Source organism: Oreochromis niloticus, linkage group LG14 (assembly GCF_001858045.2).
Source record: "Oreochromis niloticus isolate F11D_XX linkage group LG14, O_niloticus_UMD_NMBU, whole genome shotgun sequence".
NCBI classification, from domain to species: domain Eukaryota; kingdom Metazoa; phylum Chordata; class Actinopteri; order Cichliformes; family Cichlidae; genus Oreochromis; species Oreochromis niloticus.
The window spans coordinates 13711492-13781488 of record NC_031979.2 but is presented as its reverse complement, the minus strand read 5'-3'; the positions used below and the strand labels follow the sequence as shown (position 1 = coordinate 13781488).

Here is a 69997-nt window from a genome sequence, read left to right as displayed (position 1 = left end):
ATTTTAAACGGGGCCTGTTGCTGAACTAAATTATGGATCGACTGCTTTGCTTTGCTTGCGCTGAAAATCAAGAGGAATTAAACTTCTGAGCAGCTAGTCAAATCATGTTTATTCAGACGCTCTAGCACGGCTGTTGGCCAGTGAAATCCTGTTACGTGAATATTCTTGGAGGAGGGGGATCAAACTCATTTAATGTCATGTGCCACATGCAGCCCCTTTTGATGTTAAACATGCTAGACTAGTGAAACTCCTCTCTCTGTCAATGTAAAGAAGTTTAGTGACATATTTAAAATCCCTGAGATATGCTAGCTTGCATTGTGGTGACTGGTTATTATTGCTATGACAATCGTGCCAGCAAAGATCGTGCCAAAGAAGCAACACGTTCCACCTCAATCCTACCTTACTGAATATAATGTTCTTTTTAAAAAATATCCTTTTAATTTATTAATGTACATGGTATAAGGTAGGCTTACCCTGTGACTGACATGTCGATATTGTATGAGCCTATTGTGTGATGTCCAATCCATTACATCTGATTTCAAAATACCAAGATGGTGACGACCAGATCCACATTGGAAGTCTTCATTGACCTGTGGGGGATGCCATGTTGGCCATGTCCATCTCTGATAAAAATGACAACATTGAGGGTTGTGTAATATAATCAGACCCAATACTGATATGATGGATTCAGCTGTATTTTTTCCATTTTATTGTATTTTCCGATTTTCCAAAAATTAATGTTTGTCAGTTTTCCTGTGGTTCTTCACCCCATTTCACTTGTTTTTTTTTTGTTTTTGTTTTTTTTACCAATTATACCAAAACCATGTATTTTAATCTTCATCATAGCATCTGGTCTTTAGTCCCTCAGATTCTTTCATTTGTGGCCCTTTTAAAATAATGTGTTCTCTTGCATTGCTTCACTGTTATAGTCCAGGTTTGTCTCCGATTGCTCGTTTTGCCTTTCTGACTCTTTCCTAGTCCATACCCATGAACACATACACACATACCTCTAGTCTGCCACTTAGAATTATGTGTGTGTGAGACTGCCAATGAGGTGATTAATGACTTGTTTGTTTGTCGTTTCTTACTATATCCATTCCCTTCATCTTAATTAAAGATATAGCTGCTGATTTGGCAGGACCCACCCGTGTAGTGCTGTTTATACAGCTGATACTTACAATACAGTCTATGCTGTTCACTGTTCAGCTGAAATTCTACAGTAATTTGATGATTTGATGTTTTGCAACTGACTTTTTGATGAAATGATTACTTTTGTGAAGTTCAGACCTTCCCAGAGTTTTAACAAAGCTCCCTGTGAATATACATCTTGTCTCTCTGTGTGCAGACTAGGGTTTGTGATAATTCACGCGAGTATTTGTGTACCTGTATGTGTTTGTTGTCCTTATTATCTTTCCTTGATATTCTTTCAGATGTTTTAGCATAATTTGATCCACCTGGATTTGGCAAACTTTCAGGAAACTTTTGGGAGATTTTGAAGAAGAAGAAACTAAAAATGTCGTTGAAATCTAAACGGTAAAGAAATCTCTGCTGTATCCAAAATATAAAAGTGACACTGAATATTTAAGGCTATTTTGATTTTTGATTTTGATTTTTTCATTTATGATGCTTCTCAGAAAACGTGCATATTATTGTTGGTCAAATTCATTTTAGCATAATTATTACAAAAGCCTTAGAAATGGATCAGTGAGCTGACTGTTGTGTGCATGTTATAATGGTGCTAGTGCATCTAAAAACAAAAAAAAAGAAAAGAAATGTCCTACTTCTGAGAAATATGTATGTTTATTTATAAACCTGATACTTAGTAGGGACTCCTTTACCTCAGCTAACCTGTATCATTGTGGTGTAGCATGGCAGTGATCAAGTGATTAGCTTGTGGCATTGCTGATGTGTTACTGAAGCACAGCTAGCTTTAAGAGCAGCTTACCTCTCGGTAATACCCCATAGATTCTGTTTGAGGTTCAGGTCAGGTGAGTTGGCTGGCCGATCAGTCAGCAAACTGCTTGAATGTAGTTTTGGGACTGTGGGCAGGTCTGAAGTTCCTTCTGGAAAAGGAAACCAGCAACTCCATAAAGCTTGTCAGCAGATAGAAACATGAAGTGCTTTGAAATCTTGTTTGAAGGCTGTGTTGACTCGGACAGTGCACCAACCTTCACCAACACCAGCAAAAAAACTTCATGCTGAATTTCGCTTTGGATTCTCCACAGACCGGACTTTAATTTACAAATAAACTTTGGACCACTTTGGAAACAGTTACTCTTCTCTTTAGCCCAGGTAAGATGCATCTGACAGGTCTGGTTCAAGAGTGCTTTGATATTAGGAATGTATTCCCTTTCCTGAAGACATCTCTGTGTAGTAGCTCTTGATACACTGACACCAGCTTCAGTTCACTCTTTATGAAGTTCTCTCAAGTTCTTCAGTTTACTTTTCTTGATGATCCTCCAAAGGCTGCAGTCATGCCTGTTGCTTCTACATGTTTTTCTACTGAACATCTTCCTTCCAGTCAGCTCTCTAGTAATACACGTAAATACAACATGTCAGCTAACTGCCAACCTTTTCAGTAGAGGTGGGCAAATTAATCTAAATATTCAAACCAACGCTGCTATTGGTATGTGACTTTGTTTTTATCCTCCAAGTTCAGTATGTGGCCCACTGAATTAAGGTTAAATTTGTTTCATTTAGTTTTAGTATACCTCAAACATACACTATGAAAAATGTCCTTATTGGTTTGGTTGTAATTTTTTAACTTTTTTAATAGACGATAACCGTAGCCCTAAACAACACAAGTTGACCCAAAGTGCTTTAAAGACGGGCATATTTACATTCAAGGTCTCCCAAAAATTTTTTGTCTTAACTAACTGTTGTAGAAACACACTAATTTAGAAGTGATTAAAATGTGTTCAGAATTTGGCATTTGTATGAGATTAATCTGGTAAATTATGACACACTGCTCTCCCATGCATATGCTCCCTTCATAAGATATTGGATGCTGGCGCTATATTTACTTGGTATCGAATCTCTATCCAAAATTAGAAGTATTGCACACCACTGCTTTTCACCTTCTACGTTGAAGGCGTCGATTATTGTCATCTGGAAACCTGCCAGATCAACAGTCTTCGCCATGATTTTGGTTGAGTGTGCCAAAGCAGACTAAGAGACACCGTTTGAAGAGAAATTTAGTAATACCTAAAATACTAGATTTCTGATTTTCACAAGCTATAAGCTATAATCAAAACAGTTCAACATCTAAACCTAAACATAGGTTGAAATATTCCACTTTCTGTCCATTTAATACAAAAAATATGAAAGTTAATCTTTTGAAATGAAATTAGGAACAAAGATTTTTTTTAACATTTTTTTTTTTACATGTACCGGTATTTTGGTGAAATCTGGGGCAAAGTTTACAGTCCTGGTATTCATGTGCAGCATTCACCAAAAAGTTCTGAAGGATGCATTTTGTATTTACCGCTGCTGAAGAGAAACTTTGAGACGGGCTTTTATTTGAGAACGACCTTTTTTTTCCATCATGTTTTAGTACAAGTCTCAGCTGTTTTGAAATACTCCTGTTTGCTTTGTACATTTGCACGCGCCGCTTCCTTTTAATGTAATTTCAACTTTCCCTTCATGCTGTTATGAAAAATTCAACTCCATTCAGTGGGTGTGATAGTTCAGAGAGAATACAGGAAGTAGTGTGCCCTTAATGTAGCAAGGCAGACAGAGAGAGGTGGATGGAGGCAGTGAATGGGTATGCAGTGTATCTGATGTTCTCGCTGAAGTTTTGTTTGCTGGATTCCCAGATATTGGAGAGGGTGAGAATTTGAAATCCTGCCACTGAATTGCTTTGTTTGGCCCTTTTGGCATGCTAACAGGCACAAAAACATTCACACCTTTGGTTCTTTTACTTAAAATGCATTGTTTGGGCCTTTAGAAACACACAGAGAACATGTAGTCCATGCAGGACAAGCAAGCCCCTCGCTAGCTGATTTTAACTAACCGATGAACCACCATACCCAAAAACTTCAAAACACAGGAGTAAAAATGGACCCCATGGCAGTAATACAACTGTGTTTTAAACAGAACACAGCGTTTCTGTCTCCCTGACTGAACTGTACTTAAACATAAAAAGACTTTTTGTGTTTCTCTACGAGCTTGTATGCAAGCTGCTGGGTCCCCATGTGGGAAGACCATGTGGAATTCAGTGTGTGTGTGTATACAAGCGTGTTTGGTGCAGCGCTGTGTTAAGGCTAAACACACTTAAGGCTAAGCAATCAGTGAGTAAAGTTTCCCCGCCGCTGTCATTAAAGCTCCACATAAAAGCTTAAGCTGCTTTTATCCTTCCAAGGAAGAAAGGGAGAATGTCAGCACATAATTAAATTAGATGAAAGGAGGGGAATTAGAGGCTTCCTCCTCTTTAAACACAAACGACTTAATCAGAACCTTGGCTAAATGAGAGACAGACGGCTACATGATCACGGGGAGGATAAACATCCATCTCCTTGTCTACATCGTTTTTGCTGTTTCACTTTTCTTCCCCCACCCTGTCTTTATTATCTCTCTTACCTGCCGTATATGTAACAGAGGCAAACGTGCAGAACATTTGCCGGTCGACATCTCTGGATTTTGCTTCTTCTCACTACATTCTGTAACAACCGTCCCTGTGTTTGTACAATCGGTTCAGCTGTTTGTTCTAAGGCATGCGTATGGATTCTTTGCATCTTCCATTTTCCCTTTCTCATCCCACAAATTCTGCTCTGCTCCAGTGTTTTCAAATTCATTTTGAAGAAAAAAAAAATTGACCTTGAATTCTCCATCCACAGCATGCAGAATTTCGAGAGTAAGAAGCTGTTGGACCCTGATGTATAAGCCCTTATTGATTTTGGAATATGAATTTCATCATACTAGACATTGATCTGTTTCATGTACCCCCACAGAGAATGGCAGTTTATTTTGTGTGATGCTTATAACCACTGATTGAAGGACAGGATGATGCAATGGAGTGCATCAGAGTTTGAAAAAAAGAAGCTTCTGTGAATTTGTTTGTTAGACTGAGCTCTGCCTTTAATGTCTGGCAAGGCTTCCACTCTGAAATGAGATCCACTGACACTAATTGATGCTAATGAAGTTATCAGGAGGAAAGTCTTATATTTTGCATGGTGGTACCATCTGTAAACTCTCAGTATTTAACAGACAGAGGAATAGCAATGCAAATTAGTATTCGCAGGACTACCAGCTTTTAACATATTGTATTTCAGTTTTTTAGTAACCTACAGTTGTGGTCAGAAGTTTACATCCACTCATCATGGGCATGATCATCACAGTAATGAATGGTTTAATGAGTTCTTTGAACTGTTCTTTTTCCAGGGTGGAATGATTGTACAGCATTCATCTTTAATGAAAAAACAAACAAACATGAATTGGGTGCACAAGTTTGAATTTGTTTTGGTTTTCTTCTAATCCAGTCAGGATTAGAACACCCAATAATATTTGGTTAAATGTTCCTTAGTAGGTTGCACCTTGACCAGGTGCTTTTGGTAGCCATCAAGAAGCTTTTCACAAATACATTCTGGCTGGATATTAGACTGATCCTGTTGGGAGAATTAGCAGAGTTCATTTAAATTAGCTGGTTTCTTGGCATGGATCTGACAGAGTAAAGGTCGGGGCTTTTGGATGGCCACTCCAGAAGCTCAATATTAGCCTGTCCTATCTATTACAAAACCAGTTTTGATATGTTTTTTAAGTCATTGTCCTGCTGGAACAACTGTTCCAAGTATCAACTGCCTAACTTTTTTTTTTTTGGTGAAGTTGAATTAGATAAGATGCCAGAAGATACCAAAGCTTTTTTTTTTTTCCATTAAATCCTTATGCCAGAAAAGTGCAATCAGTACATCATTTTTGGATTCACAAGTTAGGTACATAAATGCTTCGATCTTTAGGCCTTTGGTGGTAAGCTTGCACTCTGCTCCACGGGCACTAAACTAGCTAAGAGAACAGGGAGAATTCCTAATCAGTGGCCCAAATATAATTTATTCATTTATTAACCACATGGTCAAAGGTGCTTTCAGACACAATGCAACAGCAGCACCATGACACCGTAAGCTTATTATAAGTTTGTCGCTGCTTGGCGTGCTTGCACATGCAAAACAGTCAATATTCACATTAACTGAACTTTAACTGCTGCATCCTCTGGCACAAACCCACACGGCCAGCCTATTTTCATTCCCATTATTTTGTCAGATCCGCTAGCGTGCCTTATTTACTCACAAGGTGTCCTTTGTTTTCAGTGCACCCTGACGCTCTGGTTTATAGCTTTCCTTAGATGGGTCTGTCACTCCTGGCTCATGCTTTGTCAACATGCAGGGTTACTGTTGGAAAGGGGTATTTTTCAGTCGACCTAAACCTCACCAGTGAAAGCGAACAAAATATAAAAACAAATCAGCAAGTAAAAAAAAAAAGAAAGTGAAAAGTGCAAACACACAAAGGACTCCCCCAACCTGCTAACACTGATTTTTTTTTAGATCTCTAAAACAGAACCTTTTTTCTCGGCTGTGAGAGTGCATCAAGGGGCAGTGGTAAAGGACGACTTTTGCGTAATGGGGAGATTCAGGTACCATCTAACAAAAATCATAAACAGTACAAAAAAGCTGTCCAGCCAGACAGAGCAGGCAAAATGGAAGGAAAAGCTGATATGGCTCCCATTTAAAGAAAAAAAGGATGTGTAAAGAGTGTTGGGAGAAGGGTTTGAGTTTCCCGTGACTCTTATTTCTCCTTAACTACACACCTGCAAAGTTCCGTGCCTGTCTTTCAGTGGGTGTCCCAAGAAACATTTATTTATTGAGGCAGGCTCACTGGATGAAAACGACAGCCACACTGTAGCAGCTGGTAAACAGAGTCAGCTTTGGTGGGGAGAGTGACTCTTTTATTTTCCAGGATTGTCTTGCTTTGCAGTATTCCTCTTCATTTTGCCTTAATTGGTGATCTGTTATTATTTATTTTATTTTTAAACATGTTTTTTACTATTTCCCTGATTACGTCCCTAAACAGGAGTGAGAACTTATTTGTCTGGGTTTGCCTCGTGTGTGTGTGAGCGTGCATGTATCTGTGTTTCAGGGTAAAGAGCTCTTGTCCCACCAACTTTATTACAGACCTGAGGAAAGCCATGAAAGTGCTAATTAGCAGTACACAGGGAAGTGGTCCCAGCGGCCAATCGAATCTGCTTTTGAAACCGTTTCCCCCTGAGATACCATGGAAACAGGGTGACTCAGTAACTAAGGCGATGAAATATGATATCATCTATAAGGGTTCCACATCAGTGCAATTTCCTTTTATATGTCAAATCAGATGAAAGAAAGGTTTTTTTTTTCAATGTTGTGATGTGAACATATTCTTTCCTGTGCCACTTTTTTTGTGACGATTTTTGGCGGTTCTTGTTTTTTTCATGTGCCCATTAATATTTTCAAAGGGGAGATGTTCAGGAAGGAGTTCATAGATTGAGGCAGGTTCATTCGGAGTGCATGTTGTAAATGAGCTTTTGTTTTCCACAGACACAGATAGCAGCAGACAGTTTCTCACAGTTGTCTGTACACTAACGCTGTCCATACACACGGTACCTTCCTTGCTTGCAGACTTGCTGATACACACAGAGGGGGAAAAAAGAAAAAAAAGAGAGGAGTGTGCTGGTTGGAATTCGTGATACAGATTTACAGGGAGATGAGTTTTGCAACTTATTTGGGCATCGCAGCAGGAAGCCACACTGTGGCGCATCTTCTTCATGGGGGTGATAATACTGTATATACAAAACAAAATCAAAGTAAATGAAATGGCTGATATATGGAGAATGAGTGGACAGGCGAGAAGGACATGCAAAGAAAGCAGGACAACATTTCAATGCATGCATCTCTCTGAAGACGACAGCATCCTCTCTATCTGAACTTTGAATGTGCGTATGTGTGCACCCATTTGTGCATGTGTGTGCCTGTGTGGGTGAGGCTTTGCTGTAACGTTTGTGGAATCAGGGAAGAGAGCATTTCTGAACATAGGTTTGGGAGTACGTCTTCAATTTATCTATTATTCATCTGCTGATCTATCTATCCCCCATCACCATTACAAAGGTCAAGCTGTCCTCACATGTGCTGTGTGCACTCCCCAAACAGAAGCTCATCAATAAGTGTTAAAGGATAGCTCAATATTGTGCTGAAAACATTCTGTTCTACAGGCTGTCGAGCCGCTGACCGAGGTGGCAAGACAAAATTAACTGTTCTTTTAGAAGACAGAAGACAGAACAGGAACTAATATCAGAAGGGTTGTAAAGTAATGACTAATGACAACATTTCACCCTTTTTTCCCAACACTTTTTAATTATCTCAGTGTCCTAGAACAGCTCTGAAGTACCCATTTATAACACAGCCATGAATGTTTAACCACGCAGATACTGACACTTGTAAATGACAGTAAATGACAACCCCTCTTTCTAATTGGACTGGCATTTTGAAGGTCAAAGTTCAGGTATCTGAAGAATGAACCTGGGGTCATTGTTTTTTTACATCTGACAGAGAGTGGATTTATTATTCTCAGAAGATACAAATAAAGATCTCAGCAGATCTATGCAGCGCTCTCCTGTGAGAATTAATAGATCTCAGAGGAACAGACATGCAGGCCTCACAAATCTCAACAAAAACAAAAGAATGGAACTATTTGTTGCTTTGAGGTTGTACTTGATCTCCATTTTAACAGTCCATCTAATGTTTTAGTAAACAACAAAGGATTTGTACACAGTAATATTACAGAGCAAAAATTCAAAACAGACCGGATTGCAACATATATCATGATTTTGTGAAACTGGTCTTTTATTGTTTTATGAATACGGACTGCCTCATCTTGCTGCAGATGCATGAATGCCTGAAAAACTGTAAAATCATATTACTTCTACAGTAATCATCAGAATATTTAAGCATTAGCTGACAATGACAAGTGGTGGAGGAACTTTGCACAACTGTTCCTTTAGTAAAAGTAGTAATACCACAGTAATAAAACACCTCACTACACGTACACTTTTGAAACTTTATTAAGGAGAACGATGTTCCCATCAGTGTTATATGGGTTATTATTGCTGCTGTCTAAGCTTGAGATAATTTTGTGAGTGTGAATGTTTGTCTGTCTCTCTGTGTTAGCCCTGCGATAGACTGACGACCTGTCCAGGTTGCACCCCACCTCTCACCCTATGATAGCTGGGATGTGATCCCGCCCTCTCCCGCAACCCTGAATTAAATAAGCGGAAGAAAATGGATGGATGGATATTCAATTGAATCAGTTACAGTAATACATCATGTTATATAAAATCATGTTTTTGTAATGTGCATGTGCTCAAGGCTGTTCTTGCTAATGTGCTAATGAAGTCTCATCACACAACACTCTAACTCTTCTACGTCAAGTTGGCCAAGGTGGTCAATAAGAAGAAAAAACTTAACTGTTAAGATGATAAATCAGAGGAATCATAACAGTGATAAGTCAAAATTGATGTCAGAGCAGTAAAAATAGAGTCAGGAGCAGCCAATCTCTTGCCAAAGAACACAGGTTTATTCAAAGTGTGCATGTGTAAACAGACAGGAAAAAAAACATGGGGCAGAAGGACCCAAATTCCGCTTGATAGGAAGCCAAATAATCATGTATTAATAGTATGCACGGCAGCATGCCATATGAAACATGCTGTTTAATAGAATACTACTAATAATACTACTAATAATACTACTTCTAGTTTACGCAATCAGTCGTGTACAGAAAGGCCTTTTATTTTCTTCTTTTATCTGATGTGATTGAATAACATAAATCACAGTTGTACGTTTCTGCACACAATCGTTGAAATAATAAAAGTCATGGGTAAACTGAGCGTAAATTTTCCTGCACTAGCTCCTATGGACAGTCTTATTGAGAAGCTCCAGCCTCACAAACACATTATGGGCATGTCAATTTCTCGATAAGACACGCTCAATAGTAAAATTGTTTGAAGAAGGATACAATTAGCAACATAAGAGAAATTGATCAAATGAGGGGGGAAGAAAACAGTGTTATCTGAGAAACTGTCAATAGTAATGCATGCACAAAGGATGTAAGCATGAGGCAAGAGAAATGTGCTTACACTGAGCTGAAAAACAGATGACTGCGGTGAAGAAGTGGAAAAAACTGAGAATTAAGCAAGAACGATACAGCACGGAAACAACATCAACAGATTGATTTTCACTAGCAGAAACTGTGTTGCCTTAACTATTCAGGCGTCCCAAAAGCATCAGAGACTTTGTACATAAATACATTTGGACAAATTTGTTTTTGTTAGAGGTGCACATTGTGGTCCAAGTGTATCAACTCAACAAAATGAGAGCACCCACTGCTAAAACATCAATCTTTTTTGTTTAACCCCATGGTTTATCAGATGGTGATCGTGGCTCAAGAGTTGGGCGTTCGCCTTGTAATCGGAAGGTTGCCGGTTCGAGCCCCGGCTCGGACAGTCTCGGTCGTTGTGTCCTTGGGCAAGACACTTCACCCGTTGCCTACTGGTGGTGGTCAGAGGGCCCGGTGGCGCCAGTGTCCGGCAGCCTCGCCTCTGTCAGTGCGCCCCAGGGTGGCTGTGGCTACAACGTAGCTTGCCATCACCAGTGTGTGAATGTGTGTGTGAATGGGTGGATGACTGGATATGTAAAGCGCTTTGGGGTCCTTAGGGACCAGTAAAGCGCTATATAAATACAGGCCATTTACCATTTATTTTTGTGAAAAAAAATAGAAGTCCAGAACATTTTAACATTTTTAAACAATGTGTTAAAAAGTTAAGAAGTATTTTCAAATATAAAAGTGCTTCCAGCAGTGGAAGAAATGATCAAGAAAAAATTCTTGTGGTTGGCTGCTAGATAATGCTAATGTTACTGCTAATAATTTCTGTTGTTGATTATTAATAAGCCTACAGTAGATCAAATATACTACTATTCCCTGTACTATATATTTGGTTACTACCATCTCAAGGGCTTACGTTTAATGAATGAAATGAATCTTTGACCAGTAGCTTACCGGTCGTGTCCTGTCACTGTATGCATTGAAATTTGCCTCCAGTCTTGATGCCGGCAGCTGGGAACAATAAGACAGTCAGTAGATCATCATGAAGTGGTGGTGACACAACAACAGCCATGAAAGCAGCTGCAAAATAATGTTACGCCTAGCAAAAATGGCAATGAAGCTGAAACAAACCAGTGGATGTAATCTGTTTGTAATTTTAGTCTCACCTCTGTCTTCATCTTCTTAATCTTAATGCTGCAAGCCCAACTCTCAGAGTATATGTACAGGCAGCTGGACAGGTTTTAAATGAGCATATTAGAAACAAAATGGGAATAGCCACAGTTACAGTAGCATATGCTACAAAAATTACTCACACTCATGTCAATATGAACGCTTGTAGCTACAGTCCCCAAGCATATTCAGCCTTGTTCTCCCATAGATTTTGTAATGTGCTTCATACACTCATTATGGCCGAGGAATGACTGTGCAGCATCTATCGTTAATTACTTTAAAAACACAAGAACTGGGTGCAAAAGTTTGTATTTATTTTGGATTTTATGCCCAGTATGAGCCTATGCAAACTTCTGGCCACTACTGTTGCTGTTTGTTTGCGATTAACACCTCAAAAAATTAACGCTATCCCACTGAGTGGCAAAATACGTCTTCGTTATAGTGTGACATTAGACAGAAATGTCAACCTGCTACACTCTGTCTCCCCTTTCAGTATGACATTGCATTCACTGTAAATGTTTTTTTGTTTTCAAGTTTAAGTCAGACATACAAACATACCAATGAAACTTATTTATGCTATTTCCGGAGTTTTAAGAGTGTGAGGGTCTTTCTCTATAAGCTGCATCCTGGTCCTTAATCCGTTCAAGTGAAATCAGCTGTCCGCAACTTGCGTGTACTTTCACCCTAATCTCACCTTCGAGAAACATTTAAACAAGATCACCCAATCAGACTATCATTCATGCTTTCATTTCCTCCTGGTTAGATTATTGCAGTGGTCTTTTAACAGGTATTAATCAGAAAGCATTAAATTGAGTCAGGTGGTGGAAAATGTAGCAACGAGATTTCTTACAAGAACCAAGAAAACTGAACACAGCACACCAGTCTTAATGACTCTGCACTTGCTGCCCATTACTGTTAGTGTTCATTTTAAGATTTTACATGTTACTTTTAAAGCCCTACATGGCCTGGCCCCAGAATATATACTAAAACTGCGGTTTCTGTACCAACCAGGGCGCAGGTAAAAGCCCGTCAACTATTCCCACTTCAAGCTAGACAAAAGGCGATCGACTGTTTGCCGATTAGGTCTCCTCAGTTGTGGAATGACCTGCCTGAGGAAATCTGGCTCGCCTCACCAGTCTCTTCTTTTAAGTCACTGTTATTGAGTCATTTAGATCATAAAGCTGTTTTTTTGTTTAGTTTTTTTTTTTGTGGTTTTTTGTAAAAAGTTAGAATAGATTTCATTATTTTATTCTATTGGAATCACATTGGATCTTGCACTTGAGTCTTGTGTCGCCTTTTATGTAATTGATGATGCTATTTCTAGGAAGCACGTAGTAATGCTGGTTTTGATACATGCTATACAAATTAACATTATTATAATATTATTATTATTTGACTTTCAGTTGCTGAACGAGGGAAGCAGAACTCAAAAGAGCACATTGTGTTCCTAACTTTTACTGAAGAGGCTGTTTCAGGATCTCAGACGACCTCTTTGTCAACCTGGTGGATCGGACAGACAACTATCTGTCTGAATCCATGTTTTCAAGCTGCAGTTCCAAGGCAAAAGTGATTAGCCATGGCTTTGGCAGATACAGTATGATAATATGCTGATATTTCTTCTAGCTTATTAAAAACACCATATGGATGTGCTAGCAAGGTTAAAAACGTGATTTTCCGTAGAGGGCTTTTTAAAAGATCACCTTATTTATGTGGCGGTGAACATGTTTGATGTGTTTACCAAATATTTGCCCACATTCAGCTGACATGCAGCAACATTAGCTTTCATCTCGAGCTGTTTTTTTTTCCTAATTACCAGACAAATCTAATCTAATGTTCACCCTTCATAATAAGCTCTCCACCAACTGCCGAAGTAAATCTCCAGCTCTTAAGCTCCCAAATGCTCCACAATGTGCTCCACTGTGTTTATCAGCCTTGTCTGTGTGCTGCTCAGTGATGGGCAGGTGGTGCACATGGGCTTTTTCCGCTCTGTGCAGTGACTTGAAATGAATCTGAAAAGAACAGCGAGGCTACATCAAAAGATTAAAATTGAGGGCTGTAAATCAAAACAACTATCAAAAGGTGATGAAAAACTGTGCAAAGCTGAGAGGAATTGCAGAGTGGATTTATGATGCTCTGTGACTTTGCCTATATGGGCTACCTACTTCAATTTACATGTAGTCAGTTGGGCAGTTATTCATGAAAAAATACGTTAGTGCAGCTTTACATTTTAAAGTTCTTGAGTTACAAGTGCAAATATGTCTGCAGAAGAGCAACCAGACGGCTTTCTTTCTCAGACAGAGGTTTCAAATGTTAAAAATCTAATGACTGCTGCAGATGCAATTCTGGTTAAATGCCCAGATGAGCGACTTAATCTTTATGCGAGAGATTTTCAGAAGTCTTTCACTGATACTGACTCATGCACCGTCCATGTCTTTGTAGCTTTAATCCTAATTTATCCTGTCTCTTCTCTTTTACTCACATTTTTCCTTGATTATCAGAGTGGATTTAAAGTAAAAGGAAAGAGAGATCCACTTGGATTCACCTGGTCAGTCTGTTTCTAAACTAAGAACTTGTGCTCTTAATAGTTTGCACTGCAAAGTATGAGAGGGTGATCAAACAGCTGGGGTCTTAGCCAAGTTTCAGGATCAGCTGTGAACGAGTGGTTTGTTAAATTGTTGTACGACAAAGTTCTGGTGAGCTGGACAGTAAGAAAAGAGAGCTTGCTTTCATTTTTTCTCTTATTCTTTTTGCATTATAGAGCTGTGCTATGCTTTGTGTGAAGCGATCTTTTGTAGTTTCAAGTTCAAGCTTTTATGTTCAAGGTGTTATTACTTTTTTATAACTTTCAAGGTTTGTTGAGTTTTACTTTATCCCCCAGTGCTTGTGTGTGGGGTAGAGGAGCCATGCATTCATAATGCATTTGTCTGCGTGCGCGTATGCAAACATGTGTGTGACTTCTGTTTGTTTGCAATTCATTATTTGCATGTTTGAGTGGCTGAGCCTCAAACTGCTGTGTTAATTATCCTAAAATTAATTGTGCAATATGTTAAAGACAAGTATGCTTAAGACTTGACTGCATCTGGTTATGTGTTAAAAAGGCTGTAAGATTGTGATTGGGGAAGGACGAAAACAATCGGGAAACGTGTTTGTTTCTCTGTATCTTTAGCTCTGTGGTTGTGCTCAAGGACTCCCAGTCTTTACATGTTTGCAGATATTATAGCTCGATATTAATCTTGCCAACTCTTAGTCAGTTAATTAACGACCGATCACCTACTTTTATAGCAAAAAAGGGCATCTACAGAGCAGTAACTTTCAATCTGACACTGCCTCTCCTCAACTGGTCGCAGCAGATGGCTGCCCCTTCCTAAGCCTGGTTCTGCCGGAGGTTTCTTCCTGTTAACAGGGAGTTTTTCCTTCCCACTGTCGCCAAAGCGCCTCCTCGTATGAGGTTGTCTGATTGTTGGGGTTTCTCTGTATTATTGTAGGGTCTTTACCTTATAATATTTGGCATCTTGAGGCCGCTGTTGTTGTGATTTGGTGCAATATAAATAAAATAAAACTGAATTGAATTAAATTGTCCAGCAACAGTTTCAATGTTAAAATTATATATTAGCATATAAATGATGATGATGAAGAAATTCAGCACGGTGGCACGGTGGTTAGCGCTGCTGCCGCACAGCAAGAAGGTCCTGAGTTCAATTCCACCATCAGGCCAGGGTCTTTCTGTGTGGAGTTTGCATGTTCTCCCCATGTTTGTGTGACCTGACTGGCGACCTGTCTTGTCCAGGGTGTACCCCGCCTCTCGCCCTATGACAGCTGGGATAGGCTCTAGCACCCCCCGCGACCCTGAAAAGGATAAGCGGAAGCGAATGGATGGATGAAATTCAGTTATATTTTGCTACTAATAGTTTTACTTACGTAGGATTTTGTTTGGACATGTTTGCGGATCTCAGTTTTTTACACAATACTGCTATTTTTACCTAGTAAAAATAAAAGCTCAAATTAAAAGTATGTAAAAGATTAAAATATCTCTTCACCCACAATGCAAATGCGTTAAATACAGAAGGATCTTGTGCAACGTCATTTTTCTTGCGTTTTCCCGCTGCTCCCTGGTGCCCCCCTCTGCCATCACATTTGAAAAATCCCCTGCCAGATTATAGTCAGGAGGAATTGTCTGTGCAGTTCCTTTCAATATGACAACAGTACAGAGGTGGCTGCTTAAATGGAATTATTGCTCCTCGAGCCAATACTAATTTAATGCTGGTATTATATTGTCACAAATATCAAATCAGTGAAAGTGCGTTAAGATGAAAGCACATCTTGACTGACTCAGGTAAAGCATAAGCAGGGCACAGGTGTCTGTATAACCGAATTCCCATCACTATACGTATATGCATCTGTCACATGTAATGTAATCAGATTGTCAACCGCATTGCGGCTTCTGGACAGCTCACGCTGTAACATCTGCTACCGTCCTGATTCACTTATCGTTTACCACCCATGATTTGTCTGGCACTGAAAATTGTGTTGTCTTGACTGATCTCAAACTTTAATATCATTACATAGCATGGTTTTGATAGGCTGTACAAGGTGGACCAACAATCATGATGATAATTTTCATGCACCTGTAGTAGTTCATGTTTTTAGCTTTAACACTTTCTCTTTCTCCGGCATACTTTTTGCACAACTTACACCGTTTAAACATGCAGCTTTTTCTCCACATATTTGTACTTCTTCCAAAATGTAAATGCACACAGCCTCCTAAAAAAAAGAACATTAAGTTTATATTGAATAATATGCTCTGGTGTAGTCAGTTACTCTGCATAATGCCGTATAATCTTGTCACATGGGATGAATAGCACAACTAGGAGAGACCTCAGTTCATTAGGACAGCACAACACTGTTGTAGATTGTATGAATTGGTCCTGTAAATGCTAAATTGCCATGCATTTGCATCATACATAAATAAAACTATATTTGCTTACTTCTAAGGCAAATGGAATATTTTGTGCAAATAAAATACTGCCTCTGTGCAACATTAAAAGCATTCGACTGGCCAAACACTGTTTTGAAGCCTCTACAAAATAACAGTAATTTTCTGTTTTTAGTGGGGGATCAAAAAGTAGTCTGATTTCCTTCGAAGCCATGCAATGTTATAAATTGCCAAGTTAGATATGTGTGTAAATGTTTCTTGGGTGTTCATGTGAAATGACATCCATCCATTTTCTTAACCACTTATCATCGGGGATGGGGTGGAGCCCAGACCCAGCTGTCGTGGGGTGAGACGATCTGCCCGGACAGTTTATCAGTCTAACAGAGAGATAGACAACCGCGCGTGCTCACATTCACACTTACAGCCATCTGAGAAATCCAAACGTAAAACTTGAGTCTGTTTATTGTGAAGCAGTGTTTTCAGTGGGAGAAATGGTTCATGACTCCAAGTGACTTCTTTGGGGATGGAATTCTGAAGAACTCACTTGGATGAGAGATGAAAAGACTTAAACTCTGGGGATTTCCTTACCATGTCTGGGTGGATTCTGTCTGGAGACTCTGGCTTCTGCCCACAGTCCACATTTTAATTGTTGATTGTAAATTGGCCGTGAGTGTAAATGTGATTGGTTATCTGCCTCTCTATGTAAGCCTGAACTGTGCAGGGTGTATCCTGCTATTCACCCAGCAGAATAGGTTACAGCCCCTCTGCAACCTTGAATTGGATAAGCAAATGAAAATGGCTTCTGGCAGAGGACCGAAGCTTGAAGGTTAAAAGACTCCCCGGATGGAGAGTGGGAAATTTTTATATATTTGGAAGTCTTTTCTGTGTGGAGTTTGCATACTCTCCCAGTGTTTAGGTGGGCTCTCTCCAGGTACTCTGGCTTCCTCCCACAGTCCAAAGACATGCAGTTACTGCGGTTAGGTTAATTGGTAATTATGGTAAACTGGTCATGTGAGTGCAAATGGCTGTATGTTTCTGTGTTAGCCCTGCAACAGACTGGTGACCTGTCCAGGGTGTATCCTGCCTCTCGCTCCATGGTAGCCCCCCCCCAGCGACCCTAACAAGGAGAAGCGGAAGAGAATGGATGTATGGATATATTTGGAGGGAGTGGGAAACTGACAGACTAGTCCGGTGTTGGCAGCAATGTTCAGCACTGTTGTGATGAAGATAGAGCTAAACGGTTAAAGCAAAGCTGTGGAGTCACTGGTCAATCTACCTTAATACCCTCATCTATGGCCACGAGCTTTGGGTAATGATCCATCAAATGAGATTGTGGATACAAGCAGTGGAAATGAACTTCTTCCACAGCACGTCTGGGCTCTTCCTTACAGATAAGGTGAAGAGATGCAGTAAGTCATTCAGGTGGGGTTACAAGAGTGGGGCTACGAGCAGAGCTGGAACGAAAAGGAACCAGTTGAGGCGGATTAGGCATCTAATTAGCTGCTGGTGCCCCTGTGACCTGGACCAGGATAAGCAGTGTAAGAATCACTCTTTGATATAGAAAATTACTTATCATTACATTTATTTCAGGCTGCTGAACATAATTTCTGTCATTCCTCCTCCTCGTTGTAAAATTTCTAGCCAGTGCATCAGCTTTCTGGCTGAAATAATTTCTGATCCTGTTTGTTGATAACTGGAGCTGATTGTTTCTTGATAACAATCCTTTCTGGAATGTTCTACAATGTTCCACTTGCATTCTTCCATTCCGTTTGTCTGAATCTCCCCCAATCTGTTTTTACTTTCAGCTTCCAGCCATGGTCGTGTACGCTTCACTGAATTTCCAAGTGCCGGGAAATGGCACCCCTCTTGCTAATGAATACGCCTTTTTGGCTACGTGTTGTGCTGGAAACTGACTGAATGGTTAGATGCAAAAGCCTCAGACAACAAACCTCTGATACACACATGCACGCCTTTACACATAAATGTGCACAGTTGGTATCCTTTACGGAGGGAGATCCTAACTAATGAAGGCTCTTTCTTTTAATGGCAAGTCAATGAGGCGTCCGAGTCTCAGTCTGCAAGAGATTCATGAGTGTGAGTTTGTGTGTGTGTGTGTGTGTTCTTTCTGTCAATGGGAGTAACAGATATTTGTAACAGATAGTGCTGAGTTAAAGTGCTATGAATGAATGTTTATGGTGATTATCATAGACCATAGTATCTTATTGTCACAGTCCAGCTGTTGCGCTAACCAAGCATCTCAGGTAATATTAGATGCAAACAATGGCAGTTTATCATAAAGCTATTAACCACTACATTAAAAACACCTGCTTGATACCGTGTTTAGCCTTTCCTGTTACATCCAAATAGTCTGACCAGCAGAGCTTGGAGATGGGACCTTTGGAGGGATTGCTGGCAGTTCATCTTTTTTGGGTCCTGGTGGGCGGGGCCTGCATTTTTAACAAGATTGGGATCTTTTGGGTTAGATCTGAAAGGGGAAACTGCTGCCAGACCCACATTACCTAAGCAAAACTTTGCATTCTAACCAGAGAGATTTACTTCTGGCCCGTTAATACCTTGAATAATGTTGTTTACATCTTACCTGTAGATTTCTATGTTAAAGGAAACTTCATCTGAACTAAAACATGTCCATAAAAACTACAGATGTTAGGATTTAACAATCAATCAGCCAATGAGTATTTTTGGAAGTATCCCGAATAGTTCCAACGAAACAGACTGTTTCTGGAAGTAATGGTCTGGGGAACTCCTGAATCTGACTGTCAGATCCTCAGTAGAGGAGCTAAATCTGGAGGCTCGGGGGAGAGCCTCACCCCTGGCCATTAGAGTTAGTTAAAAAGTTTTTGCAGTGCCAATACACCTGGGGGCAGAATAGATCCTCCCTAAGATCCTGAAGGCGCTGGGCATTGTGGCGCTTATCTTCAGTATTGCATGGTGGTACTGGCATGCTGGTTGTACTCTCCTTTCCCCCCCCCTTTTTTTTTGTTTTAACATGAGGAATTGAAGGCTCTGCTATGACTGTTAGGGTATTGCATCGTTTGGTCCACCTTTAGATTAATTAAGGTGTCAAACACAGGATCAAGAAGAAGTGCCAATTCTCTTACAGTCATGAAAAAGAGTGCATTTTGAAGATGGGGAGGGATTGTTGGTTTAGTGATACCTGAGCAGTACAAGCCAAGTATTTGGTTTGCAGTCTCTTTAGTGCCTGTTTTGTAGAGCTACATGATTAAATGTTCTGCAATGATTAGAGTGTAAAGGTTACAAGAAAATTTATGGTGGAAAATGAATGAAAAGATTCACTCATATCATCTCTGCTGATTTTTATCAGACATTCTGAACTTCAATCGCAAGCTGTAATTTCCCCCCAACAAAAGAAACAACAACAACAAAAAATGGAAGAAAGAAAAGAAGTGGTGACTGTTACATAATACTGCCTCTCATAAGCAGCTCTGACAACACAGTGTCAGCATGAAAATGGCTGGACCAGAAATGCCATAATCATTCTGGATCGCAGCTTACAACCTCATCAACTGCCATCACACACAATTACAGCCCACTCAATTTACCCAGCAACTATGGAAAAAGACTAGAGCACTAAAGACATCCCTGAGCACCCTAATTAACACTTTCAACTTTAACACAAAAATTAAAACCACTGAATTGGCAAAGTGAATAACAGACACCATAGCCCAGAATAGTGTCTCCCTCTCTCTCTCTGCTTCCCTGTTGACTGTGTTTTTCTTTTGGTCTTTCTTGGCCAACAGGCTACAGTTTTGGTGGAGGTTAGCTGGGAGGGTAAGACATTGGAGAGAAGGTCATATGGCAGATACTACACTCCCCCATTTTAGGTTTCCTTACTCCAAAAAATCACAAACAAATCACAGCGTGTCTTATTTTTTGCTGTTTGCAGTTTTATTCTGTGAAATTTAACTCATTTTGGGTTCTTGCACATGATATTCTTTATATATCTGTGCCAGGTTTGGCCTGATGTGATTATAGTCCTGGCAGCAAAGCACTCCATAATGTCACTACTTTAGATTCATTTATGTTCAGTTCAGCTCAGCTGTACCATCTGGTCAGGGTGATACTGACTGCCAAACTAAACCTACTGACAAAACAATTTGTAGCCACAGAGAAAGAGACAAAACACCCCATGTATCACTTTACTATATATTTATATAGATCTCTCTCGCTCTCTCTCTCTTGCCAAAAGGACCTTTATGCACTTGTGGACTCATGCAGACTCAAACTAGGCAACTCTAGTTGATGCAAACACTTTATTGAAACAACTGACTATGAGAAACCAGCTAATATGGGAGAGGTCAGAACAAGAGTCCAGGGTCACAGGGAGGGAAAGCACTAGGGAAGAGGAGAGCAGAGTTAATTCCAAAGGCCTGGAGATGCTAGTTCCATTAATACTGTTTATAGTATGAGAGGCAGGAAAGGATGATTGCTCACTTGTGAGCTGACATTCTCAGGAGGAGGTATCAAGAGGGGTTTGAGGGGTTTCTGAGCCAAAGAAAACCAACGGATTATGCTCCCCAGTCCAGGAGGGCAGGCAGGTAGGTGATTAGTGAGTAGGCAAGTCCAAACGGAGCAGTGTCGAGGAACCAGGTGAGTTCTGGTAATTAGTGAATACTAAAGCAATTGGGGACAAGGAGAAAACAGGATTAGCACAGAGGAGGATAGAAAAAAACTACATTTGGAGTTTACCACTAGTAAGTAGCAGACAGCATGGCTGAGAATGGAGGCTCGAGCTGGACCAGGGCAGGAGGAGAAAAACAAAACTTGTCCTTGGAGATAGGAAAAAATAAACATATTCCAAAAATGCTCAAACACCTAACTGTGTGTTGTGTCAGTTTCATGTTGTTCTTTTGTAATCATTTTCATTCTTCCTTCAGTAATCACTTTCTTTGTGTAGCTTTGGTCCTTTGTTTTCCCATCTCTGTGATTATCTGCTCTGCCTTAATCGTTTCCACCTGTGTCTCATTTGCTGTTCAGCTCCTCATAGTAGCCCTGTGTCTCCCATGTCAGTCCCTCAGTCTGCTTTCCCAGCCAGTTTACCTGCCTGTTATTCTGCTTACTACTATCTTTTTTCCATGTCTGCTTGTGTGTATCCTCTGACTTTGGTTTTAAACAAAAAAAATAAAACAAAAAAACAAACAACTATAATACTTATAATAATCATAACCCACTCATGTCAGTTTGTGATATATAGTCACAACCTTTAGTGTATCGCTTTGTGTTGCTGGGCATGTTTTGATGTTCTGATCCAAATTTGAAAGAAGAAGAGAACTTCGACTTGGCTTGTTATGCCAGAGACCAAGTGATAGAGTTTGGAATATGGAATTTATTACAAATATGTTGCTTGGTTAACTTCAGGCATAAAAACCGCAAGGTTAGGTTTAGGCATGAAAAATGTAACAATTCATGTCTACGAACCTGAAAAAAATAGATCTTTTTTTTTGTTAAATGCCTGTTGCGCTGGCTACTCTCTCCTTGTGTCTCTTCATTGAACGCATCTGCACTAAAACACGAGGTGAGGAGATGTGGCAAGGAGTCAAAGGTGCACAGACTGACAAATGAGCGGCTGGATTCTGCAGAGGCTTTCGTTTAGTTTTCCCTCCCAGCCAGGTTTTGTTTTATTCTTGTAATTCTAATCAAAGTTAAACATTTGTGCTGCCTTTAGGCTTTCTTCCTCACGGTAACACAAAGGAAGCCAAAAGGTATCAGGCAGTTTTACCAAATAGCCTTGTGTATGCTGAACCTTGTAAAAATAAATTAATTTATGTTGTCATTTTTGCTTTTAATCACAGAAGTGTGATTTATCTGTATAACCCAAGACTTGTGAAATTAACATGCTGTATGAACGTGAGCGTGTGTGTGTGTGTGTGTTTGTCTGTGTGTGCATGTACGTGCATGTAATGATGAATATTTGATGTTGAGAGTCTCGCTACATACTCCTCTCAGATCATGACATCATGTTGGGACCAGGGATAATTTCTGCATTATACATGAGGTCAATCGCTCTTCAAATCAAATACCACTGATTCAGCCCCTTGTGCATCCTAGTTTTGATTCTGCCTCCAGATTTTTCTCCGCTTCGCTTTCTTTTTTTGGGGCACATTGAATCAAATATTGAGTGGTTTGAATACGTTGGAAGCTTGTGGGCAATAGACAAAGAAAAGCCTATATAAAACAACTCTAAAAGATTTGATTAAAAAATATCCAGTATTACTCAGTTTATGATGTAATTCAATATCTTTCCTTGAGGCGAAATTAGAGATATACTGTCTGTCATTTTTATTAGATATGCTGGATATATCTAATATGGGTATATCTAATCTCTGAACAAGGCATCAGCAGTACAAAGCTACAGTACATCTACCTTTTATTAACTTGCTATGTGTGTTTTCTTTTTTGTGAACTTTGAAACTCTGCATTTCACTGATTTCCATTTGCCAAATTTTGGAATTCCTTGGTTAACTTAACTTCAACTCTTTCTTCTTCTTTTTTTAAAAACTACTGCTAATACTGTCCTTTGTGTGTTTGACTAAGTCATATGACCCTGGGTCTATGACACTTTTTGAAAGAAGGCTCTATAATTTAAAAACGTTTATAAATTTTGGTGAGAAAAGGACACGTTTTTTCCCTAAAACGTGAAGTTTTGGAGATGAAAGAAGCATCAGTTATGTTGTCAGTTCAAGTTCAGTTCATGCCCTCCTTCTGCCCTCCATCTATCAAACTGTTCTTAACTTTGAACTGGGGAAAAAAAGAGAAAAAAGCAGTGAAACGAAGGGCAAAACTTCAAATTTCATGGAGCCACATTGAGCCAAGACACCGAAGCGCAAAGAAGATAGAAGCAGAAGGGAATAGTAATTATGTGTTTGTCTGTGAGGGGATATATAGGTGTAGAAAGCAGACTGGATGCAGAGACCCCCAACACAGAAGCAGAGAGGAGTTCCTCTCCACATTTCACTCTAAACAACATGCTAGAATCAAGCTGTGCAACAGTGTGAGAAGGAGGGCAAGAGAAAAAAAGGGAGAGAAATAAGCAAGAGATAGAGAGAGAAAGAGAGAGAGAGCATCAAACACTCTGTAATAACTGGCTCTAATTAAGACCAGAGGGAATAGGGGAGTTATTAGCTGTCATAAGCAAGTTTATCACACCCAGAGAGAGCATATATTAGTGTGTGTAAGTGTGTGTGAGAGAGCGAGACTGGGCGAGTAAGAGAAAATACTTGCCTGTGTTTATGCATTTCCACTGTACGTGGCTCAACGTGTGCAGCAGACATAGAGAGGGAAAAGAAATGAAGCCTGTGCACGGTCTTGTGCGTGTTTGTGTGTGCGTCTGCCATATGTTTGCACGTGCATTCACACAGGCAACAGTGGTATTCCCTCCAAACACCCCAAATGTTATTAATATGTATGCAGCTGAGAGAGAGAGCCTCACATCTCCTAGCTCATCAAAAAACACTCACAAATGCGTTATTATCAATCCCCATTAAGCCGCCACACACACACACACACACACACACACACACAGATAGAACATCAACAAACAAGTAATAAGTGCAGTCTTAGACGCTTTAGTTCTTTTTCCATAAAGGGAAAGCCCTTTCACTTTGCTGACTTGTTACTGCTGTGTTTTATTTCTGAATGTTTGGCGCTTACCGACTATCAGGGTTTTAAATGACCCAGGACACACACACACACACACACACGCACACACACACAGGGTAGAACATACTTTAATTTAAGTCTCGTATTTTGGCCTAACTTGGTTTAGTTTTTTCCATTTTATGACACTTATTATTTTTCACTGCTATATTTACTAATCCCTAAGGAAACTTTTTTTCCCTCACAAAGCACAAAATTAAATGTCAGCTTCCAAACTAAGAGACATGCATGTGAGAATTACCAGCTGCATTTGGAACACAATCAGCACTTTGATTTTATTGTTAACAATAACTACTTTTAAACCTTTGTTTCTCTTTTTTGCCTGTGCTGTCAGCACACTGGAAAAATTCTTTAAACACAACAACATATCACCATAACACATACCTATTTCTGCTTTGTTCATACTGCTTACACAGTATGAACAAAGGCCACGGCTAATGAAACTTGAAATCATGGCTAGGCTAGTACTTCAGGTGCTCTTTTATGTTTCTGTGTACCATACCACTTTAGTTCAAGAAAATTAGCTTTTTTCGATGCAGTTAGATTTAGTTTGATCCCCCAGCTCCTTCTGTCCACATGTCAAAGTGTCCTTGAACAAATAACAGCGCTCCAAAGCTACTGGGTGTGTGCCTGATAGATAAAGTTAATAGAATAAAGTACTGTATAAATGTGTGTGAATGGGTCAATGCGTCTTGTGGAGTAGAAGTGTTTTGGGTGTTTAGTAAAAGTAGTAAAGCAGTTATTACAAATACAAGCCCTATTATCCATTGCCTCACAGTCACACCTGACAGCCCTTTGCTCCCCCTGCAGTCTTCCTGCATTTGTTCCATCTGTTGCTGTGAAATCAATCCATCACTTAAACAAACAAGAAATTTATTCAGTCCACAAAAAAAGCATTTTATAACCCTTGCTTTAAATGTAATAAATCAATAAAGTTTAAGTTTAAATTAAGTTGAAAAAAATGTCCAATTTCCTCAAGATTTTGAAGGACTCACTACCTACCATGCTGAGATATACCTTATAGTTTTTACATCTTTGGGATCCTCCTTGTTGGTGTAAAAATACTGGAGCATATATATATTTATGTGTGTGTGTGTGTGTGTGTGTGTGTGTATGTATAGGTACACAATCAATTATTAATTGCTCCAATAATTGTGTTTATTAATCCTCTGTTGTTCTGCTGTGTTACGATCATCTGCTGCTGGAAATGGAACCCGGTGATAAGTTGTGGTTTTGTCAAAAACAAAAAACAAAAGATGGACCTGTGGAGTTTGATATTATGAACAACCGTTATCACATAGCAGTGACATCAGATATTAGATTGCAACATTAAATAAAGCAACATTTTGAATGCCTCACATTGGCAGCTTACATAATGGTTGTACTTGGGTAAAAGACTTTTCCCCAATTTAATATTGCCCCACAGTTCACATATTTTGCTCGTCAGCTTTGTGTTTTTTTCTTTCCCCTCCAGTTTGATGTTATTCTGAGCCTAATCATTTTGATATTAAATTGGAAGAGTGATACACCGAATACACCGAAAGGCAAGATGCCTGAAGAGTTCCACCAGCACTCAAGCTTCACAATCATGTATTAACCCGATCTTTTCTTACCGATCTATTACACATGCACAAATTTGCATGCTGAATAAGCTTTTCAAAAAATGATGACACCTGTCAAGTTGTGGCCATCCCAGCTCTTAATTTCTCTCCATATGAAGCCCTGCAGTTAAATAACATGCTGCTGTACCACATTACATGTTGTTGTAATAGCGAAGCTGCACTTACAGTCCCCGTGGAAATAAAAGCAGGCTCTACTGAAGTTCACCAGACCCCAAATAAACTCCAATAATTGAGAGAGCAGGAGTCATGTCTGCACCATATTGCTGTGAGCTGCATTCACAGGTCAGGTGAGGAAAGAAGAAAGATAAGAACTGCCTGAAACGGAGATTGTATTAACACACACACACACACACACACACACACACACACACACACACACTATCTAATACATAAAATCTTCAGATCTTTAATTTTTTTTAAACATCCCCTAAAATCTTATATGCAAAAAACCCCACCTCCACACCACAATATAGTTGCTTCCCAGGGTGTTTCCTCTCTTTTTCTTTTGTCTGTTTTTGCCTCTCTTTATTGTTAATTTTCCTCTCATTGGAGCCAATTTCCCTGTGTTGCTTTTGTTGAGCCTCACAGGGGGTTTAAGTAAGCTCACTAAGGAAGCACAATTATGCAGATATTTGCCTACGCTGATAAATGGCTTTGTATTTTTCCCCACACCGCACCTAAATTTACACTCCGCTGTTTACCTACCGCCATGAACTCGTATTACTTTATTTCCGGCTCCAGATTTTCCTCTTTAATTCAGGTAATGTATCTTTAATCCAATATTTCTGGCTTTCACATATTCCCACCCCTCTTTCCTCTCTCTTGGCCTATATTCACATCTTTTTGTATTTCTTCTCTGTCTCTCCACTCAACCGTCCCCTCGCCTTCTCCCTTGACCGTGCATTCCATTACAGTGAAGCTTCCATTGATTTGCTCTCTGGCTGAAGTGCTATTGATTCCAATACATGCTCCACTGCTACTGAGCTCAGGCAGTACTGCTGTGCAATAGTCATACATACACACACATGCACATGAGCACACACCAAACACACATACTTGTTTTTCTTGTATTTCTTCTCTTTTTTGCTTACATTCCATATTGACACAAGCACATTTGGAAATACAATAGATTCCCTTCTTTTTATGTTTTTCTTCTTTCCATCAAAACTCGTATTTCTAGGTCTGGGTATTTATTGGCATATTGATTGGCTTTGCATTACCAAAAAGCACATCTTCATGTGTAATTTCTCAGCCATTATTTTGGAAATGATTGTTAGAGACTGTGCCGATAGCAAGGTTTAACAGTGAGAAAACAGGAGCCCATACAGAGAGGGTTGACTTGGAAGAAAAAGCCTGAGAATAAACCTTTAAGATGTCTAAGCATATATAGGTTTGCATGTTTAGAATTCTTTTATCTGGTAAGAGTTTATTTATTTATGCTAACATGCTGAGTGAAAGTGCTTTTTAATGAAAGAGATAGAGAGGGAGAGGCCAATGAGGCTGTGAATGTCTGTGTCCATGTGTAGCTGAAAGTGATGTATATACATGCTATGAAACTGAAGAGGGAATTTGCCCATGTGGAAAACTGCTGACATGTCATGAACTCAATATTTTTTTGCTTGAGTGCAACCTTTTTTTCTTTCTCACCTTTCCCAGTTTATACCTGTTTATTTATCCCAACTGTCATAGGACGAGAGGCGGGGTACACCGCGGACAGGTTGCCAGTCTGTCCTCTGCGATCCTGAATTGGATAAGAGAATGGATGGGCGGATATTTTAAATATTCAACTTCTTTAGTTCTTAGTCATTTCTTTCAAACAGAACTGAGACTAAAATAAGAGCATGAGTCGTCTATACTGCATTCTATTTCAAGGATAGTTTGATGATGACAAAGGTTTTGGGTCTATGGGAAACTGGCATTCTGACCCGAACTCGGTAAACACTTGCTTGATTTTGTTTATGGGCTCAGGTATTCGCCATAACTCATACAGAAAAAACGTTAAGTCTGTTTTGTAAATCTTGATCATTCATGTCAGTCACAAGTCATTAGTCAGTGAGCGAGCGGTTTGACAGTCGGATCCGCCCCTCCTTGTCACATCCATTTTTTGAAACCAATGCTTATCTTGAGGCTTCAAAATGGGACCTCAGAAAGCAGTGAATGATGTCACAGTAGTTACAGTGCTGTGAAAAAGTATTTGCGCCCTTCCTGATTTCATTGTTTTTTGAATGCTTGTCACACCAAAGTACTACTAATCCTACTTATTCAACTAAAACAGTAACTTCACGCGATTACATATTCACTCAGTTAATGAAAAGCTGTATTTTGACAATGTGTAGAATATCTAAGAGCATATGAAAATATGTACATTATTAAGACTCAGCTGAATGTTCTGAGGCAAGGTTTGCTAAATTATTGTTGTATAAAGAAGATATGCCAGGCAGTTTAGAAGTTTCTTCATTAGTGCCAGGAAATTTGGATCTCCAACCTTCATAACAATAGGTGATCAATAACCAGTAAATGAGCTGCAGCCTGTAATTTGGCTGACAATATGAAATCTATCACATATAATAATATGCAGGGCGCTGTGATTAATAGATTGCAGTGGTGTTATTTTTAGTGATTATTGGTCCCTCTAACGGCAGACTGATGAGTGAGAGGGGATTAGTAGGCATGCAGAAAGGGCAGTCTATCACTATGCTTAGCTTTTGGCTGATTTTCATATCTCACGGAGGATCCTGGTGAGAAATTGAGAGTCGTGAATTTTAAAGGTTCATATTCTATAAGCCATGTAATGTCTTTTTTGTACATCACAAAGGGTATCACTGCAATTCAATCGTAACATAAAATCAGCGTGACAGCTGCAGATTCCAGTGAATTGGATCATAGTAGTAAAAACACAGGGAGACATTTATGTCATATTTAATTTTATGATTTTACTGTTTTCATTTTTTCCCCCCATTTTACTTAAGTTTGGACAGAACAAATTTGTGCCTTTCAAGTTGAATTATGTTTCTCCCCATAGAAGAACAGCCCCTTATTGCCTCCAACAGCATTCACGCCTCATCAGACACATTTATACACAAGACAGATCTATGCACACGCCTGCAACATACACACTTATCGCAGGGCAATCAATAGCAGTGGTGATGGATGCTGCATTCTGATGCACGCGCTGCCCTCTGACCTGTAATTGAATTTGCAGGGTTCAGACACTTTATCATGACGGGACCATTTGTGCTACAGGTCATCGGCTGCTAAATGGTTGATAAGCTGGCACACTCGGCGTCTGCAGCTCATATGTCTGCTGTCAAAGCAATGGGCTTTGCTGACTGATTTCCGCAAAGTGTGAGAAAGCCACAGATTGTGCAGGAGGTTCAGTGTTCGTTAAAGTCTGGATATGTTCATGTGAAACGGAGTGTGTGTGTCAGAGCCTGATGGATAGGTTTGTTATCTGATCAGCCTGTATTGACCTTTTGCAAATATATTTGTATCTGAGTATAGATTTCATATACTATAGGCCTGATATGGTCCAATGTGAGAACTTTTATTTATTTTTCGGCTCTTTGGCCTAAACTCTGTTGTTTACAATCTGCCTACAGTTGCCTAGAGCACATGCAGAGGAGTAGCATCACTGCTGAGCAGGTGGTGGTGGTGCACAGTAAATTGCTAACTATCGTGTGAAACATGTTGATGGAAAGTCAATTAGTTTGAATGTTAACAAATGCACTTACACAAAATATCATTTTTTTACCTCCTGAATCTGATACTACCTTCAAAAATCTAGTATCTGTTGGACTCCACTGTGTATGATGAAGAGTATAAGTGTAGAGATCCTCCAATCGATTCCTAATACTTGTTTTCTCTGGTTGCTTCTCATCTGAGGAGACTCTGATGGTTGTGCAGACAAACGAGTGGGAATATCACATTGCTATCGGCACCCTGCCCGAACCGCGAACCATTCAATGACTTCTCACTTTTAACACCTGGTGCTTTCCCAGGCGGTTAACTATTTGCTGAGGCCTAGTCTATATCAGCTTTCAACTTCAGGTATGTTAGTTCAACATAAATGCAAATGAGCAGAGATTAAAGTATGACGTTCTTTCAAAACTTCCCATAAAACTGCACAATAAATGTATTCCATGTGGGATACAATTCATAAACAGAAAGCACAGCAGAATTGAACTCATTAAAGTCCAATTTGATGTTTTCACTCACATTTCCTGCTTTGCTTGAGGAATCCCATTCAGGAAACTCACAACGCTGCAATAACTTGGGTAATTGGTAATGAGTCTGTGTATTAGAAGCATTTCAAATAATCATTTCAAAATCACACAGCAGGGCAATCAGATAATGCAAACGGTAGGTGCAATAAAAACAGGTAAATTGAAAAGGAAATTAATAAGAAAAAGGAGAGAAATTTATGTCCACTAACTGTGTTTCTCTTACACTTGAGTGCTGTGCTTTTCATTACGAGAGCAAGCTTTAATGTCAGCTTTTCCCCCAGAGGCGTCCAGTATTTCTCAGCTAATAGCCTTCACAGTACTGTAACCCATTAGTTCTGAGCTTTTTAGGTTGGAAGTCATCTGCGGTTTTTGGTTGATAATTGCTATTTTTATATTCAAGCATTGCACAATGGTCAAGTACCTGCAAAACTAATGATGTTACCATGCTAACATGCTAAACTAGGATAGGACAAAAAGTAAGCGTTACACTATAGATACCAGCGTGTTAACCTTGACATTTTGAGCGCTATAGCTTGCTGACGTTAGCCTTTTGCCCAAAGCACTGGTCTGCATCACCCTCCCACCTGAAGTCAGAGGACTTTGTTTGCCAGCTGACAGATCCTTTCAGCAAGTACTTACCTGATATCATTCAAGACAGGGCTCTGCTTTAGGACTGCTGAATCCTGAGACTGTGTTAAAAAGGCTGGATGTAAATCAGTGTCTCTCTTGAGTTTGGTTCCATTGTGCCAGACATGATTAATTGCTCCCAGAAAACTTATCTCTCGTGATTTTTTTTCCACAGTGGTGTTCTTTACATAACAGCTACTGTAGCTTTCTTTTGTGTTTCACAGGTGAATTTCAGTTGGCATAATGTGTTAAAAGCACCGTGTTTCTTAGTTTTTCAGAGTTTTGGCAGGGTTGACACCTTTGAGGCTGTCCAAAGAGAATTATGTAAGTGCATATATTTTAAAAATAAGTTTCTGATTTGGATTGGGCCAGGTCTTGGCAATAAAGCCAAACTTATAGGAAACTGTGTCCTTGATGCATTATTTTAAACTAACATGAAATATGGGTTTAGCCTGGCTTCCAATGAGGCTATGTGCCCTTGGTTTTATATTTACAGGAAATAGCCAATAGCCCGGATGATCGTATTAATCATGTCATGGTTTCCCCTCCGCGTGCATGTTTGTCTGTGTTTGTGTGTGCTTTCGCTGTGTTGTGTTATTTCAGGATCCACTCATTACACACATACACACACATGTGGTTTAGCAGGACATTTCGAGGAGAGTAAACAGCGAATATTTCATCAGCTGTGTGAGCTGGCAATATTTGGGCCTGCAGTAACAGCATTACAGTCTATTTGTTTGAGGTAGCGAGGCTGTGTATATGTGTGTATCAGCACTGCCAGAGCCTATGGTGTTGTGGGATCCAACCTCACCTGAGCTGTATTTTCCTTTGGAATAATAAGCCCGCATGCAAGATATCAGATGCCGAAAAAGTGTATGTGCCAAAAATAGACATTGGAGGAACATCTGCTGTCCACAGTTTTCCGGTAAATTCAGTTGAGAGCTTTGCAATTATGGAACATGCTTTCCAAAAAGTGTGGTGTAGATGAAGTGGAGGAGATGAGTGAAGACATTTAAGCTTTGAGGTAATTAACTGCAGTTCAAAGGGGTTAGCTATCACTGTACCTAGACTTGTGCTGACAGGGTATTCTCTGTCCTGCTAGCATGTAAATGCATTAACACTGACTGCTGAGGTAGTACTTTAATATGAGATAGTCTTATTTAAGTGTGTCACGGTGTGCTATGAGTTAAGTATAAAATACATGACCAGCATATATATAGTTATATACATAGAACAGAGTTAAATTTCATCATCTTCCTTCCAGTAAACATCACAGAGATTTTTGGATACTGGTAGTTAAAGGGAGAAAACTACAAAAGAAGAAAAGACCATTGTGTGATTTTGAATTGGACTCCCACAGCCGCAAGAGTTTCCAGTGGTCATGTTATAAATGATGACTTGGATCTTTTTTTACCCATAGTCATTGCTCTATCCGTATCTATCTGCTACCTTCTGGACATGCTGTGTTTTAGGTATCAGTGTTATCCTCATACTTTTGCTAAGTCTAAAGAGGAAGAGCAAAACTAAGCTCTAACATTCTCTTACTTAAATGCTAAATGTTCTTACCAGGCTTGCTGAGGTCAACCTTGGTTAATTCTACATTACTTTGGAAATGTTTTGAAGCACCACTCATAACTTTCTGTTTTGCTAGGAAATTGGGAATTTGCAATGAGTTACGAAAAGATTTACTGAAACATGGAAATGGAAATACAGTATATATGGCAAAAACAGAAGTAAGTAGACTTCATCAGTCTTCAGGAATAGTTCTTCAGGCTTCTCTTCTTCAGACATTTGCTGCCTTTTTTTTCCTTTTCTCTATGAAAAGTTCTGGGCTCTGGGGAGGCCAATCCATGACTAATAGTCTTCCATTTTACTGCATTCATAGTGTGTTTGGGATCATTGTCATGGTGAAAAATGAAGCTGTTGCTAATCACATGCTTTCCAGATAGTACTGCATGGTTGATCAAAATGGCACTTTCTGACAAGAAGAACACCACTGGTTAAAATACAACCCCAAACCATGACAGAGCCTCCACCGTGTTTTACAGATGGCTGTGGCAACTCTCTCCTGACCTCCTCAACTGGACAATGATTTGAAACAAAAAATGTGAAACTGTATTTATCACTCCATAAGACCTGTTACTGCTGAGTTTAGTCCTATTCTTGAGTAATTTATAATACCTCAGCCTTTTCTTCCAGTTTAAAATGTCACAAGAATTTCTCTTTGAAAACCACACTTTCATTGACACCATCTCTGATTAGGCTTCAGTGAACAGTAGATGATCAACTGAAGAGCTAGATGCATCTTGAGAGATGCATCTACCTACACACTGCACAAAATGCCAATATATAGTACGTTTTCAGCAAATAGCTCTTTGTAAATCACCTTGTTTGTATAAAAATACTGTTTTCTGTCTGTCAAACTGTGTCATTCTTTGCAATTTTTATAAAATCAACAAAAGAAATGGCAGCCAAGTATGTGTTTTTGACACATTTCTATTAAGAAACTGCTTAAAGAAACCATTTTTAAAAATTGCTTCTTTGTTAAGTTGACTCACTCTGAAACTGTTCCGGTACAAGGATTGGACTGAAAATGAGCGAGAAGACATCTAAAGAAAAACTTTGAAACACCTTTAGAAAGCCTGGAGAACTATTGCTTAAGACCACTTTTAAAAAATGACCAGAAAATCTGGTTCATTGGAAGCAAAATATAAAGAAATAAGGGATAGCTCAAGACTTTTGCACAGTTCTGTACATTGAGGAGTCAGGAGGTTTTGTTCGGGAGTACATTTATCTTAATATCAGTTGATACGCTCACAGATTAACCTACCTGATAGGTGGTGATATGTGCAAACCCACCAAAAATGGAAAACCGGAGAGATAAGCAGAAATTTCACATTACATCTCCCCTACTAAGCATCTCCCCGTTATTCATCCTTTCACTTCATGGACTTCTCAGCTCTTGTCTCTTCCCTCACCCTAATGTTACAACTCATACTCCTGTTCATAATTAGGTCCCCTGACACTTTCCTCACTGTCCAGCTGTAAGGGTGTGCTTGTATCCTTGTGCTTGTGACGGTGATAAGGAACACATACTCCATTTATCATATCACAGGTATGAGTCCCCGATGAATTGAGAGTTAAAGTGTGCCTTCTTCTAAGTGTGTGTTTCAATGTGTGTGTTCGGACGTGAATGTGCGAGCAGCATTTTTCAAGCAGGGCTGTGTGTACAGCAGTTTGGTGTCTGTGTCTGTGCATGTGATGCACGCAGTGAGAGATGAAGCAGCAGGAGAGTTGAAGGACAGTATGTGTTCTTGAAAAAATACGTCAATAACCAAAAGGTTCAAAAAGTAGTTTCTTTTTCTCCTGCGTGTGCCACATGTGGCTTCATCCCTAGCCTGTGGAGGGCAGTGTGACCCCAATAATGCTGATGACACCCGAGAATTATAGAATAAAATCAAACTATATGGTAGAGAAATACCCTTTTACTGCTAGCTTTCTAATGCTTCTCACAAGTAGTAGTTGGTTTTGCTGTTGCCATTTTCTTAAATGCTCCTTAGCTCAAGGTTGGCAACTTGCACTTTAAAGTCTAATTGTGGTACAAGGGACATACTACACAAAACTATTATCCGATTCAAAACATAGTATAGTAAAGCATTTGGCCACCTAGGACAGCTCAAGAGATTCACTGTTAAAGTAACAGATATTTTTCCAGCTGAAGATACTCTTTCAAGCCCCATGTTGATCTTATCCTCTTGTGTTCCTCTGAAAAAAAAACCTACCATGAGAAGTTGTCTACGAGATGTGTGAAATATTGCCACTGCATTTCATCAGTGCCACATGTCAGAAGCCATACGAGCAGACTCTTCAGAGTTGTTCAACTTAAGAATCAAGTGCTTCTTATTCACAGAAGTGTCATGTCCTCTAGCTTAGGTTGTGCATTTGCAGTTGACAAAGTATATATATATGTATATGTGATGCACAAGTTACTGTAGTATGTGAACTTCCCTTTCCCCCCAAAAAACAAACAACCTACTTTTCTTTTCAATCTTTTTTACAATTTGTAGAAGTGGTTCTCTTCAGTGAAGCTGCACCTACTTTATTTTGTTATATCACAAGTGAAAATGTTTTTTATGCTTTTACCTTCAACCATGAACCTGCTCCAGGTTGGGTCATAATCCCGTTGTGCTCTTGTACAGCTCCTCATAGCTTGAGAATGCACATGAATGCATCAACTCTAAATAGTGAATCTTACTGGGTGATAGAGACAGCAACAGTAGCTGTCCTGCCTTGAGGCAAACAGACCATGTTTTTTGAACAGTGTACATATTGGACTCACCCGGGCTGGATACCTCATGTTCACTGGAAGCTTCCCTCTGGATATGATGTTGGCCGCTGTGTTTCCAAGACTTGGAATCCAAATCATATATTTTGCACACACAGACATTTATCATGAGTGAATGCCATATTATGTCAAGGAATCCCATACCTACTTCTGTAGGTCTAGTAGAGCATTTCAAAGACAGCAGATGGTGGTAAATAAATTACAGCCTAGACGCTGCCCAGCAGCATGTCTTTCTCCTGCTTCTCCTCCTCATGATTGTCACCATTAGAGGAAGTGAGAGGCAGCAGACTGTGACTGGCCACAGTCTTGAAATCATTAGGTAAAGTTTTGTGTTACTTGTCTGCTGAGGAAATCTGAGGATTTCCTCACCAGGATTAGAACAGCGAATGCAGGATATGCACCTAAAGGCCTTATGATTTAGTGACTATGAAAACCATTTTATCATCTTTTGGAGATTCAAAATTGAGTCCTAATGATTTGACAGCTTTGGAAGGGAGTAAAACAGTTAACTTACCCAGCAGCAGCAAAAATGCTGTATATCTTCAATTGGCCAGAGGGGAATAAAATACAGCGACTAAGGGAAGGAAAAACAAGAAGAGGAAGAAATCACCTAACGGTATTTTGATATGCCCCTGTAATATACTTTGTGCCCCTTGGGGGAAAACCTTTGTGATTGCTTCATTGCTCTTTTAAATCCCCTCCATTACTGTGTGTGCATTTCAAATGCTGCTCTACAAAGTACACTACTTCTGCAAGCCCTAAAGCCTTAGGGCTAGAACTATTGCCATACTAACTGGGGATTATAGGCTTGCATTTGCCATTTACTCCTTGTTATTGGTCTTCGGTGAATAGCTCCATTTCCTATGTATGAGAATCCTCTGACTGTCCAGGACTGAGCTGAAATCTCTATGCATAGTGATGCATTGGGCAGCATGCTGAATTATTGATTGGTTCCCATGGATGATGATGATGATGATGATGAGACTTTGTAGCTTGCTGGGTTAGCTCTGGGGCAGATGCTTTGATTAAGAAGAGTACCCCTCTTCTCCTGCTGCGAGAGAGAAATGGAAACAGAGAGTGGGAGAGATGGGGATAGTAAAAATCTAATACATTCATCAGCGAACAACAACTCTCCAAAACATTTGGACAAAGAGGGAGATAGGATGGAAAGAAAAAGAGAGTCAGGGGAGTATGCACACATAAAGGGGAGGATAAAAACCGTGAAAAGCCTGATGAAAGAATAAAGAGGAAGGAACTAAAGGGGGAAATATGAAGCATACAAATGTGAAAACCCTGCTGTCAAGACAGTAACTGTTTTACAGTTTGTGGGAAACTACTCTGTTCATTCAGCCCAGCACTGCCTGAGCTCACTGTAAGCAGGTTGAGTCATTTTATCTCTACATTAACGTTGCAGCACTACTACAGAATGCTGTTCAACTTTTACATTGTGCTTTCTTTCTGCTGTGCAGTTCTGAATTGAAACACTTTGTATGCGCTCTGAATTCCTAACCTAAAAAATTATTAGTAGCTGCTGGTTCCTAAATCGCCTTATTCCTTTTAAAGCAAAGTTTTGTAGCTTATTTTGTACTTCTGTTTCAAATGTGACGTTGTGCGCACATTGCTTGACGTTGTATTGGGTGCGACATCGCCGGTTGCTAGGGAAAAGTGTGTCTTCCCTGACTGGTTGGCATTGATTTGTGGAGGTTTCTGGCTGTTGAATGGCAAAATCCTTCACGTGATTGCTTTAGTTGCTAGGAGAAGGCTTGTAGTTTTTCAGGGTTATTGGCAAATACTCGCTAACTACTATAACCAAGTGGTTGTGAGACCTGAAAAGGTGTGACACAAAGCAGAAATGGAGGTTTGCCTTCAAAATAAAAGTTGCATCTAAAACATTTCCAATGGCACAACTTTTACTTTGAAGCAAATGGTTTCCATTTTTCAGTTTGCACCACACCTTTTGACATTTTCACTACACCTCAGAGAATACTGGGCCAATGTTTGTTGACAAATCCATCCATCACTACTACTTTAATGATCACCACAGCAAAAGCAAACACTTGCTAGCTAGCCAGTAATACATATTTTTCTCTAGCCACAGGTTGTTTCCAGGGGGTCACTGCCCTGTCAAAGGCCTGCCAAGCAGAGCTTCTCAAGGGAACACACACAGCATCTGGTGATGTCCAAGGTTTGTATTCTTACTGCAAAGCAGTTTTATTCAAGTATTAAAAACAATCCTAAATTTAAAGTTATATTAGTTTGTCCAGTTACCTTTTACTCACATATTGATTGGTTTTCTGATGTGCAACTACAAAAAAAGCTTTTGACCTAAACAGGCACAGGCTGCACGCATTTGATGAAGCATTCACACTGTAGCATTAAATATTATTGAAAATGTCAGGCAAATGGCTTAAATTGGTTACTGAAACTTGTAAACACACAGAGAAAGTCGTAGACATAAATAGAAGTATAATACATTAAACAGTGCAACTGCAAACTGAAGCGCATTGGTGTTGATGGACTGAATTAATTAATGTTTCTGTATCAGGTATATGTGTTAGCACAGCTAACAGGTGTCCAAACAAATGCATTTAAAGGTGCTTTTTATAAAGTCCTCATTTAGTCTGCTATGTAATTTTCTAATATTGTTCAACGTTAAAAAGAGAAAAATGTATGCACCTTAATTTGACCACTTTATTGGGTTCTAATGTATAATTTAATGTCTTAAAACTACTGACACACTCACCAAATACAAAATATAGCCCATTAACCACCATTTCACACCCATTTCACTTAAACTCATTCAGCCTGGAAATTATAGTGAAGTGTAGCACACCATTCTCCGACTAAAGATGTGGGGATGTATGTCTGTTTATTTGCTTTTAATGCAAACACATAATTTTTCAGACTGCAGTTCAAGTGATAATGGGACGCGTGTTGATCAGTCTGCAGTATTGACGACTCTGTTTGATAAGTTTATGAAGATACAACTGACAAACAGGAATATGTTTATATTTAAAAATACCAAAGCTACTCTATTGGTGAAAACTGACCATATTACCAAATAAAACAAAACAAACTTAAGTAGATAACTCCATTATGCGTACTCCCTGAAGCCCAAGCAATTAGCTGAAAAATGTAATAAGCAAAAAAACCTTTCTAAATGCTATTAATAAACTCAGAATGATTAATTGTTTCATTTGGTATATTTCTTTGGGTTTTTTATATAAATAAATACCATCTCTTGAAGTAAAATTCAGCAGCTGCAAAACTTAACTCTTTGATGACATTTAGTATTCAGTCTATCACCAAATAAAATCTGAACAAAATGAAAACATCATTAACTCAATTTTCTCTCTTCCTGGTGTGTCTCTTTCTTTCCTCTCTCCCTCCTGTTTTCTCCACAGCTTTACACTCTCTTTCTCTCTCTGCTTCACACTCCCTTTTACCTCAAGTTGTTTTAAAGACACTGGGGGTTTCTGTCTAAATTAGACCCAGTCAATAGAGGAAGTGTGCCCTTAGGCGAGAAAAACTGGTACTCTGCTAATATACAGTATTTGAGACAGTGAGTGTGTGTGTGTGTGTTTTCAGTGTGTTTCTGCAGTTATGTCTTCGTGCCGCATATAAATCTGTATGCAAGCTAAGTAGGTGTGTGTAATCATTTTTGTGTTGATCAGTTTTGTACAAAAGCATAATTTTGATTATATAAAACTGCACAAACGGCAAATTAAGATATTTTGAGAAAATCTATTATTCGTTATGACCAGCTCAGATGAGTGACAGAAGACGGAGACCACGCAGGCTTAAAAAAATCAAGTGATTTTAAATACCCAGCATGTTCAGACTGTTATTATTCACACCTTCAATTCCATCTGTGTCAAGGTGTCCTTCATGAACATGTAATAATATGTCTGTTAATGAAAAGTACGAATAAGGCTATACCGAAAATATTGGGATCAGATTTTGTCACCTGTGATTGAATGTCGGATGGATATTCCTGCAGTCCTTACAGTGTGACATATTCAAAATACAGTCTTTATTGTTTTTGGTTTAGAGACCTTGAAAATATTATAAAAAAAAAACCCCATTCCCTTGTTTCATTCCTTTCTTGTTCCATTGGATGAGGACTGCTGGTGAAAATACCTAAATTCTGAGAGAGCAGCTGCCTCACAGTCAGGCTGTGTTATTGCTGCTAACACTAACATGTTAGCTAAAGGAAATGAAATACTTCATTAGCTAGCTAGCTGCTAGCTACAAGACACAAGACTATTAATGTACATTCAGCATCTGAGAAACTAAAGCTGCAGTTATTTCATATCCCGATAAACAAAAGTCCTTCGCGTCATTCCATGTCAGTTCATCAAATAAACACCTGACCATCTCAAATTTGAATCTAAAAATAAACATTTCTTAATAGAAATTATGCCACACTGTACATTCCAAAATCCTCCAGTTTTATAGTCTACGACAGCAGATCACTTGTCATACATGCTACTACTGCACATTCACCTAATGTATATATTATGTTCTTCCTCTCCTCCCCCTTTTGCACAAGTCGAGGAGTGTGTCAGGTTACATTTCACTGCGTGTTATACTTGTATAACTATGCATGTGACGAATAAAGAACCTTGAATCTTGAACCTATGATGTTATATGTTTACTAAAGAATATATACGTATAACAAAACACTTGAGCTAGATCCAAACTTTTTAGGGTGTAATATTGGATATTATGTCTATATAAATATAGACTCTCAGAGGTGTAGCTCAAATTAAGATGGAACGATGGATGTGGGATTTCCCTAAAATATCTGGATGTCCAATCTCTTTTAAAAGAATTTGGTTTCAAAGGGTATGTGGTATAATTGCACCCAGCAGACATTGTCTGTTTTTGTCTAAAAAAACCGTCCTCCTGGCTCATGAGGGTGCATAAACTAAATTAAAACATCTTGCTCTCCAAAACCATCTTTGGCTAAGTATTTCAAAAGTTCATATTTGGAAAATAAGAGGGAACACTAAAACAACATTTGGATATAATATTAACAGCAGCCTGTTCTTCCTAATAAAATGAATTCAGATTGGGTACATGGTGGCAAATATTACACTAAAGTTAGATTGCATTTTTTCCCTTTATCTTTCCCTTTAAATTTTGGTTCAACCTATTAGGTGCCTGAAATTTTGCATGATTTCTGTTAAGTATATTTATTTTCTTTTTTCCTCGCTCCAATTTCATTAGTTGTGATGTAATCACTCCTTATTGCTGACACTGTAGAATGGTTAAGTTCTAACGTAACTTTTAGATGTGTCCTTTGCTAAAGATGTATTGAAACTGCAGTGGCAGTTGACATTGTTAGTTATGTTGTTATTTTATTCAATGAATTAATTGTAATACCTGTATTGAATACAAGGGCCACATTTGATACGTAAGTACATTATATATCTTTTTACATAGGTTTAATAGGTCAATTTTCTTGATCATCACAGATATCCACTGTCGTGATTGTTAGATATATTCCTCCAATATTCCTGAAAGAAGGCATGTTGCACTGTAAGAGTAAAGTTATGTTAGTAACCCTCCTATGAGACATAACATTTTCCTGTGTACTTTGTTGCTGCTCAGCATCATTTCTTAGAACTGTGTGGTACACAGGAAATTGCATTGGAAACCATGATCATCTCTCTGCTTCAGTGATTGCCACTATGAGCTCCCAGCTTGTTCCAATACAATTTCATTTTAATGATAAACTTTTTTTTATTGGTGTCTTTATTTTCAAATCTTTATTTTCAACTCATGCAAGGTGCATGAGTTGAATCATTAAGTGACTTCCCACACTGCAAAATGCAAATTAACTCTACAAGGGTTTATTCATTTTTTACACTCTCTCTACATTTTAAATTGCAGCAACATTTAAAAAATACAATAATATTGCCCCCCTCATCTCCCCTTGAAAATTAGTGTTTTTCTAGGTTCTTAAGTTCCCAACTATCATCATCATCACCATCATCATCATCATCATCTTATTTATAAAGCACTTTAAAACAACCACAGCTAACAGAAAGTGCTGTGCATTGGAATTAAATAATAAAAACACATAAAATATAAATAAAAACCAAATAAAACAAAAAAGTAAAATTTAAAAAAAAAACTAAGAGAAAAACTAAAAGAAAAAAGTCTCACTGTGGCCAAAAGCCAAAGAATAAACATGGGTTTTAAGATGTGTTTTAAATGTGGACAGCAAAGGAGCCTCTCTACTATGTTATAACAAATTTATCACTTTCAGATTTGTAGTTTTACCTTTTTGATTTGTTGAACAGAGACTACAAGCCCATTATCACCAATGGAGCTCCAGTGAAGAGGGTGCGGTCCTTCAAGTATCTCGGTGTGCACATCTCCTCAGACCTGACATGGTCTGCCCACAATCAGGTCCAGTCCAAAAAGGCTAGGAAGTTCGGGGTCTCTCCAGTGATCCTCAAGACTTTCTATGCAGACGCTGTGGAGAACGCAGAACATCTCCTGGTATGGGAACAACTGCGTTAAGGAAAAAAAAAGGTCCTCAGAGAGAGATCGGTACAGCGCAATGCTGCTGCAGGGCTACTCAACCCTCCCTATAGGACATTTTCACAAGGAGATGTTGAGATAATGAAGGACCCGTCTCACCCCAGCAACAATCTGTTCCAATTTCTGGAATCGGGCAGAAGGTTCTGCACTATCCAGGCAAAAACAGGGAGACTAAAGAGGAGCTTCTATCCTCAGGCCATCCGTGCCCCCCCCCCAGCATCCTTAAGTGACTGAGGACTTATTCTTACCACATCCTCAAATCAACCATGATTATTCTGGCCTCACTACGGCACAAGACACTTTAGCATCCCACTTGCACAATGTACATTCTCAGTTTTTTAACTTAAATTTTCAGATTGTTTTATTTTATTTAAATTTACTTAATGTATATAATTCACCCACTTACTGCATATACTCCTTGTACATATTCACTTACTGTATATTATGTGTCTTTTTGCACAGTCGAGGAGCATTTCAGGACACATTTCACTTCGTGTTGTACTTGTATAACTATGCATGTGACAAATAAAGAATCTTGAATCTCGAACAATACATACATTACTAATGTGTGTAATAATTTTAAATGCAGAGTCATTTTCAGAGAATCAAATTTCTGGGATAGACCAATTACAGTCTAACTAAGAGAGGATACAGGGTCACCTGATCCAGTTCTAACTATAAGCTTTATCAAAATGTAAAGTTTTAAGCCTTTTAAGCTGAAGTCTCTGCCTCCCACTCTACTTTTGTTCTAAAAGCTGCAGAATACAAGCAGTTCAGAATAATCAGGCCTCATCCAATTTTGACAAATTTTTGCTACCGTATTGTCTCATTTTGCGTTAAGAGTTAAGGCTAACCTGTGGTTCTACTTTCCTTCACATTGTGTTTTATTTTTATCTTTCTATGCCCTTTAATCATTTGAATTCTTCTCTTTCCCCTCCCCCACTTTATTACAATAGATCCGTGGCCTTCCCTAAGCTTGATTCTAACAGAAGTCTCTTCCTTTTAAAAGGGAGCTCTTCCTTCCCACTGTTACCAAATGCTTGGGCTTAGGTATCACCTCGTAACAATATAAAACAATCTAATAACGGTAATAAAATACAACAACAGATGAATGAAATTATGGGAAATTTAACCAGTGGAAGAAATCAATTTGACTGAATGAAGTGATAAAGTTGCATTGCTCATGATGCTTTTCGATGCTGCAGGTGAGATTTTGCCTTCAAGCGACAAAGTGGCTAAAGCTGTCCAAAGACATATCAGTACGCACTCAACAGATGAGCAGTTGTAGAGAGCACACCTGCCTTTAATCTTTTCACTTTGATGTCAGTTGCTTCTCTTTGAAGTTTGTTACTTCGTGGTTGTGATTCTACCATTTGGACTAAATCTGTCCACAGACAAGCAAACTAGAAAACACCTGTCCTAAATTCATAACAGCACTGTGATTCTCGTGCTGTCCCAGTTGGAGTATCCAAAGACCAGTTCAGAATATTCGCAGTTGTCCCAAAACTATTAGTAAAATATCAACGAACCACACCATGAAGAAGAAAGGATGTATACAAACACTTCTGTCATGATTCCTGCTTCTTTTTATCCCAATGCCAGTGACTTTCGGTGACTTTCATGCTTAATCTTAATTGCCAAAGATTCATTTGTGGTGATGCACTTTGTATTTTTAGCCACACCTTTTCCAGTTAGGTCAACGTGGTGCAGAATTACTATTACAAAATCTATTTTACTTGTTTTTACAGTAAGATATAATAAAGGTCAAATGCCAGGTTGATAAATAGACTACAAGACTGTTTTCAGTATAAAATGAATCACCTTGTTAGTGTCTTCCATAATGCTGCATAGTCTGCAAGGTTCTGCATTGTGCCCTGTAATATTATTCAAATATGATTTATAACTATCAATACTTTTGATCTCTTTTAATAATCCGAACATATTAAGTAGTGTTCCACTACTGTCTATGACAGCATAATGTGCATCTAAAAATGTGACCATTTTCAAAGGTTATTCTCCCCGAGGAGGTCTGAATCTGTTACATCAGGGAATTAAACAAAGTGCATACAAAAATGTCACGCATATCATATTTTTAAACCACAATCTGAGATAAAAATAATTTGAGATAAAATAATGTGTAACAGTTGCAGATACAGATCTACAATGTTATGGTGCTGCTTAGGGATATTAGCATTTTTTTTTTTAAAGATGTACGATCTGGCATTTGCACAGACTCCATGCTGTGAACGGCTGGCTCTACAGAGTTCAGGTGGTTGTAAGAAATTGTAGTCCTCTTTCTACATCTTTCTTGCAATAGTTCTTTACACTTTTCATGTGTATAACCCAAAGTGAAACTATCAGTGACTCCCTAAAGAAATTACTGAAAATGTGTGCAGTTATCCCTGTTTTTAACAACTTATCGTGCCTTTTTCCTCTGTGGCTGCCTTCCTGTGTGCTCTTTGAAACAACTATAAACACGTTTGATTTTTGATGTCTGCACCACATCTTAGGAACTACTTCTGAGGGACCATAAACCTGGCCCTTGCAGGAAAGTCTCTCCAGAGACTGTTACAAGTGATATCCTCTATTAGTCTGTATAGCTGTATAACCTGTGCAACAGTGTGGTTCATTGATGTATATATTTTTTTTCACCAGTGAAGCCTTATGGCACAAAGGAGTAAGCGAAAGCAGGGTATGGATTAACCTGTTAGTAAAATAGGTTTCAAATTGATTTACTGTTCATTTCAAAAATACAGCAAAATTCTTGCACAGAACCCATATGACCATGCTCTAGTGTGCATCCTGCTTCTATCGTTTCACCTCTCAAGCTTTAAAGTTTTAAACTCCAAGCTATATATACATACTAAATAAACTGTCTACCGCAACTACTTGTTGGAGACCACAGAAAAAAAAAAAAATTACTATGGCCATATGCAATGAGCTTGTGATCTTGCTGCCTTTGAAATGATTGCTTCAAAGATGGGGTCCAGGTCTGTGACTGTCACTTGCAGTCAGCTGCCACTTTCAAAGCAACTTTGATGCGTCAAGACGGCATCAAGCAATAAGATGGAGTCAGTTTGCAACTGAATGGTATGGAAGCCTGTTTCTGCCACTAAAAAAAAAAAAAGTATCCATAACTTGAAATTTCGGCTTATTAACTCAAAATTTTGAGAGAAGTATCTCAGAATTTCGGGTTACCTCTGCCAATCAGTAATCTACGTGGAATGCGCACTCAAAACTGGCCCTTTCAAGAGTACGTTTGCTGAGAGTAAAGCCATGTGATTCAGCTAATAACACAAGAATTTCATCATTTGTGAAGTCACGCTGAAAATAATCAGCAATTTGTGCATTCATGACTGGCTGTAATACTGGTAGCTTAGCTGTAGCATTTGTAGCTAAGGGCTTCAGCTTCCGGGTAACAAGGAAATGACGTCCTTCACGTAGATTACTGATTGGCAGCGCTAACTTGAAATTTCGCGCTATTAACTCAAAATTTTGAGAAAAGTAAGTAAAAATTTCAAGCTACTTTTCTCGAAATTTCAAGTTAATACGTCGAAATTTCAAGAAAATAACTCGAAATTTCGAGAAATATAACTCCAAATTTTGAGTTATAGATACTTTTTTATTTTAATGGCAGAAATGGGCTTCCATAGATGGGGTTGAGTTGGCCATAACATGCAATCTGTTTGTGACAATACAGTGATTAACTGTGATAAATCTGTGAAAACTGCAAATTCGTTGGCATCTACATACATAAAAATTCAAATAAACAAAAACACACATTAATTATTAAATAATACATAATAATTACATTCAGAATCCAGCCAGAACCTCATATATTTTAAACAGAAATTCTACAAATTACAAACTGTACAAATTGTATGACTATTCTACAAATAGTCATACAATTTCCTGATTAATTGCTGGGTTGGTAATCTGTCTGTGTTTATACATTATACGGCTATTATTTCCAAATCTTGTTTGTGTGAGAGCAATTGCAGCCAGTTCTATTTGAACCATGAGTTTTTGAAGGCATGTTGCAAGTGCCCCACAAATGAAGTTGGATGCCCAGAGGTTGAGGATGTTATATACTCAGCCTCTGGCTGACCAGTTGGGTATCACAACTACTACAACTACTTGCAGTTGCTCTGAGAACAACAACAACAAAACATTGAATGCAGTCTCCAGAAAACCACTGATCTTTCCTACTCGCCAGGAGGTTGCAATCCTATTTTCACTCTTGTGTGACTGAGCCATTAAATAAATAACTAACACACACACACACACACACACACACACACACAGATATGCTGACTCATGTATATCTGTAACCCCCACATACTGTAGTTTTGGAGCCTCTAATAAATCTCCTAGTACACTGGGGCTGGGCTTTGCTGTTAGGCACACCCAAAGGCACAGTCGATCTGTTTTTTTTTTCTTTTTTGATGTGTGTAGGCTGTTGCAAACATGTCACTGCAGATGTAATCCAGATAATTTGTGTGTGTTAGTATGATGAATTGTAGCATGCATGCGGCTTTGATTAACTGCCACTGAGGTCAGATTGCAGTGGTCAGCCAAAAGGCCAAAAGCTGTTCAAGCTGTCAAAAAGGCATCCACTAAACACTGGCACACATGCAGACACACACAACGAGGAAATGTTCTAATTTCTGTTTAGGGCAGGATTTAAATAATTTCCTACAGCTCTCTTTATATGTAAAAAGTTTTTATACATAAGCTTTCTGTGGATTTAAGGGTGACAGCTTTTACTGTTGGGTCCAAATCACTGGACAATGAATGAAAAATCATTATGAACAATAATAATTTTCTAAGTTTACAGTGAGGCTGCAAGTATGTTTTTTTGTGTGCTCTAGCTTTGCAGATGCTGCAGAAAACTCATCTATTTTGTTTTCACTAATAAACATTTTGAAAATGTAAAGGTCAAAGCTCTGTCTGCTTTTTTCTTAGAATGCTTTTGGAAAAGACAGAAAAAAGAAAATCAGCAAGAACCGAAACCTTATTTTAAGGCTGAGGCAGATTCGGAGAGCCGAGACCATGAAATGAGCAAGAGAAGATTTAAAAAGGTTAACCTCTATCTCTCTGCACTTATCTCTCCACTCAGTCCATTTCATTCTTTCTTTCAACACTCCTCTCTTACGTCTGATGGCTTAGCCCCCTGCCAGCATAATGAAAGTGGAAAGTGTTCCCTTTACCCCCCATTTACTAGAAGGACAGTAACTTATATTTCACATGTGAGTACTCGCCACTGATTTATCATCATGTATGTCTTATCAAGCAGGTATAAATTTAGCTTGTAAAGCTGTCACATTAATGAATGACTGGAAACTATGAATTAAACCAAACTGAAAAGCTTCAGTTAGTTAAAGTCAAACTGATTCATGTAAAAAATGAAACTATGGCCGTGATTTAAATTTCCAGGTGCTGTTGCTGTGCTAACCCTTAAATGTCTATGTAGAGAGACTGCGGCGAGGCGTGATTTGCGGTGCCGCTGGAGGGAAGGCCGACACACCTGAGCGGCATCCGCAATCAAAAGTCTGTGCTGACTGTTTAATGTTGTTGTTGGTGGCCATATTTGTGCTGAAACCCAGGATAAGGGCACACCAGACCAAGGACCGGCCAGCCAGGGAAGGAGCTGACCCAGATGGTGGCCGAGCTGGCGGCCTCGCAGCGGGAGCAGGCGGTGGTGTCTCGCAGCCTGCAGGAAGAACTCCAGGACCGGATCGAATGTGGGGTGCCGAGGATTGAGAATCTGGCTGCTGCGGTCCTGGCCGACACCGCCGCCACCCCACCGGCGTGGGAGAAGAGGAGGTCCAGGTGTTCTGGGAATCCATCCTACCTGGCAAACCATCCTACCCGTTGTTTCTGCGCATGCGCACAACACAAAATTCAGTGGCAAACCGTCCTACCTTTGTGAATATTAGCTAGAAAAATACTCTGACCGGTAAAATTAACTGCCAAACCATCCTACCTTTGTGAATGTCACCTACAAGCATACTTAAACTGCTAAAATTTAGTGGCAAATCATCCTACTTTTGTTAATCTGAGCTAGAAGCATACTTTAATAGCTACATTTAAGTGGCGAACCATCCTACCTTTGTGAATATGAGCTAGAAGCATATTTTAACAGCTAAAATTCAGTGGCAAATCATCCTACCTTTGTTAATAACAGTTACACACATAGTCTGACGGGTAAAATTAAGTGCCAAACCATGCTACCTTTGTGAATGTTACCTACAAGCATACTTTAACGGGTAAAATGAAGTGGCAAACCATCCTGGCTGTATGCATATGAGCTACAAGTATACTCTGATGGGCAAAGTTAAGTGGCAAACCGTCATACCTACTTAAATTGGTGCTGGAATTACTCTGTGACAGCAGAAATGTGCATAAACTACTTACGGTAGGACGTTTTGCCAAAGTAGCATGGTTTGTCAGAACACAGGACTGTTCCGACGCCCGTGACGGTCCCCAGGGTGCGACCAACGGCTGGTGCCTGGCAGTTGCCTGCGCCTGTTCCTGGGCCCACCACCAGCCCAGCCACCTGCTCAGCCCGAGCCGGAGGTCAGTGCGCAGAGTGTGTGGGAGGAACCTGCCACACCATCACTTGAGATGGAGGCGCACGAGAGAACTCACCAGCCGGAGGTGGGGATGGAGGCGCCAGAGGGAATTCACCAGCCGGAGGTGGAGCTGGAGGTGAAGGGGGGCGAGGCACCTCGGAAATCGGAGGGGGAGGAGGAGGCGTGCGACAGTACTGTGAAGCCGGAGGTCGGCGTGCTGGCCAAACCGGCCTCCAACCGGCCTTCCAACAGAGCGTGGAAGCGCTGCGTGGTCCTGCCCAGCCACCTGTGAGCCCCGGGTCACGAACCACGCCCGCCACATAGACATATACTGAAAATTGACTAATATGATGAAAGAGGCAATCGGCATCTTCTTGCAAGTCACTTATGTGTAGAAACATTACCTCCTATTCTTTCCCAAGCCTCATTTGATCTCATGTTCCAGCCCAACCACAGTCTTTTAAATCAATCAACCTTGGAAAAATGTTTTTAGGGGATTTTATTCATCCTATACTAGTGAAGACGGATATAAAAACATTTTTATGGCCACAATTCTCTTTCACTTTGTCACTTTGTCTCCTCTCATATTTCCTCATCTCACTGTACTTCTTTATGATACCCTTTCTATTTCAGCAGTGCCGACTAAACTTTACTGATCACTAGTTCCACCTTTTTCACCAGCTGTTGTTGTTTTACACTTTTATTCCACCGGTTTGTTTGTCTTTTGTCTCACTTTTTCTCAACCCACCTAATGAACCTAGTATTAGTATTTTTCTTATTTTTTCTTATTTTTCTTAGTATTTTTTTTTTTTGCTGGGAGGCTCTGATGACTGTTTCATTTCTTACTGAGAGTCCTCAGGGACATTAATTTTTAGTTTTTGAAAAAAAAAAATCACCCGACATCTTGGGAGTTTGGGCCTCCCTGTCAACAGTGAACCCCCACCAACACCAACATCACCACCAGAAATTGGATTGTTGCCTCAAGTCAACAATGTGCTACAAGAATACCAAAATTACATGATTTTCAGGATATACACTCCTGTGAAAATGTTATGAGCCACTGCCTGGTTTTGCTCAGAAAATGGGAAATGCAGTGATTTATTGAAGCATGTGCAAACATACATGGAAATACATTATGCAAGTTAGAAACAAGGTGTGTACAATTCTAACAAGCCTGAAACTCAACATTTATTATGGCAACCTTTATTCTTCATAGTCTGAACTGTAATTTATTTAAGTGGTCTTCAGGAATAGGTCTCCAGGCTTTGAAGGATATTCAGAGCTCTTCTTCAGGCTTTGGCTGGCTTTTATTCTATCCTCTGTGGAAACGATCCCACACTGCTTCAATAATGTTGAGGTCCAGGCTCTGGGGAGGCCAATCCATGGATTCACATTTGCAGTCATCTCTCCATCAGACCTGTTACCACAGATTTTTAGTCTAGTTTTTGTGTATCTTTTCTCAGTTTCCCTTAATTATGTGTTTTGTGACAGACGTCTGGTTTATCTCTTGAGTTAGGTGATTTTTGATGCCTGGCTTACCAAACAATCATAAAATGGGTCAAGTACAAGGACTGGACTAAAGTTCATTTTCATACAAGGATTTAATCCAACAACCAAATAACTGGGTCTCTCTGTGTGTGTGTGCGCACACGTCTGTGACACTGACACTGTAACTATTCTGTGTGAAACCCCAGGAAGCAGCTGCTGATGAATGTGAAACAGAGGTGGACATCACATTTCTGGCATTCAAATTTTGGACTACTATTTCATCCGGGTACTCCATTAGAATGTCTCAAATTACTCTCCATGCTCCTGAGACACATGCACACAAGCAAGTATGTGGACACATATCAACACTTACATAAACACATATCCAATATTTTTGACCCTGAACTGACCTCTTGACTCCTAAATGTTCCTAAGACCAGATTCTGGTCAAAACCAGAACATCCTCATGGTCCAATCACGTTCTTTCCTCCTAAAAGTTTTTTTCCATTTCCTGGAAGTTAGTACAAGTTCACGTGAGTGGAAGGTTTGACTATTTATATATTCCATCCATCCTTTTCTGTTTATCTAATAAAGTCAGTGGTCAGTGGTCTCGAAATGTTAACATATACAGGTTCTCCTGGGGACTTAAATCCCTGCTCCAACACACCTGATTAAGATAATGAACTGGATATTAAACATTGCAGCAGCCAGGAACAGCAATGGTGCCCTACCCCCCTCCTGCAATGGTGCAGACCTTGTTTTGTTATGCTATATCAGGTTTCTTTGCACAATCTGAAGACATGCAGGAGAGTTTAACTTTCCTAATTATGAATGTCAGCATTAATGGTTATCGTTTTCTGTGTCCACCGTGTATTTGACTGTTTCAGGGTGTAAATCTCTTCCCCAGTGGATTCAACTGCGGCTGCCTAAACCCCCTAAGAGCATAAACAATAGTGCTAATGGATGGAGTGGTTTCTGTAAGTGACCTGTCTGATCCTTCCTTTATTTAAACATCAGTGTATGTGAAAGAAGTGCGTACCACCATATTCATGCAATCATCCATTAAGCAGTGCTTTTACCTTTGGACAAAACACAAGCTACGTTTCAGTATATGTGTAGGTGATTTGTATAGGCGGTTGATGGCTCCATAAATAGAAATCTGGCCCCAGAGGTCCACAGAGAGCCTAAGTCGATTTACGTTGCGTACATATTTTCCTGTTTGTCTTCCTTCGTTGCTTATGGGTAATGACACACTACTTGATTTTTTTTTTTTTTATAATCTTTCACTATGAGACCAGAAACCTGTCAAAATCATATGTCACATGACTATGACTATAAACAAGGATGGAAAATGTGGCAAAACCTCAATATTCAATATTAAGTTGTGTGATGAGTTATATTAACAGTGTTACTGTCTTTGCACCTTCCCTTAGCTGATATCTGAATCAATGTATAAAGTATTTTATTTCACAATAAACTGAAATATTCTGAAAACTATGCCTGCGTTTGCCACGGCAATATTTCCATTAAATCTTAACCATGCACACCCAAATCGGTATAAATTGATCATTTTAAAATGCTTTCATGATTAATTTTTAATACCAAAATGGCATGATGAGCTCATGATATTCAGATTTGCCTTTGCAGACCTGTGTCCTTTCAATTTGTCCTCTAAATAGTCAAGCACGGGTACATGCGCTGCCTGCTGATTAAAAGATTTCAAACAGAACCAGACATGACTACAGAACAACAAGTGGGTGGATGCTTTGAAGAAAACACTGAAACAAATGATACTTTCTGCTAATAAAGTCTGTATTTTTGTACAGAAACTGTGCAGACAGTTGTGATGTAAGAACAAGAAAATGAGGGCAGATTTCCCATTTTGTCTCATGTTTTAAAATCAGTACATGCTGCTTGATGTGCAGTGTTAAATCTAATCCAGTACTTGTGAAACCTAATAGAGCTTTCTTGTCAATTTTTGCTTTACAAAGCTGCTACATTTTCTGTTGTTTTTGGCATTGTCAAAATGATGATAGTGCTACTTATCTATAATCCTGAGGTCATTGTGCTTTGTGCATTTAAATATCTGAAAAACTTCTAATACTCTGCTCCCTCGTGAATTTCAGTGGACTGATAAAATAGGAACAACTTTAATGCAGTTTAGTACATCATTAAATCCCACTGTGACATCTTTAATAAACATAAAGTAAGTGAGACTGTAGGAGAAACAAACTGATCACAAGAGGGCATCTCACGTGGACCTTCCTCTTGGTTTCATAGCAGAACTGGTAGAATGATTATATTGTCCAATCATCATTTGTGACTTCTGAGTGGAAGTTGGTGTATTCCCACGTGCCTGGCTATCCCCATGTACCTTGTAGTTATTGGTGGTAGCACTCCGTCTCCAGGCTAGTGAAGAAGTCGTCCACAAAGATGGCTGTGAAAACATGGTGCTGGCCATGATAAGACTATCTGGCTGGTGGCACGCATCACGGGTCACTGTTGACCTTCAGCATTGTCTTTCCTTGGTATAGCACTATGACATGTATGCATCTCACATGGCTTGTTTTTGATGTCCCGTCTCATTTGCAAGCTTTTCTATTTGACCTGTCACACATATTTCTTCATTTCTGGCTTGAAAATGTCTGTAATTGGTTTAAATTTCTCACTGGATCACAACTCACTGGACCATGCACTACTGAACAGTATTATCCTATGGTATAATGTGTTATTAAGAGCAAAACAGACGTTGTTAATAAGCCATAGTCAAACAAACTTGACTGTGGCTTATTAACAAATTGGATGCATACATTGGCTTATTATCACTCGCAATAGTGAATGGGGTGATCAAATGTTGTTTCATCTATTTTCAAGACCAAAATTTCTGAAAGTTTTATAAATTCTATGGAAACAACACTTATTGTAACCTTGAGCACAACTGTTCATCTGTATAATGTTAAAATTTCATCAACTTCAGATTCTTAGTTTCAATGTTATGAATGTAGGTGTGGGAGTAGTGGGGGAACACAACTGTATTTCATGAATTCTGTAAAAACTGTAGAAGCCACTCAGGTGAGCGACAAAATGTTTCTCCCACTGAAAATGCTGCATCCAGGTGAACAGAATCAACTTTTTGTGGTACCAAATACAGTAACCCAGACTTTTTGTGTTTTTAGAAAAGTACGCCTTTATTCTATTTTTAAAAGAACAATGTGGCTTGGAACAAGCCCCCTTCCCATGCATAAAATACAAGCACACACCAAATTGCATCATAAAATATTAAATTAGTTTTAACAGGCTTCTATGACTATTACTCGCCCTGTTGCCATACACTATATGTAGAAACTACCACCCATGGCAGTAAACAAGTAATTAAAGGTAAAAACTATATTAAGAAATCTAATTATCAGATGATATGATGAAATTCAACAGCTCCAAATGGCTTCCTGCTCTTGTTTCTCTGCACTATATTGTTTACTGTAGCACACCATGATGTCCGCGATGATAGAAATTCTCATTACCCAACAAATATGTAAATTATGTTACTGAACACAGCAATTTATCTAGATTTGTTGCAGGGTATGTGCTGGCAATATACCACCTAGTTAGTTAGGGGGGGTTGGGGGATGCAGGCTAACTGACTTATTAAAGAAGATGCTTATGAAACTGTTGAAGCAAAACAAAGCCAACTGAAAAGGTTTAACATTGTCTGGATGTGTATTGTAAAAGAAACTGAAACTGTTAATATAGTATCATAGATTAGGTAAAAACTTAAAAAATCATTCAAATAAATAAAATGTGAATGTGTTAAAAGAATAAAAAGTGATTTTTCTGAGCTCCTGGTTCCAGGTGATGAACTGGTACTCCATCACATTTTAGTTTGTGTACCATATATGTTCAATAATTTAGACTGCCTCTGAAAGTAAAACATTACTTTGGCAAAATTTTAAATATTTAAAGCAATTTTTCCACGGAGGTTCTCACAGGAGCATACAAACTACACATTATGGCCATCAATTCATATCAAAGATATATTACATCTGCAACAGCAAATACCATCTGTTCATGTTCATTTGAGAAGGGTAACCTTTTAGTACAAAAATGAGCCTGTATGTTCTTGACCATGACCATGGACCATGCCCACAAGCAACGAAGATAAAAATTGATGGCAGAGTAACGGAGTTCACAGATATCCAATCAATATCCCAATAGCCCCTCAGACCCCTGATCAGTTTGAAGTTTCTTCTGAAAGATTTGTCCAAAAGCCACACCATGATCAACCCTCCTAAATAACCCTTTAAAGCCTCAAAGAAAATGCACTATATAGCAATGCCTATAGTTTCTAGCAACCCAATATCACGGCAAAGCTTGTAATGAACACGCCGGTCCACTGTGTCCATTTCACACTTTGCTTCTCCAAAAAAATGTACACCGAAGTTGCAGTAAGCTGGATTAACAGCAGAGGGAGCAGATATTTTATTTTAAGCTAACATGAAAATAATCACCGGAAAGTGTTTAAACAGACATTATTAACACATTTACATGTATATGAATAGTATCCGCCAACTTAATCGTTTCCAGCAATTAAGGACCCAGGAATGTACTTAATACGTTTTTTGCTCACTACCGACTTTGTGGCTTTAAATATATTATCTCCCCCTGCTGGTAATCGATTTTCAGCTGCTAAATCCCTTAAATTAAAGTCTGCACTTCAGCTACAACCCTCTGTGTTGGCACATAGATGCTACACTGTAAAAATGACTTTCTTGGGGGAGAAATAGGAATTTGTTTTATGTATTTAAGTTAGAAGGATTATTCTCTGTTTTTTCTGACCAATTACTGTTGGTACAGCCTAGATCTCGGCTTAAGACCAGAGGTGACCGTGCGTTTGCCCTGGTTGCACCTAACCTGTGGAACAACCTTCCCATTGCTATTCGCGTGTCTGACTCCACCCAATTATTTAAATCATGATTAAAAACTCTCTTATTTAATCTTTCTTTCCCGGTTAGTTAACGCCTGTATTTTATACTTAATTCCAATTTTATCTTTCTATACATCTTCTTCTACTTAAAACCTGTGTGTTTTTAGCAAGTTTGATTTGATATTTACTTTATTTTTGTGTAATTAGTGCCATTGACCTGTTAGCATATTCAGTAGTTTGTTAATGGTCTTATATTATTCATGTTTTAACCCACTGTTTTATTGTGAAGCACTTTGGTATACCGTTGGTCTTTAAATGTGCTATATAAATAAAGTTGTATTTTATTGTATTGTATTGTATTTCTTGTTTCTAATTCCCAACATTTGGGAGAAAAACTGACTGGCTAAGGTTAGAAGTGAGTTTGGAGTTCAGCATCATCACTGATGACGACTTATACTTTGGAGAAATAACTGAAGTTTGCATCCCCTTGAAAGATTATCCAACCTTCGGTTAACCATTGTTCAACTGGCTATACAATAAAGAAGTGATGGGTGGAAGTACATTTTTCAGTCTCAATAAACAAACAGAAGGTCACAGTATGATTCCTTTTTTGTTTGTTGACATGAAAATAAGTGACAGTGTCAGACAAGAAACGATTATCTTCCAAAAGACTCCACAACATTCAAGGACTTCATACTAAATGAAGTCTGAAAAGCTACAGTGAATTCTGTTTTTGAGACAGTGTGCGAACCGTGGTTATTTTTTTTTAATCACCTGCTCCACATTTTGGCCTTATTGGATGCCTGTACACTTTGGCCAACCCTTTACCAACACAAAACATGTCCAAAGATCCACGTCACTACGGAGGTCGTTTTCACTAACGTTGATGAAAGTAAATACTAGCACCTGCTACAAAGCATTTCCTTTTCACACCTATAGTTTGATAAGTTTGTAAACTTGTAACTTCTGTAGCTTTTTCCTGTGGTTTGGTGTTTTCACACAGGTTCACTTGCGAACCTAAACGTGTCACTACAAACAGCATGAGGATGTTCAGCCAGTCATGTTCATTGGCCAGATGTGTTGGGGCGGGAGCAACAAAAGCAAGTACAAAAAAGAAGGTGTTGTGTTCTGGACTATTCGAGAACACAGAACTGTGGCTAACCATTAAAATCAGTGTCTTGTTACCTCCCGTATTGACTACTGCAATTCTCTTTTGCATGGTCTCCCCCAAAAATCCCTCCATAAGCTTCAACTGGTTCAGAACTCTGCTGCTCGCATTATCACCAGAACCCCCTCCTACCACCACATCACCCCTGTTCTTCAGGAACTTCACTGGCTCCCTGTGAACTTCCGGATAATATACAAACTTCTTCTGCTCACCTTCAAGGCCATTCATAACCTCGCACCTCCTTACCTTTCTGACCTGTTAAGCACTACCTTTTCTGCCCACTCACTTCGATCTTCTTCTTCTATCCAGCTTTCTGTGCCTTCCTTCTGCCCCACCACCATGAGAAGCAGAGCTTTTAGCTGCTCTGCTCCCAGGCTGTGGAACTCTCTACCCCCAGATATAAGAAACATTGGTTCTCTCCCCCAGTTTAAATCCCAACTCAAAACCCATCTTTTCAAATCTGCATATTCACTGTGAACCCACTGTTTGTTAATTTTATCTTGTGCTTTTGTTTTATTGTTCTTCATTGTGTCATTGTTCTATTATGTGTTTTTAACTATTGTACAGTGTCCTTGGGTGTCTTGAAAGGCGCTTTATAAATAAAATTTATTATTATTATTATTATTATTATTATTATTATTATTATTATTATTAATAATAATAAAATGAAAACAGCTAATTCTAGTAAGCAAGGTGAGCAAGATGCATCCATACACTGCTTGGGTGTAACACTCACACACAGATACTTAGAGTTAACACATAAATGAAAATATTAGAATTTCTCTCACCCAAAATGGAGTACAGGTCGTTTTACTGTAACTTCTTGACCTTTGTCGTCATGAGGTTGCCAAGCAACAAGAGGAGACCACAGGAAGTCATTGCTCCCAGCCACGTAGCCCTCCATAAAATGTGTGTTAGATTCTTTCATTTTTAAACAAATGGCACATGCGGAAGAGCATATTAAGAACAAAGCTGCGGGTACCTTTGGACAGTGGTAGGTTTTGCTTCTGGCAGGCAGAATTAATATGTGCCTGCTGTTCCACTGTTTTTCTTTCTTTCTTTTTTTACACAAAGCCTAGTTCATAAATCAGAGGGCTTCCTCCACTTCCTTTGGAATGTTAATATGGAGTGTTGGTGCTGCAGAGAACAAAGGTGAGAGGATCGTGTCTGCTTAGGTAATCCTGTTGGTGTCAAACAGGCTAAGCTTTTATTTTCTGAAGTCAAGAGGAGACAAGAAGGAGCGAGGCAGATGGACAGACTTCCTCACAAGAAGCAAAGACAGACAGGTAGATCATTATGCTCATCGTTAGACAGGCATGCCAAGTGATGGGCAAAGGAACGGATTGAACTAGGGAGAGGAAAATGAGCAGAATAATAAAATCTTCATAACAAGACAGATACTGTGGTATTATCTGTATGGGGAGATGGTGAGGTGAGGGTAGATGACACAGAGATATATAATAACAGATGGCATAAAACAGAAATATGCTAAGAAAGACAGGTTAAAAGGAAAGAAACAGAGTATGTAGCAGTCATTGGACTTAATTACATCTATTGCTCAGCTTAGAAAGATCTAATTCATGTTTCTAACATCAGCTACATTAATTGGAAGCCATATCTGAGCTATTGTGCCCTTCCCCAGTGTCATTCAGCCTTCATTACAGCCACTTTGATACTGAAATGAAGCAGCCTTCAGCCGAATTGTGGCCATTATACCACAGAGGCTTGCTGCTATTCAACCAAAATTACATAGTCAAGTTCCTTTTGGATTTAGCTCACTCTGTCTGGATGGGTATTTTTTTTATTTTGAACGTGTTTGTATGTGTCTGTCTGAGTGGAGATGCATTTGCACATAGGGATGTGCATCAGTGAGCTCAGATGCTGGTGTGTGATAGCACATTTGTATATATATTCCAGTGCCTTCATGCAGATTTGATTATGGCTGCTCCCGTCGTACAGTATGTGTGTAAGTGGACACAAAGCAAAGCATTAATGGATACGAAGGACAGACATTTAAAGCAGACAGCAAGGACCCCGAGGCTATGAAAATTTAAAACACATCTACTAGAAAATTTTAGTAGACACTGTAGAAAATACACACAGTTGTGCAGAGACGCTCAAAAATTCACATGCACGTTTCTACTTACTGGCAATTACAAGGAGCTAAACACACACTAATACACTTGTCTGTGGGAAACACACGTTCAGGTGCACATGTTAACCTTGGCTAGAGAGTTAGAGTAAGAATCCTTGAGTGAAATCCTAATCTTATCAACTCATAACACCTTCAGCTGGCAACCAAGTACAAAAAGAGAGCAGATTTAGTCTTCTGTTGAACAGATAGCCATACACACCCCTAGCAGTGTTGTAGCTGCAGTATATGTGGACATATGTGGACAACTGGCACATGGCAACGCTTAAAGCTGTGTTGTTTTTTTCCCCTACATAACTATGTTTAAAAAAATAAACAACACTAATAGGCATCACATTTATACTGATCTATAATCTATCCTGCTAATTTATGATGTTTTCTCTTGTTCATGTTTACTCTCATCTGCATCAGTAGAAGATCTACAGCCAGCTTTTGGGCTTTTATGTATCATCAGCCGTAACAGGTCTGCTAAGTGATTTTCAAATTCTGAAACAGTGAAACAAGACCAGGGATCAGCAGCAATTTAGTCTGCGCCTTTGTTTTATGGTCATTCACTGTAATAGAAAAAAATGTGTGCAGTGCAGTGAGACTAATATGGATTTCTTTTGAATTGGAGTCGTAAAAGTCTGGCTTAGTGCAACTGCTGTGTGTGAATAATTTATAGATGCTGGAAAATCCACCAAAGTTATAAAACGCTGCATGAAAAAGGATTTTCTTATTTGACGTAGAAATGATTGAATTTGATTGGAAACTCTTCCCGTCGACTCTTTCTCCAAGAAGAGTTCTGCTAATTTCGTAATTGATGGCACACGTTAGCCTCTGTGTTGCTGCGCCCTACGTAACGAACCTCCACACACACTCACGTGCACATTTGCCTTTCTTCAGAATCTGTTCCAGTGAGTGACATCGTTAATCCACTTTTCTCCGCGCTACACCTTCTTCTTCTTCTGTATTTTGTCATCTTCCTTCCTCCTTTTCAATTTGCTAACATCTCTACTGTACCAAACGCCTGTTCATTAAAGAAATTCATTTTAGCGTCGTAATATAAGCCCTCCACCTCAAGTCTGTAAGTTAGCCTTCAGGTTTTTAAGACATCCTCTCCCATTTTATAATTTCAAATATGCATTGCCTTGTGTTAATATACAGCAAACCTCTTGTCCAACCCTGTCACACTGCTCGCTAACCAATCTTCACACCCCCAACTAAAAAAGTGTGCTCCAGCTAAAATTTACAACCCCGTGCATCTTAAGCTTGTATGTTTATTGCCTGAAATGGCAGGATGAAATCAAATTCATTACAAGGCAGTGCATCATTCGGAGCTGCCTGCCAAAGGCTTTATGTTCACGCCGCAGCTTCCCACCATGGAAATACTGAGCAATAGGTAACACGGTGTCTGTTTGCTTAGCGCATTAATTTCTGAGGGCTCCATGTAATACAAGTGTCAGACGAGGGCTGTTAGCAGGGGTTTGTAAATATTTTCAGCTTGGGACTGAAATGTAGTCTCTCCCTGTAGTTTCCCAAGCTCATTAAAACATATTGCTTTTCTTGCCTGTTTCCCAATTTGGATCTAGACCTGGAGCAGCGTCAGCCAGGCCGGCATTGATACAGGCTGAATGTGTAGCACATTATGAGTTATGAGATGCGGCATGGTGCGGGTTTAGGATTAAATTCGCTATATTATCTCCCTCTCTCTCTCTTTCTCTCTCTCTTTTTTCTTGTCTGTGACAAGAAGCCTTTCTGGCCAGGAAGCAAAACTTGTGTATGTCAAGCGCTTGTGTTTCCCCCCCCCTCTTCATTTATTTCCATCTCAGTCCATATGGGCTGAGATGCCTCTCCTAAACCTACATCTCCTCTCCTCCCCATCCTTCTGTATTATGCATCATCTCAGCCGCCTTCCTTCTCGTCCTGCTCCAGTGCTCTAGATGTTCACACTGAACTGTGTAGAATAGGATTATTGCTCCTGTCAGATTTACTAAAAAAATCACTCTTCACTTCCTTCACCTTCCACCTTTCTTGACTTCATCTCTTCTAGTTTTGCCATCCTTCTTGCCTTTATTTCTGCTCCCACAATACACTTATCTTATAAAGCTCCATCTTCATGCATCCTGTCCTCCTGTGTCTGCTCCCCTTCTCTCTCGTTTTACTAGGCTCCCACGGCCCCCCACCTCACACCCCACCCGCAATAAGAGTGACAAGATAAGAGATTGCATTTCTCCGCTCGGCAGTCCGAGCTTGAAGAGGGTGTCATGTTTAAGGGGGGGACTACCTGACATCACACATCAAACCTTTGTAACATTTCAATGGGCTTCCTATTTCTTTCCGCCACATCTTGTCAGGCATCAGCCTATTATTGACAGATCGTGGATTAGAGAAGTGGAAGGGGGGGGGAACCCAGTGCTTTCAGCAGATTGCTGCTATCTGTGTTTGCTGCTATCTACAGTAGAGAGAGCTATGGGACAAATGCTCGAGGAGGCAATATGATTTGCTTTGCTTTGCTTGGATAGCAGTGTATAAGCAATGTCAGGTTGTTGTACTGTGCAGACTTGACATAGGCATGCAGAGAGGTAGGGCTAAAGGGGAAAAGACGATAGATGAGGACGGATGGATTTAATCAGAGCATGATAAAAAAAAAAATCTGATGTGCGAAAGAGAGAATGAGATTGACTTTAAGTAACTTGTAAACTGATAAACTGGTATATCTGACTGCTTTTACAAATACAGCTCAGTTAACTCAGTTGTACTTGAACTTGACTATAATGCATTCTCCTTATTAGAGTGACTGTAAGTGGTTTACATGAAACTTACTGGATGGATTGAGAGTAAAATGACTTCTAAGATCCTTACCCTTCTAACTGTGCCCCTGAGCTTCAGGGGGTACATCCATCTTCAAGCAGGGCTGATGTACAGTTCATGAAGGCTGTCCAAATTAGGGAAGAGTCACAACAAGAAGGAAATCTAAGGAAATGATCACATTGGTAGTTTGTTCCTACCATCTGAAATGACCCATGAAATCCCTCCAGAAATATCATGTTTTTATTTATAAGAAAAAAAAGTACATGGTAGGGTGAAGGCTGCCTATTGGAAGCAGACTGCCACACTTAGACTTTTGATCTAGACACCAGAGTTTAATTTTCATTGTGGTCATTTTTACGGTTCCCATTCGCTGGTTAGGTGAAGATCATGGGTTAAAACTGCTCTACTGTGGTGCTGAGGTCCCTTAGCTTTAAAGCATAACTAAAGGTTAGCACACATCCTGAAAGAGGAAAGTCTCAAATTAGAATGTCAATATAAAGCACAGAGATAGCAGGAGGTCAGACTATACAAACACAGACGAACTGTTCCCGTCTGGTCTCTTGTGATCTGGATCTGAGATGTCTAGAATAAGGCAAAGAAAGAAAGGGAGAGAAAGGTTTCAGAAAAGCTTGTCATCCACTACAGAAAAGAAAAACTATGTTTTTAAGGTGTCTCTTATCATTAAAAAAGCAATTTGCATCTGACACTGTTGATGCAAAAAAGTCTGGATTAAACTCTGGAGTGGGGCTTTGCCGATGAAACAAGCGGTTTGTCTGCACTGCGCCCAGATTTCTTCCCAAATTAACATCTGAACCCAGTATTAGCCAGGGTGGATCATCTCGCATGTGGGCTGGCTTGCTTGAGTCCAGGGATTTGACAGCTAATGTGCTCTGGCATAAAAAACAATCATCTTAAAAAAAGAAAAGAAGACAACTGAAGTGTTAGCCAATGCCAATGGTAAAAGTTGAGGAAAGGAAAATGAGAGAATCTGGTTGGCAGGTGGGTTTGAAAAACATTTAGAAAGAAAATTATAGAAATTAGGAAGGAAAGCGAGGACTGACCGATCACCAGGAGAGGAAGAAACACCAGCAGGTAAGTTTAGCAGCAAAACAGGCGTGCAGGATCTGGAGCGTGAATCGTCACATAGCAGGAGAGAATGAAATCTGTTAACTATAAATGAGTTTACCTCAGATAAATAATTGACCAGTTTTCATAAAGTAATCATAAATGCCAACATGTACATTTTACTCCATATTTGTATTTAGCTATTTCTGCTTAATTGACAGTGAAGACTTTACCATGTCTTTGCTGTCAATTTTAGACCTTGAGTTTGTGTCTTATGTGTATCTGCCACTGGCCAAATTCCCTTTAAATATACTGCGATCTGTTCATACCATTACCCATTCAACAGCTCAGGAAGTAGTAAATGTCTAGTCGCAGGTGTCACAGCTTGGCCTAGATCTGCTTGAGTTTGGCCCAACGGAAAACTTCCCCCCACCATATCCCAAAATAGGACTGTGACTGCTATCATCCCCAAGAGACCAGTGGAAGCCATCAAAACACATCAGAGTTAAAATGCTTGAAGTGTCCAAAGAGTTTAATATCTAGGCAGGGCATCAGTGGGCACTGCCAATGGTGCCTCTCAGTCAGCGCCAGAATGGTGGAGATGAGAGATGGTTCACGACTGCAGTTTCACTAAATGATTGAATTTTGAAGGCAGAGTGGTGACACTGTGCAGAGAGATTGCACTGGAACAGCATCAGTCAGAGTGCAGATGACAGAGTGGACGCTTGGTAAACAGCTAGACCGAAGACATTTTGGGGGGTGGGGTGTAAAGTATAGAGGAAGGTGCGAAGGCAGAGGGAAGATGGATGGATAGATGGTAGAAAAGGGGGTAATGTGAAAGCAGGAAAGAAGCGGGCAAGGGAATGAGGACAGATTGAAGAAATGTAGGGATTTTTAGTGAATGAAAAGAGGTTGAAAAAGATGGCATGAAGGAGAAGTCAACACAAAAAGGAAAACTGGTTCAGAGAGTGTGGGCCTGCTGTGGGCCTGCTATTTGCCACAATCACACTCTAGTATGAATGTAACTGTGACTGGAGTGGAATGACAGTGGAAACAAGCTGCACAGCTTGTCCTCAGATTTTTAGTTGAGACCAGTGTAATATTAATACAGTCAGGCCATCTGGGGATATCAAAGAAGCTAACTCCTGAGGAAGAATGATTAATAAAAAATGGAACTTAAATAAAACCATAGTGGGTTTATTTTAAATAATTTTTGTCTTTAACAGAGAGGACAATTAATAAAGCATTTTAAGAGTAATTCAACAATGAGTAGATCCATTAATTATGATTTCTTAACTGAAGAAAAACTCACTCAGCTTCTCATTCCCACCTGAATCCAACTTGTAACACAGTTTTTTTAAAACATAAATGTCCTCTAAATGGCTTGACATAAATTATTCTTTATTTTTGTGACCCACTCGACTTTTAGAGGCTCTTTGCTCAACTTCTTCTTCTAATAGTTGTTTCCTTACATTTCACCCTCTGCCCCTTTTTTCTTTGCCACAGGTTGTACGCGTCCTTTTTGGTGTCACATCTTAAGCTAGGACACACCGACTGTCTAATCCTTGGTCTCTGTAATTGGATCTGATGGAGCATGCCCAGATGAAAGGTGATATCTCCAAGGTTATATTGTGATGGGTGCTTCCCTTTTGTTTATGTTGTCTGTCATTATCCTTTAGGTAAGAGGGGCGTTTCTTGGAACCAGTACTGTTAGACAACTGGACGATATCATGACCTTAAAGTTAGCTTTTAAGAGCCAAGTTTGAATGAGGAATTAACATAACAACATAAAACAATGACCAAGACTGTATGATTTCTCCAAACGAATTGAGCACACTGTTAAAGCAGGCCATAAAGTCGATCCAAGCTGATCTCAGTGCCACATCAGCTGATAACCTTGTGCACATCCTATTGACAAATCCTGCATGGGGTACAGCCTAGCCTGAAAACAGCTACAGCTGACTCTGCAAGCCCCTCTGCAAACCTACCTCTACCACAGTTTGTATTGAGGCCTGCTCTGCTCTGTACAAGAGGTCTTGCTGCCTTTTAGTGCATTCCTTTTATGCTTGTCAAAGGGTTGGGAGATCCCAAATCAGAGCTAAAAAGTCAAATATAAAATTACTGTAGATGAACTCACGCTCCTATTTTGAATAAAGTGGTCCTGACAGAACTATAAACATAACATTTAAGCCAGAAATAAAAAGCTCTGCTGTTGCTTCTCATCATTCTCTTTCGCTATAGATCTTCTGACACCTTTTATTCACTGGTATATATGCTATCTAAATCAAGATGTATCTACAGGGACAGGAATATAAAAGAGTTAACAGAAAAGGTTAACTTGGAAGCAGTACTACCCTGTCATCAACAATATCATCTTCATATTTTTACACACCCATGTAATATAATCCATAATCCTCTTTATTATAATGATTAGTACTGTACATTCAGACCTAAAATAAAGCACAATACACTTTAAGGCTTTAAATAAAATTTAATCTTCCTGAAATACCCTGACCAGTTTTTGTCCTTTAACTGTAAGTTTAGGTCTGGGATGCCAGAAGCCACAGCAGAACCTCCTGGAGGTGTCATGGGTCTAATTTAACACAACATGTGAAGGGAAGCGCCAGCCTTATAACCCTGGTGTGTAGGAGCTTAAGTGTGGGACTTAACACACTCAGTGCTGTAACATTCAGATAAGACGCCTGGTGAATAGTGCTTCCTGATGGTCTTGTGGATTTATAGTGGCTGTGTGATGTCCTCTATAGTCACCATCTGGGAGTAAGTACATCATTCCCTGAAAATCTGAATTAGGATTCAGTGTGTGAATGCAGTCTTTGGATGATTGCACAAAGGATTGTAACATTAAATCCTTTGTGTTCCATGTACTCTGGCTTTTCTCTCTTTTCTAGCCCCCCAAAAATGATTAACGTAGTGTAATATTTTATATTTTCAAATGATTTATTCATGATAATAATCTTACAACAGCTCTGGTCTTGAATGTAATCATTTCTTTAGAAGATCTGTCAGAGTGACTCTCCAAAGTTTTTCACTGACTGCACAACTTCAAGTATATGAGATGCACAAAAATAAGACTTGGCATTGTCTTTCACAACCTGTTTAACAATAACACAGGGGAAATTTAGCAGGTGCTCATATCCAGAATGATTTACAATATGTGGAGCAGTTCAGCAGCAGAGGAGCAGCAGTTTGGATTTAGGCAAGCAGGTGGTAAAGGAGGAGAGTTAGGGCCCAATACAGATGCAGCTGAATAACTAAAACCTGTCGAATATGTGGTGCTTAGTAACAAAATAGTGCACATGCATGGAAAGCAATAAAAATTAAGTCAATATCTTTCATTTTACAGGAAGACCTGTGACTTTAGTAGCCACATTTTATGTTTATTACTCCTATTATTGTTGCAGTCGATAATTAATATTGTGCAATCCATCATCTCTCCTCTGGTTTTTACTATCTTTCGAGCTATAGAAACCAATAAAGCAGGAAATACCTTGAAAAAGTGTGAATAAACATCAGTGAAATCTCATTCTACTAGTTCCTGCTGTTAGTCTTTTCTGTATTTTTTATATTTCTTACATATATGTTTTAAAGGGTTAATGCAAGTCATTGAGGACGAGGATGCCTACTGAGATTTTGAGACACACTAGAATGATATAACACAGTTATCAATAATGACCCGCAATTGCCTGGTTTAAAAACAGACTAAACCATTGTACATGAATTGCATGTATAGCATGGGGACACACAGACATATTATCTTGTAAACAGAAAGTCTGTCTTTGAGAGAAAACACAGGAGTGGCTTCTGTGTCCTGCTGGCGCAACCAGATGGCTTTAAACATGATGTCTCGCTGTGTGTGTGTGTGTTTCCTCGCCGCTGATCTTTTTTCACTCTTAGAATTCATGTGCATTCACCATGACTCACGAGGATATGTGGAAAAGAGGAGCTAATAAAAGTAACATTGCCTGAGTCTAATGAGAACTGTGGCTGAGTTCAAAAGTTGAAGGGTGAAAGATTACAGTTAGAGGGTGCCTAGTCATAGTGTGCGTGTGTATTCATACATGTAGCATTTAACAAGAAGCCATAAATTCAGTTTCTCCCCAGACTAACTGAAATCCTCAGTGAGAGTATTTAGTTGGCAGCTCAGAATAAGTTTACTTGCGCATCAATCTCATTTCTGGAAGTGACAGTGTTAATTTGCATGTGTGTCCGACCGTGTGTGTGTGTTTTGGCAGATCGGGCATGTTAGAAGGTAAACAAATCAGGGGAAACTCAAGTCTCTGCCTTATCATAAATCATACTGAAACTGCTTAGCCTCTTACTCTTACACACATATACATATCCGTCGGGTGCTCAGTGAATCAGGTGGCAGCGAGTTTGTGCACCCAAGTAACATTAGTCCAAAATCGCTGATGTTTTAGGAGTTGGGTAAAACTGTGTCTTTTGAAAAGAAAAAAAAAAGCCCCTTTAAATTAAGCCCAAAAATAAAATGACAAAAATTAAACAAGTAGCTCAACATCTGTCATTTCTTGTCATCCCTCATCAATCCCTGTTGCTCTTCTTCACCTCAATCAGTCTACATCACGCATAGAAAAATATGGCCACCAACTGTAGCGCTTTTGTCAAGGTCCTTTTCATCCGTTAATTTGTATCATTTTCACTTTGTGACATGGGCTCTGAATTGATGGAGGGTGGGGGGTGGGTGGGAGCTTTTCAAATGAATCATTTGCAGCCATAAAAACTCTTCTGGTGTCACATTTACACACGAACACACACAGCTGTGCTAGTCATGCACATGCACAAAGGTTTGTATAAAGCTACAGTATCACTAGGGAAAACAGTGGTTGGAGACAGCAACCGTGTGCATTGAATTTGCGATCTCATTCCCTTTATTGCTTCGAAGATGGGGACCAGACTCCAGCCAGAACCTTATAGGTTTGAATTAGAAATTTTGAAATTCCCCATAAACAGTCACGTAATTGCTGTAAGATGGCAGTTTAACATGACATAGGCGTTCGTCAGCTCTGCTTTTATACAGGAATGTAACCAGAACATAGCCAGTTACCAACCAGCTGAGTTGCAAAGGGACACACCATGGGCAAGTTCTGTTCATTGCTCCAGACTGACTCAGATTTTGTTGCAATGTGCTGGAAATCTGTCTGCATTAATAAATTACAGTGCCAATATCTGCAAAAATTCACCAATCTGTCTGAGAGTGACTTCAATCAGTCCAAGTAGGAGATTGTTGGAGACACGTTGCCTCCCACCAGGCAACATGTGCAATTCCCTTGCGACTGAAAATGGTCACCCAGAGGTAGATAGTGTTTGCATGGTCAACCTCTAGGTGACCAATTGGATGTTGCAGCTACTTGCAATTTGTCATCATTATGAAAAAAATCAGTGTAATCACAGAGCAACCGCTGGTTTTTCCTAGCTGCAAAGAGGTGCCGTCCTGTTTTTACTCAGTGTGACTGAAGCATAAGCTCTGCTTTATACCTGCCTAAAAACTTTAATCAAATCAGTGATGAAACACAGGGGCAACATTGAGCTCAAATGCTGGAAGGTAAATTAATAGGCAGGAGAGGTTTGAAAAAGGGGCATGAAAACAAAAGACAGCAGGAGAAAATATATGACCACTAAAACAAAGTATGCAGACAAACTCACTTCAAATAATCACCTGTAAGAGGTCTAAAAAAAATGAAATCCATGTGATGCAAAATTCTTTCATTCCCAGTATGTCACATGCCAGAAACTAGTCGCAACCCATGAGGCAAATCGAGTACTTGCAGTTGTTTGCGAGTGTGGAACTATCCATGGTTCTGATCTGCCTCTACACTAGAAATGTCCTTAGCAAACGGGTTTTGGCTGAGAATTGAAAACTCTCCCCTGTGAAATACACAAAGGAAAAAGTCACATGAAAGTCAGAGATCTGCAGATGAAGGAAAAAAAAAAGACTCATTGAATATTTATGACATTAAAGCAACACAGAGCTATTTTCCTTACCTTTGGGGTTACGGAAGCTAAGGGAAACTCCGTTCCAAAGTTCAACCGGAGTTCAAACACATTTGACTTTTCGCTTTAAGCAAAATCCATGTCAGGAAGAGCCAGAGGTTTCTTTAGGGGGGTTCAGACAAGAACAATGCTGTTAAAATCCCAACTCTGTTCAGTTTCATTCTTTTCAGCAGCAATCTCTCCTTCTTTAACTTTGAGGTAGTGTGCACTAATACACTCACTAGAAGACAGGTGCGCCACAGCTCCCCAGAAGTGTGCATGTGTAAGTTTAATTGAATGTGTGAGTTTTCGCTCGTGCATGCGTTTATGTTTGCCCATGTGTGTGTGTTTGTGTACACGCCCTCCCTCCTCCACAACTCCACTTAGTGTTACCGCTGTGAAAATGAAACCCCACTTCTCATTCAACCGTGGCCAGTTAAATAAAGGGGTAGGCAACGTGTTATCAACCGCTTGCACGCGTCAATGTCACAAATAGTGCCAACACGCTGTCACTCAGCTCTGCAACTATGAATTGTACCGCTGCAGCTTACCCATCACTTGTGATAATGATGAATAGATGACAGAGGGAACGTTCAAGAGGAACAGTATGGTCATGAACCTGGCGTAGGAGGGAAAGTGTGTGTGTGTGTGGCTAAAAGAGTGACGGAAAAGTTTGTGTAGAGCAAAAGCATATGTGAGAGTAAATGAGAGCACCAAGTCAGATAACAAAAGGCTATGAATAACAGGCAGTTGAGAGAGAAGTGAAGGGAACGTGAAAGAGTTCATTATTTGATGAAAGCACCGAGTGAACATGGAGATAAAAAGCAGAAACTCTGAGAATGGTCTACCCAGGATGAAAGGATTTTTTGGCTTGCTCTGTCTTGGGGCTACAGTATATGTCAATCAAACTTAGATGTCAGTCATCCCGCCCACACTTTTTGTCTGTGAGATGCGAAACACGAAGCACAACATACTTGTGTGAACATCCTGCTGGGCATGTTGCTTGTATAGATGAAGGTGAATCAGCGTGCTAACAGCTAAAATAGCGCACTTATTCAAAAGTATGAGGAGCTAGAGAGAAGGATTGAGGAGCTTCAGGAAAAGGGAGAATCCATTGGGGTAGGAGGTAGAGAAGAGCAGAGGGATGAGAAAGATATAGGATGGTAATTGAGAGAAAGCTTGGCCTTCCCTTAAGAAAACATAAGCACCTGAGCACAGAGCAGAGCGAGTATAAACACACATTTAGACAATCAGTTCAATTCAATTCAATGAAGTTTTATTTTACATAGTACCAAATTACAACAAGAGATGCCTCAAAGGGCTTTACATACACATTGTAATGGGGTACTTGCTTATTAACCATATACTGCCTTAATGCAGATCGCTAAATTTAATACACACATTTCCTCTCCCTGGATACAGGGATTGATTGTTTTTACAAATGTGTACACAAATGTGGAGAGCAGGTTGGTGTGTGCATGTGTGTGTGTGCGCTATTGAATGTTGATTTTAGCAGCATGCCTGTATCTATATAATGCATCTCTATCTTGGGAAACATGTTCAGAAACATTCTGGTGCAGTACAGGAGAGAGTTTGTGTGTCTGTGTGTGTGTGTGCAGAGTCCGAGCAACCAGTTAGAAACCCTTTGTGAAATTGTGTGTTTATGAGGCTGGGATGCATTAAATGTTTCTGCACTCACATTAAACTGCCTCATCATATAGCTACATATGTTTTCACCCCTTGTAAGTGTATAATCAATCCACATACTAGTAAGTGATGTGGGTGTATAAGTGTGTGTGCGTGTGTTATCCCGACTATAAAATCACTATGAGGCTTATATCTGTAGCTTGTTTCCATTCCCCTTCTATTTGTATTCCATTATAAAGTATATACCGCTTCTCTTTCAATTTGAAATCGCCTGGCTTTGCTCCGAAATTGGATGCCGTGCACTCTGTGTACTTGCCCTCTTAGAAAGCATCGGCTACAGTATTAATAGAGATTATCTCTTGACACACCAAAGTTATTATAGCTGTTGGATAACGGGCATTGTCTTATGTCGGGAAAGAGATTTTTTTTTTTCTGTACTTTTCTAGAAGAACTCTATCTGGCTGATTGAGCACTACTACATGATTTCATTATATCAAACTGATATCGTATTGGTATGGGTTGCAAAACAAAAGCCAATAATTCCATAGTGTGAGTTTGTCTGTACAAATTGACTTGGCTAACAGGTTAGTTGGCAAGCTATTGAGCCTTATGAAGCTGTAATTTTTAAACTAGATAATTATGGTGGAATGTAGAGACAGGGGAGGAACTAAAAAAAATATACATGAGTTTATATGTGTGTGTGTGTGTGTGTGTGTATGTATGTGTGTGTGCAAATGAAAGATTTAGACAGACGCACTATGATTAGGCTGCAGTTTCTTCTAGCTGTTTATCCCCATTACTGCTGCCAAGGAGCTTACCAGCTAAATTAGGCAAATTCTGGTCCCCTAAACAAATTACTCGCTCTATTTGAGGAGGGAAATCAAATTAAGAAA

The 69997-nt window shown here is 39.4% G+C and overlaps 2 long non-coding RNA genes across 6 annotated transcripts; one reads left to right on the top strand and one right to left on the bottom strand.

The window, feature by feature from the left end:
- Positions 1 to 17064: 17064 nt before the first annotated feature.
- Positions 17065 to 18544, top strand: LOC112842091 (uncharacterized). 2 transcript variants are annotated; one of them, XR_003213716.1, is made up of 4 exons: positions 17065 to 17150; positions 17264 to 17528; positions 17611 to 17757; positions 18025 to 18544. It is a non-coding gene; the product is annotated as an uncharacterized LOC112842091 (long non-coding RNA). The 2 variants fall into 2 exon arrangements; XR_003213715.1 differs by having other exon boundaries at positions 17264 to 17757.
- A 1927-nt stretch (positions 18545 to 20471) lies between these two features.
- Positions 20472 to 41800, bottom strand: LOC102078412 (uncharacterized). Of its 4 annotated transcripts, XR_003213714.1 has the most exons (6): positions 41023 to 41800; positions 35526 to 35782; positions 35246 to 35305; positions 34726 to 34795; positions 20693 to 20872; positions 20472 to 20593 (listed from the first exon to the last, which is right to left on the bottom strand). It is a non-coding gene; the product is annotated as an uncharacterized LOC102078412 (long non-coding RNA). The 4 variants fall into 4 exon arrangements; XR_003213713.1 differs by lacking the exons at positions 20472 to 20593; positions 41023 to 41800 and having other exon boundaries at positions 20613 to 20872; positions 35526 to 35849; XR_269810.4 differs by lacking the exons at positions 34726 to 34795; positions 35246 to 35305; positions 35526 to 35782; positions 41023 to 41800 and adding an exon at positions 21074 to 21249.
- Between the last annotated feature and the right edge of the window lie 28197 nt (positions 41801 to 69997).